This window comes from Jaculus jaculus, chromosome 14 (genome assembly GCF_020740685.1).
Source record: "Jaculus jaculus isolate mJacJac1 chromosome 14, mJacJac1.mat.Y.cur, whole genome shotgun sequence".
Classification (NCBI taxonomy): domain Eukaryota; kingdom Metazoa; phylum Chordata; class Mammalia; order Rodentia; family Dipodidae; genus Jaculus; species Jaculus jaculus.
Genome location: NC_059115.1, coordinates 10,411,427 through 10,483,515, shown reverse-complemented (window position 1 = coordinate 10,483,515; position 72,089 = coordinate 10,411,427). Strand labels below are relative to the sequence as shown.

General features: G+C 40.6%; 3 protein-coding genes and 1 pseudogene across 3 annotated transcripts; all 4 read left to right on the top strand.

Moving 5' to 3' along the window:
- Positions 1–8,345: 8,345 nt before the first annotated feature.
- Positions 8,346–9,242, top strand: LOC101611962 (vomeronasal type-1 receptor 4-like). The gene has a single exon (XM_004672730.2). It carries the CDS (start codon positions 8,346–8,348, stop codon positions 9,240–9,242), a length of 897 nt encoding a protein of 298 aa, XP_004672787.2.
- A 17,208-nt stretch (positions 9,243–26,450) lies between these two features.
- LOC101612259 (vomeronasal type-1 receptor 4-like) lies at positions 26,451–34,025 on the top strand. Its single transcript, XM_045133297.1, has 2 exons — positions 26,451–27,373; positions 33,887–34,025. Exons 1-2 carry the CDS (start codon positions 26,451–26,453, stop codon positions 34,023–34,025), a joined length of 1,062 nt encoding a protein of 353 aa, XP_044989232.1.
- A 21,097-nt stretch (positions 34,026–55,122) lies between these two features.
- LOC101612551 (vomeronasal type-1 receptor 4-like) lies at positions 55,123–62,338 on the top strand. Its single transcript, XM_045133296.1, has 3 exons — positions 55,123–56,010; positions 61,788–61,896; positions 62,238–62,338. Exons 1-3 carry the CDS (start codon positions 55,123–55,125, stop codon positions 62,336–62,338), a joined length of 1,098 nt encoding a protein of 365 aa, XP_044989231.1.
- Positions 62,339–65,953: 3,615 nt separating this feature from the next.
- On the top strand, positions 65,954–67,800 carry LOC101612845 (annotated as a pseudogene).
- The last annotated feature ends 4,289 nt before the right edge of the window (positions 67,801–72,089 follow it).

Sequence of the window (72,089 nt, the reverse complement as noted above, 5' to 3'; positions counted from 1 at the left end):
ACATGTCTGAGCAGATAAGGTACTTGTCTGCATAGCCTAATCACCCAGGTTCAGTTCCCAAGTATCCACACAGAGCTGGATGAACAAACAGGGACACTTAGGTAACTATGCTGGAACCATTGTCTGTAATAAGCTCAAGATAACGCCAACTTCTACAATGGCAGTAACATATATATATATATATATATGTTCATAATAATCTTCCTTTCTCTTCTTTTCCTCCCTTACAGCACTCCCCTTGCAAAGTAGTATTTCTTCTATTTTGATGCCACATGATTCCTCCCATCCTTCATCCATTACATCAAAATGTTGATGCACTCAGTATTAAGCAGTGGTTTTGGAGACCATGACATTATAGCAGAGGAAAGAAACTCTCAATTCTAGGAAGACATCTTAGAGTAGACAACCTCTGAATGAATCATCCTTCAAAATTGTTCCTTGAAAATGTCCTTCTTAAAAACACTGTATAGGTATTTGCCTTTTAAGTCTCTACTATCTCTTCTCTCTGTCTCTCTCACTATCTGTCTATCTATCTCCATCTCTTCCTCAGACATCTGGACTTGGCCTTTGATTTTATGAGAAGCCATATGGAGTGAATAGTAAAAAAGATGAAGTGGAGGGCTGGAGAAATGGCTAAGCAGCTAAGCACTTGCCTATGAAGCCTAAGGACCCCAGTTCGAGGCTCGATTCCACAGGACCCATGATAGCCAGATGCACAAGGGGCCACACGCCTCTGGAGTTTGTTTGCAGTTGCTGTAGGCCCTGGTGTGCCCATTCTCTCTCTCTCTCTCTCTCTCTCTCTCTGTCATTCACAAATAAATAAATAAATAAATAAATGACAAAAGAATTTTTTTAAAAAACGATAAAGTGGAGGGCAGTTGTGAAGTACACATTTCCAGATGTCAAAGTGGACATGTCTGTCACTCTCAAATAAATAATTTTTTTTAAAAAAAAGAATACTCTTAATGTTGTGGACAGGAGTTCATAGCTCCTAAATATAATGATGACTTAAAATGCTTTAAAAGTAATAATCTTAAAATATTTTGAGCCTTTTAGTTCTTTCTTGAACGTGGGCTTGAATATCCTTTCCCAATTCATCTTATTCTATAACAAGACTCATTCCCTAGTTCTTTTGTAATACCCAATTCATCATTCCATATTTTCAGTAAAGTACTTCTGTGGGTTCTCCAGGATCACAGATTTAAATGTTTTGTGATATCGTAACAGGAAAGCACATAATTAAGGAGTGTTTGCTCCCTTAGCAGAGACTTGGGCCAACATAACACTATGTCCTAATCACCCCTCACCCCCCAGGAGAACTGTTAGTGTCCATGGGATGCCACAAATTTCTCTCACTAGTCTCAAAACTCATTGGGATATACTGACTTATCACTAGTAATTGTGTCTGGTAATTGGTAAAAGAGACAAAAGTTTTTGAGATTTTTTTTAAGTTTCACAATTAGGCACTGTCATTGTTGTACCAAGAAATCAGATAATCTCAGGTCAGGAGGGAGGCAATATCACAGGACTGTAAAGTACTTCTTAGATAATTTTTTCCTCTTCAACACTAGTCATTGGAGGGTTGGGATTGGGCCAATCCCCTGACAAAAGACAGCATAGAGGTGGTTATTCTTCAGTCCTATACACAGAGGCATACAATGAAGTGGACTGGGTGTCAGGATGGAAAAATGCAAAACCTGGGAAGTGACATTTCAACAGAGTTTATACTGTCTCACAGACATGAGGACAATGTAGATCAAGGGGTGTTCATTAAACATGGCCTACACTATGAGATAAACCTGAAGGTAAGAATCTCCACATGCATCTCTGTCCTCCAAAGTGTATCCTGTACATGAGCACCTCAGTTACCAGTTAGTGGTGTGAGTCAGTGTAGTATAAGCTGCTGTACAAGTTACTTAAGGAGACGATTCTGTAGTTGGAATGTCAGGCCCTACTTATAGGAAAGTGGGGTGGTGAAAGTCACACCATTATGAACTCTGGTGTGGGATCATGGGTAGACACTCACTTCTTGAATAACAAGTATTAGACTCTAAATATTCATGAATCTAACAAAAACTTTATTTGATTTACAGGATGTTGATTGTATCTACAGACAATTGCTATCATCAGAAATGTTTCTACCTCTCAGAGTAATGGAGGTTGTCAGTGGAATATATAGTGAAGCAGGTTATAGAAAGTAAAGTCACCTGCTATTGTTAGAAAATAGACTGATTCTAACATTTCCTATGATAAGTCTCTTTTTGTTTTTTATCATTATTATTAATTAGTTTTGTACTCACTGAATACAGTAAATTTGGTACAATTGTTAGTATCATCCATGACCTACCTGCTCTCCTTGGTCCCTCCTTGTTGACGTATATGGGTCATGCATTCTGCAGTTAGCCCACAGTTAATGGTAGGATAAATATATCTTCATATTATGACCCCAAGTGTGGCTCTGACATTCTTTCCCCCTCCTCTTATGCAAAACTTACCTGAGCCATGTTGGGTTCATTTTTGGTCTACTTCTATGATGAGGTGTTGGGACCTCTGGATCTCTGGCTGTCTGGTTTGGTAGGAGTTGATTTTTCTCTGTGTTGATCTCCTTCACCCTTGTACTGCTACCCAGTTCACCATGAAAACAGCACCCTTGCTTGTTTTGCCAATTTTTTATAGTTTCAGCTGAGGCTCTTTTGAGGTATGATGGGGTGATTCTCTCCTTAGGACCTAGATCTATCTGAAAAAGAGAAGCAGATTCTCCAATGGAGAGTAAGCACCAGACAAATGAGATAACCCTTACTTATTTATAAAAAATTTAATAGGTGTAGGCCCTCTTGTAGCCCACGATTGGTGGTAACTTGATAATGAAGAGCAGGCTTATTTTTGGATGTGGTTCTGACTTGGTTCCCAAAACCAGCTATGGGTCCCGTACCACTGGGGGGATCAGTTAGCCGAATCAAGAGCACGTGGTTTCCCACCATGGCAGTCCACCTCTATTGCACTTGTGTGAGCATCACATCAGGTTATTTGTTGCTAAATAGGTAAGACCATGAGTTACTTGGACAGATCTTGGTCATTTCCCCCAGTCGCCCATGTAGCACCTTCTGGCACTAGACACACTATCTGTCTGGGGATTGACTCTCTTCCAGCTTCCAGCCATGCAATTCCATTTTATGTGTCAACCACATAAGGCGTCTTCAGCAGTAGGGATATACCACTAACTTTTGGTGGGTCATCAAGTACTTTGAAAGAAATCTGCTTTTCTTTTAGGAATCCTTGTAGGTTTCTCTGATCAAAAACTCTTTGTGGATGATAGCCACATGCTGGTACAAGGAGTTACAGGTCACTGCCCACTAAGAAAAGGAAGAAAAAAAAATAGCTACTATAAAAGAGTTAGAGAGAAAAGAGATTGGGGGGGGGAGGAGAGAGAGAAGCTCTAGAAGATTAAGGTCAATCTTCATCATACCTTCTCCAGTGTCATGTTGCTCAGGTCTTCTCTCTAATGGCCTGGTGAAGGTTCAGCCATTTGGTCTGCCTTTTAGGATGCAGAATTTTATGGCGCCATTGCCATTTGGGTCTAGATTTGTGTTTCGTGCCCCCTCCATTGCCCTACCCTCCCTTCCCACCCATGCTATTGTCTAGTCCATGAGATGCTTGCTGGGCATGTAAGGTATCTTGGGGAGATTCAGGTTAGGTGCTATAGATGAGTGAGACTATGCAGTGATTTTCTTTCTGTGATTGTTTAAGTTCACTGAGAATGACCTGTTCCAGGTTCAACCATTTTTCCTCAAATTTCTCTGTATCATTTTTTTCTTACTGCTGTATAGAATTCCATTGTGTAGATATACCACATCTTAGTTATCCATTCTTCTAGTGATGGACATCTGGATTGATTCCAGCTCTTGGCTATTATGAATTGAGCCACTACAAAAATGGTTGAGCAGATCTCTCTGGCCTGTGGTTTGAAGGTTTTAGGGTAGTTACCCAGTAAGGGAATAACTGGGTCTGCTGGTATCTCTATAGTCAGCTTTTTCAGGGTTCTCCACATTGCTTTCCAAGGTGGTTTTAGAATCTTACATTCCCACCAACTGTGGATGAGTGTTCCTACTTCTCAACATCCTTGTCAGCATTTATTTTCATTTGCATTTTTGATGTTTGCTATCCATACTGGAGTAAGGTAGAATCTCATAGTTGTTTTAATTTGCATTTCTCTGATGATTAGGGATGATGAACATTTTCTTAAGTGTGTGCTTGCCATTTGTATTTGTTCTTCTGTGAACTGCCTGTTCAACTCTTTGCCCCATTTTGTGAGTGGGGTATTTGACTTTTTACTGTTTAGGTGTTTGAGTTCTTTGTAAATTCTAGAGATTAGGCCTCTGTCAGTTGGGTAGCCAGCAAATATTTTCTCCCATTCTGTGGGTAATGTATTGGCTTTCCTATTGTGTGCTTGTCTGTAAAGAAACACTTCAGCTTCATATGATCCCATTGGTTGAGTGACTATTTAAGATAGTGTGCTACTGGTGTTTTGTTTAGGATATCTTTTTCCATTCCTATATCAGGGAAAGTACTTCCTATATTTTCTTCCAGTACTACCCAAGTTTCTGGTATTTTATTGAGGTCTTTTATCCATTAAGACTTGAGTGTAGTACACAGCAAAATGTGCGGATCAAGTTTCAATTTCCTCCATATGGTTATCCAGTTGGTCCAGCACCATTTGTTGAAGAAGATACTTACCTACAATGCCTAATGACCCAGATTTTATTCTTCAGAGCCCATGTGAAGCCAGATACACAAGCTGGCTTGTGCATCTGCAGTTTATTTGCAGCTGTTGGAAGTCCTGGCATGCCCATCCTTTCCATCTGTCACTCTTCTCAATCTCTCTTTTCATGCAGGTAAATAAAAGTAAAAGTATTAAATTAAATTAAATAATTTTGCTAAATAATCTGATCTAATCAGATATTGACACTACAACCCAGCCAAAGTGAATCCAGTGGGAACTCTGAAGAGCCTGAGGCTGCTATAACCCATCCTAGCCGTCACAGTTTCAGGTGCATACCATGAGCCACAGCAGTAGGTTGGCACTTCCTCTGGTAGATAGGAAAAGTGTCAAATGTCTCTGATGCCAAGACACTCTCTGGAGCAAACATCTGACTTCTTCTTATATAGTGATGGGCAAGAGTCAATTGGAAGTCAGAACATGGCCTTAGAACCAGAATGGGAGATTATGACATGAGCACTGGCCTGAACTTAGCCCTTGGATAATCACATTGTGAGCCTCACAGACCCAAGTAGATTGTTTCAAACATGGTCTGGGCATTGGCACTTTGTACATTAAGTGTAATGAGGGAGACTGACTCCTGGGGAACATAAAGTCAAGTCACAGCATCCTTTTACCCACACTCCCCTTAATCAGAACCCAATCCTTGGACTCTGCCATTCCTTGCACACCCACTCGGATGCTAACTTTCCGGAGGAAAAGCCCAACCCTCTACAGGAGCTCATGACACAGAAGTTTCTTCTAGTTAGTGACAGGAAGAAGTTTTTTCAAGAACTGATGTCATCTCCCTAAACAGACACTGTCATCACTGTCTCCTGTGACATGATCACCTTGATCACAAGGGAGATTAGGTCTCAGTATATGAAAGCCTCGCACTGAGATACTGAGTTCTTCCTTAGTATGTGTGGGATTGCTGTGTCTCTGACCCCTGAATCTCCATGACATACGTGATCTCACAAAGGCATCAGAAACTGAGATTCTTTCTTCATTTTGTTCCTTGGTTTTTTGAGGTAGCGTCTCACCCTGGTGCACGCTGACCTGGAAGTAACGATGTAGACTCAGAGTGGCATTGAACTCTCAGTGATCCTACTCCTGCCTCCGAGTTGCTGGGATTAAAGGTGGGCACCACTACACCCAGCTTGCAAGTGAGTTTCTTAACCCCATTTACCCTTAGACAGTTGGTCATTGCAGTTAAGCTGCGTGAGAGCTGCTCTCAGATATGGTCACCTGCTTAGAGACAAATGCACACAGAGAAAAGGATCTAACCACAGGTCTGAGCTCACCTGCTTGCAGAAATCCAGTAGGAAAGAGAATGACTGACCCTGGAATTTCCTTTTTGAAGCTCTTTGAAGGGATTCACTGTGATTTCCTTAGGAGCAACAAGGATTGGTGGGGGGCAGTGTCTCAGTGACAAAAATGTGTGTGACTGTGTTTCAAAGTTCAGTTTCTCTACTTTTTCTGCTGGGGTCATGTCACATTCTATTAAAGGAGATGCTAGAATAACAGGCAGATTTAAGTGACTTATGGGAGCAATTCTTGTAATGTATAGGAGGCTGGATTCAGTGTCCTGGATTTTCAGTCCACACATTACAGGGCTGATAACAGCATTCATTTCTATCCTGGAATCACATGTTCCAGTTGGCACAGTGACAGGGTTTCTGTCATCATTGAGGACAGGACCAGTGACAAGAATTCAATTTCATAATTTCATACCTAAAAGCAGACTCTTAAAGATTTCCACTGCAATGATCCCAGTGAGCAAACTTAGTCTGACATAGTAAGGGTAAAATGTTTCCATCTCTGCAGCTTTGTTTTCCAAGGGCTCTGGCTACTCAAATAATTCGACCCTTTTCAATTCTTGATAGAAATGAATGTTTCCGATATTTTTGTCCTGCCAGGTAGTAAATATAATACTAGCTATAATTATTTCATTTCCTATAGTTTAGAAAAGTTTCATATAGTAGAAACAGCTTATTAGGTTTGCAGAATAACACTTTAGGGCTAGAGACATGGCTTAGCAGCTAAGGCTCTTCAATTCCCCAATGCCCAAGTAAAGGTAGATGCACAAGATGGCTCAAAGAACTGGAGTTGGGTTGCAGTGGTGGTAGGCCCTGACACGCACATTCTGTCTGTCCATCTCTCTCTCTCTACCTATGTACTTAGTTAAATGAATAAAAATATTTAGAAATCTTTGCATATCATGTACGCCATCCTAATATCAAGGCACTTTTCACTTAACACCTTAACAATCATTTAACTCTCAAATTTAGGATAATTTTTCACTATTGTCCTATTAAAAATATTTATTTATTAGTTTGCAAGAAAGAGAGAGAGCTATATCAGGACCCCTTGGCCCTGACAATGAACTCCAGATGCACACACGAATTTATGCATCTCCCTTTATGTGGATACTAGGCAATCAAATTCAAGACATCAGGCCTTCAAGAAAGCATCTTTAGGGCTGGAGAGATAGCTTAGTGGTTAAGCACTTGCCTGTGAAGCCTAAGTACCCCAGTTCGAGGCTCTGTTCCCCAGGTCCCACGTTAGCAGAGGCACAGGGGGGTGCACGCATCTGGAATTCGTTTGCAGAGGCTGTAAACCCTGGCTCGCCCATTCTCTCTCTCCCTCTGTCTGTCCTTCTCTCTGTGTCTGTCGCTCTCAAATAAATAAATAAATAAATAAGAAAGAAAGCATCTTTAACCTCTGAAAAATCTCTACAGCCCAACTATTATCTTATGATGCTTGTAGTTTAAAATATATGGAATTGGGCAGCAGACACTTTCGTAACCTAAAGAATATTTAAAACTATGTACCAGGACTCGGCATGGTGCTGCAAGCCGTTAATATGAGGACTTGGAAGGCATAGGTAGGAGGATTGATAAAAGTTCAAGGACAGACTGGAAGCACAAAGTGAGTTCCAGGTGAGCCTGGGCTACAGTGAGTTCCCACGTTAAAAAAGGAAAAAAAAAAAAAAAAAGAGTAGAGAGTGAGAATCCTAGCTCAATAATAAAAAAATAAAAAGGACGCATACTCAAGGAATTTAAAAAACTACGTAAGAAATAATTCAAAAAAGGGGAAACTACATAAATGGAAATAACTAGTATTTACCGACAAAACAATCTTCCTTCCTATATTCTGAGGGTTGTTATTTCATTTCTGGCAGACACTTGAATTCCAGTCAATCGGCAATGTTTTCTTAGCGTGGCTCAAGAAAACCTGACGCATATTTGCACTCATCATAAATCTTTCAATTTGAAAATATGGACAGGTAATTGTTAAATTTAAGTCAGATATTTGATGGAAAGCATGACGAAACCTCTTGACACATAGCAAGAACAATGTATTATTTATGTTTCATGGCAAGAGCACGACTAATACCTACCTACATCTGAAAAACTAGGAAATATTATGAAACTTATGAGAAAAGGTAAATTTTATTATCACTGACTAATGGAAGTTCTAGTTGCAGGTGGATGGAATATGTTACATGTCATACAGGAAGTAGCCCTGCTTGTCAGTAAAGAGTCCTGTGCCTCTGATGCTGAGAGACATTCCGGGAAGGTGTCAGATGTCCCCCGTAAACCTGACCATGGGGATCATGTTCCTGTCACAGACGGCACTGGGAGTTTTGGGGAACTGCGCCTGCCTTGGCTACTTTGTTCTTAATGACTTCTTGGGGAGACAGGTGAAGCCCACAGATCTGATTGTCAAGCACCTGACCTGGGCCAACTTCATGGTTCTTCTCTTTAAAGGAATCCCCCAGACAATGGCTGCCTTTGGTATGACTTACTTTCTAGATGATATTCTGTGCAAACTCATCTTTTATTTCCACAGAGTGGCCAGAGGAGTATCCCTTGGTTCCACATCACTCTTGAGTGTCTTTCAGGTCATCACAATCAGCCCCAGCAATTCCAAGTGGGGACAGCTCAAGTTCAGAGCCCCCAAGGTCATTGGTTCCTCCTTGGGTCTGTGCTGGGTCCTGCAACTGCTGATAAATGCCTGTGTTCCCACAACTGTGACAGATATGTTGGGGACAAAAAATAGCACAGGATTTACTGGAATTGTATACTGTCCTATTGTAGATATTCCGAGTCTAACAAGGATATTCTATTCAATCTTATTTGCCTCCATTGATGTCGTGTGTTTGGGAATCATGACGTGGGCCAGTGGCTCCATGGTCCTTATGCTCACAAAGCACAAGCAGAGGGTCCAACACATTCACAGCTCTCTGGCTCCTCAGTCATCACCTGAGACCAGAGCCACGCAGAGCATCCTTGCCCTGGTGAGCAGCTTTGTGCTTTTATATATGATCTCTGCCATCTTAGGTTTATGTTATGCTTTCTTTGATGTAACTGCTAGGTGGCTGGTCAATGCAAGTGTTGCAATGTCTGCATGCTTCCCAGCCTTCTGCCCCTTCCTGCTCCTCAGCCAGTACACCAAGGTTTCTAACTTCTGCTGTACTTGATCATATTAAACAACCCATGGCCTTCAGGTCGTAGGAGAACTCTAAGAGGGATATTACTTGCCTGTGCCAATCCTCCAGGCTATCCTGTTCTCCAAATGAACCACTCACGTTAAGCACTGGTCCTAGCCAGAATATACCCCTAACATCACTCTCATATATTCTTCACACCAGGCAATAATTAAAGCAGTGTGCAAATGCACACGATTGTTATCGATGGTTTTCATGAAAAATGTTGCACTACTAAGGAAATTTAAATACTGTGCTATATATATTTTGGAACAATTAGTTTGGAATTTTCAGTCAAACATCTCTTGGCAAAGGTTAAGCATCGCTCAACTTCCACTAGTTTAGCTATCATTAAAAAGGGAAGAAAGGGGAAATTGAGTGTCAGATTCATTCAGATGAAAGGAACCAAAAAAAAAAAAAAAATGATGGGCTAGAGTCAGAGTGACCAGGGAAATATCATTTTCTAACAATTTATGGGCTTTCAATGATATAGGGAGTTTGCACTGAAATATGTTTCTTAAATATTAATGTCTCAGATATAAATATGCATTATTTGAGTATGGCAAAATTATTTTGTCATGCTCATATAATCATCCAGAAACCAGTAAAGAAATATATATTATGATCATGGTGTGTGGAATGTAAATAAAATTCTCCCTACAGGCTCATATATCTAGACTCTTAATCTAGAGATTGTGATGTGATCACAGAAAGCTGTTGAACATTGCCATGAAAAATTCTAGGAAGAAGTGTGTGGCTGGGACAAAACAAGAATTCATAACACTGCTCACCTTTCTCTTCTCTTCCTTTTTCTTTTCTTCTTCTTTCTTCCTCTCTCTCTCTCTCTCCCTCTCTCTCTCTCCCTCCTCTTTCTCTCTTTCCCTCCTCTTCCTGAATTATATGACTATGATCTGTTTGATCATCCTACTTCCAGGGTTGTTTTTTTTTTTTCTGTAACATTCAGAACTCTATCCTCAGTCGGGAGAAATGGCTTGGTGGTTAAGGCACTTGCCTGCAAAATCTAAGGATTCCTTTTGACTCTCCAGATCTCACATAAGCCAGACACACAAGGGGATACAAGCACACAAGTTGCTCATGTGCACAAAGAGGTTCACATGTCTAGAGATCAGTTGTGGCAGCTGAATGCCCTGGTGTGTCAATTCTCTCTCTCTCTCTCCCTTTTTCTCTCTCTCTCTCTCCTCTCACTCTCTCATACAAAAAAAAAATATATATATATATAGGCTAGTCTATTGCCAAAAGAAAATAAAACTCTATCCTCTGTTATTTTAAATCTAAATCAACATTTTATTTCCTGATGTGACTTCTACTCAAGTATTTTGTCCTATCAATGAGTAAGCAATAAACATACAATTGACAATATTACAAGGAAAATGTTATGATGGAATATCTTATTGATGTTGAAATTCACTTAGAGTGGTGTGATGGTCAGTCTCATTGTCAACCTGAATGAATCTTGGAGAAATTCATGTGCATCACTCTGGGCAGGTCTGTGATGTTATTTCCAGGATACAGTAGTTGTGAGGAGCTAAGATCCTTCCCCAGAGTGGGCATCAACTTCTGAGGACAGACCAGTTATAAATGTATTGAGGTAAAGTCAGCACTGGTTGCTTACCTCTAAGAGAACTTATCTCAATGTTGCTGCAGTTAACCCACCCTTGTTTTCTTCATTACTACTGTTCCTGAAATGCCTATAGACCTTGCTTAGATTTTTCACTATCCATATAAGCCCGATGCACAGAGTGGTGCATGCATCTGGAGTTCCTTTGAAGTGGATAGAGGCCCTTGTATACCCATTAACTCCCTCCCTGTCTCTCAATAAATATATAAAATATTTTTAAAATACTTATCCTACAGATTTACAAGTGTTATGAAGGAATTGCTTTAACTATATCATGCTAATTGTTGCTAAGAGATATTACGAGTAATGATTTTGTACTTTTTTTGTGAATGTCACTTTTTTCTTCCAAATCTTTATCTTTTGCATATCAAGTGAAGGAGATTGAGTACTCTATGTGTAACGAATTAAGGTGTTTACTCCATAGTATCTTAAATTTGAATTTTCATCTCTGGGGCTTTGGGTTATTACACTGCATATGACTATGTGGAGTGATTGTAGTTATGGTACATTTTCATCCAAATATTCTCATCGTGTTGGAGCATCATGTGGGAACTTGTAGCTATCTTGATTTTGAAAGTAAGCATGACATAAGGAGATATCTTTGCTATAAAGATTACGAGTTTTTGATTTATGACGGTTTGTCTGTGTTGTCAAACTGATGACATTTAAGAACCTCATTAGGAGACAGGGATGATGGTGCACACCTTTAATCCCAGCACCTGGCAGGCATAGGTACTACTTTAATGAGTTCAAGGCCACCCTGAGACTACATAGGGAACTCAGGATAATCTGAACTAGAATGGACCCCACCTTAAAATAAATAAATAAATAAATAGGAACTCATTAGGAGAGACCCATGACAAATGGGGAGTGTCTGTGAGGTGCCTCTAGTTATCATGAACTAGTGGGAGGATATGCCCTGAAGCGGGAGTGCTCTCTGTGTGCATCCCATGTGCAAAGAGGTTTCAGGGGAAAATTCCCTTTTCAACTGGCCACCTGTGGTAAGTGGATATATGTGAATTTGAGGCCACCCTGAGACTTCATAACGAATTCCAGGTCAGCCTGGACTAGAGTGAGTCTCTACCTCGAAGAAAAACAAGAAGGAAAGAAGAAAGAAAGAAAGAAAGAAAGAAAGAAAGAAAGAAAGAAAGAAAGAAAGAAAGAAAGAAAGAAAGAAAGTGCTTCATTATTATTAATATCTTTCAAATGCAATGGGTTGTTCTATTTTTTTCATGGTTGACATCTTTAAGTTTGAAATATTCAGATGTAATGTTACTGAGTACATGTGAGTCTGTTCTTTCTACATCTGCTTACCCTAAGAAATATCCATAATGATTTCCTAATAGTCCTCTGGGCCACACAGTAGAAGGATCCTGTACTCATGTGCTCATTGAGAAGAGGAGAGGAGTGAAAGGGGAAAGAAAGGAAGAGCAGGGGAGAGGAAGGAAGAGGTAGGGGAAAAAAAAAAGGAAGAAAAGAGAAGAGGCCAGATGAGAGAGAAGAGAAAAGAAAAATAAAAAGAAGAACTGAAAAGATGATACCACCAGATTACTAAACACAAACCTTAAAAGCATGAAGGCCTTGGAATGATGTATTCCAAGTTCTGAAAGAAAACAAGTGCCTACCAATATTGCATTTTCCTGAAAAGATATCTATCCAAATTGATAGAGAAATAAGGACCTTCCACACACAAAAATAAGGTTAGAAGAATTGATGACAACTAAACAATTTCTATATAAAATACATGAAGGAACTCTTCACATGGAAGAGAAAGCAAAACACACACAGGAGGAAATAGAAAAAAAAAGAGACACTGAAATAATAGTTAAAACAAGTGAGTAAAGGGAAAACAGGAACCATTATAAGATAAGAAGAATGGAAAGAATAACTAAGTACCTCTTAACAATCACTCTTACTAACAATCCCCTCAATGTCCCAACCAAAAGACACAGGCTTGCAGACTGGATTCAAAGGCAGGATCCTGCCATTTCTTTCTTCCAGGAAACTCATCTCTTAATAGAAGATAGACACTGTCCTAGGGTGAAAGGATTGGAAATAGTATTTCAATCAAATGGGCCTGGGAATCAAGCAGGGTTTGCTAGCCTAATATCTGTCAACATAGATTGAAACCAACATTAGTGAAGAAAGATAAAGAAAGTCATTTATTACTGATTACAGGAACACTCCAACAGGAGGATATTACAATCCTAAACACATATGCAACTAACATAGGGAATCCCAATTACATCAGACAAACACTATATGACATAAGGTCACAAATACCACCAAATACAGTTGTAGTGAGCGACTTCAACACCCCATTGTCATCAACTGACCGGACATCCCGACAAAAAATAAACAGAGAGACATCTGGATTAAATAATGTCAAATTACAAAAGGACCTCAGAGATATCTACATAATATTCCATCCAAATGCTGCAAAACATACACTTTTCTTAGCAGCACATGAAACATTCTTGAAAATAGACCATATATTAGGACACAAAGCAAATCTTAACAAGTATGGGCAAACTGAATAATCCTTTGTACTCTGTCTGAACACACTGGGATTAAACTGCAAATCAGCAATAAGAACTACTACAGAGGGCTGGAGAGATGGCTTCGTGGTTAAAGGATTGGCCTGCAAAGCCAAAGGACCCTGGTTTGATTCCCCAAGACCCATGTTAGACAGAAGTACAAGGAACACATATGTCTAGAATTCATTTCCAGTGGCTGGGATCCCTGGCGTCCCCTTCTTTTTCTCATTTTCTGTTTTCCCCTCCCTCCATCCCTCTCTCTCTCTCTCTCTCTCTCTCTCTCTCTCTCTCTCTCTCTCTCTCTCTTCCTCTCTGTCTGTCACTCCGACTTTTTCTGTCAAATAAATAAATATAAATAAAATATTAAAAAAGAACTACTACAGAGCACAAAGAAATTCATGGAGACTAAACAGTATACTATTGAATGATGAATGGGTTAGTGAAGACATCAAAAAGGAATTCAATAAATTCATAGAATCAAATGTTGATGATAATACAACATACCAAAAGTTTGGGACACAATAAAGACAATCCTAAGAGGTAAATTTATAGCTCCAGTGAGTGCTGGGATTAAAGGAGTGCACCACCACACCCGGATTGCAGGTCAGTTTCTTATCCCCACTTCCCAGCCTTAGACAGTAAGACAGTGCAGTGGAGCTGGGTGAGAGCTGCTCTCAGATATGGTCACATTCTTAGAGACAAATGCACACAGAGAACAGGATCTGACCTCGGGTCTGAGCTCACCCCTTGCAGGAACCCGGTAGAAAGAGAATGACTCTGGAATTTCCTTTCTGAAGCTCTTAGCAAAGGGATTCACTGTGATTTCCTTTGAAGAAACAAGGGTAAGGGGATTGTCTCAGTGACAAAAATGTGTGTGATTGTGCTTCAGAGTTCAGTTTCTCTTCTTTACTGCTGGGCTCCTGTCATATTCTATTGAGTGAGATGCTAGAATAACAGGCAGATTTAAGTGACTGATGGGAGCTGTTCCTATAGTGTATAGGAGGCTGGATTCAGGGTCCTGGATTTTCTGACCACACATTACACGGCTGACAACAGCATTTATTTCTACCCTGGTATCACAAGTTCCAGTTGGCATAGTGACAGGCTTTAAGTCATCCTTGAGGTCAGGAACAGAAACAAGAATTCAATTTCATAAATATGTACATAAAAGCAGACTCTGAAAGATTCCCACTGCAATGATCCCAGTGAGGTTTCTCACCCATCACCAGGCTTAGTTTGACATAGTGAGGCTAATATGTTTCCATCTCTGCAGCTTTGGTTTCCAAGGGCACTGGCTGCTCAAGCAATTCCAATCTTTTCAGTGCTTGGTACAAACGAATGTCTCAGATATTTTGGTACTGTCGGGTAGTAAATATAATACTAGCAATATTTATTATATTTCCTATAATTTGGAGAAGTTTTATGCAGCAGAAATGGTTTTCTAGGTTTACAGAATAACACTTTAGGTCTAGAGAGATGGCTCAGCAGTTAAGGCTCCTCAATTTCCCAATGCCCAAGTCAAGCTACGTGCATAAGATGGCTCAAACAACTGAAGTTTGTTTGCAGTGCTGGTGGGCCCTGGCATGCACATTCTCTTTCCATCTCCTCTCCTCTCCTCTCCTCTCCTCTCCTCTCCTTTTCTCTCTTCTTCGCCCTCTCTCTCTCTCTCTCTCTCTCTCTCTCTCTCTCTCTCATCTCTCCTGGCAAATAAATGAATGAAAATATTGAAAAACCATTACATATCATGTATGCCATCCTAACTTCAACCCACGTTTCAATCCACACTATTACTAACCATTTAACTATCAAAATTACTATAATGTATCACTATTGTCTTTTAAAAAAATAGTTATTTGGTTGCAAGAAAGGGAGAAAGCTTCATAAGAACCCCTTGGACCTAAAAATGGTCACCAGATGCACCCACAAATTTGTGCATCTCTCTTTCTGTGGTTACTAGGGAGTCAAAGCCTGGCCATCAGGCTTTCAAGAAAGCATCTTTAACCACTGAACAATCTGTACAGCCCTACTATTTTTTTTTTTTTGCTACTTGCATTTTAAAATTATGGAATTGGCCAGCAGATCATTTCATAATTAAGACACTACTTAAAAATATGTGCAAGGACTGGGCATGGAGGTGCATGCCTTTAATATGAGTACTTTGGATGCATAGGTAGGAGGATTGCTGCAAGGTCAAGGCCAGCCTGGAAGCACAAAATGAGTTCCAGGTCAGCGTGGGTTACAGTGAGATCCCACATTAAAAAAGGAAAAAAAAAAAAAAAAAGTACAGAGTGAAACCCTACCTCAAAAAACCAAACAAGAAAAGGAAGCTCAAGGAGTTTTACAAAACAATACTTAAGAAATATTTCATAAAAGGAGAAAGTGCATAAATTGAAATAACTATTATTTACAAAAAAAAATCATCTTTCCTACATTCTGAGGGTTGTTATTTCATTTGTTGCAGACATTTGAATTCCAGCAACTCTGCACTGTTTGCCTATGGTGGCTCTAGAAAACATGACGCATATTTTCACTCATCATAAATCTCTCATTTTGAAACTTTGGACAAGGTATTGTTAAATAAGTCAGCTATTATTTTTAAAACATGATGAAAAACCCTTGACACATAGCATGAACAATATATGGTTTATGTTTCATGGCAATAACAAGACTGATATCTAAAAACCAGGAAATACTATGAAACATATGAGGAAAGGTAAATTTATTATCACTTGTTAATGGAAGTTATGATTACAGGTGGATCGAATATTTTACTGTCATACTGGAAGTAGCCCTGCTTGTCAGTGAAGAGTCCTGTGCCTCTGATGCTGAGAGACAATCATGGAAGGTGACAGATGTCCCCCATAAACCTGACCATGGGGATCATGTTCCTGTCACAGACGGCACTGGGAGTCCTGGGGAACTGCGCCTGCCTTGGCTACTTTGTTCTCAATGACTTCTCGGGGAGACAGGTGAAGCCCACAGATCTGATTGTCAAGCGCCTGACCTGGGCCAACTTCATGGTTCTTCTCTTTAAAGGAATCCCCCAGACAATGGCCTCCTTTGGTATGAGTTATTTCCTAGATGATATTCTGTGTAAACTCATCTTTTAATTTCCACAGAGTGGCCAAAGGTGTATCCCTTGGTTCCACATCACTCTTGATTGTCAGAGTGACCAGGGAAGTATCATTTTATGGGATTTCAATGATATAGGGAGTTTGCACTACATTATGGTTCTCAAGTATTAATGTCTCAGGTATAAATATGTACTATTTGGGTATGGCAAAATTATTTTGTCATGCTCATATAATCATACAGCTATAAAACATTCAAAAACCAGTAAAGAAATATTCTTTAAGACCATGGTGGGTTGAATGTAATTGTACAATTCTCATCAGGCTCATATGAGCAGATTCTTAATCTGGAGAGTGTGATGTGATCGAGGATAGTTGTAGAACAACCACCATGAAACATGCCAGGGAGAAGTGTGTGACAGGGGCAGAATGAGAAGTCATAACCCACCTCCCCTTTGTCTTCTCTTCTTTTTTCATTGCTTTCTTCTTCTTCCTTCCTCTCTCTTTCCCTCTATTTCCTGAATTTTACGACTATGATCCGTTGCTCAGCAACTCGACTGTGTAGACAATTTTCACCACCTACCCCTTAATGTGTAAGCCAATCTAAAAAACTTGTATACCATACATGTATTTACTGAAGTGAACCATGACAAATATATCACTCTGAAATTTATATAACTAATTAAATTGTACAAAGAATTAGCTATACACTAACCTGTTACAATACAGTAATGTAAAAATACCTGTGCACAATTTCCATTCATTAACTGAAAAAAAGATGAGCAATGGTACAAAACAATTAGTTATATTGACAAAATATAGAAGAAAAACTTTAGGGTCAATGCTGTAAAATACCTCAAAATCAGGTACGGTGATAGCTATAAAATGATTTGTTATGCACAGAATACAGTAAGATAGTTTATGATTCCAAAAGAATTGTGAGCATCATTTAGTCAATGAAAAATTGCAGTGAAGTTTTGATAATTGTGTTAAACCTATACGTTGTTTTGGTAAGATAGTCAGTTTCACAATATTAATTGATCCAATCCATGTGCATGTGATATTTCCATCTAGTTTCATTCTTCAATTTCTTTCTGGAGATTTTCTTTTATATTTTCGTTGCACAGGTCTCTAGTTTCTTGGTTACACTTATTGCAAGTCATTTCATTTGTTGAGGTCATTTTGAGGTTGGTTCTCTGATTTCTTCCTCAACAGTCTGATATTTGTGCATATGAATGCTTCTAATTCTTTGGGCTATTTTTTTTTTGCCGTTCTGCTGCACGTGTTTATCATCTTGGTCATATATGATAATGATGTGTTAATATGGATTACTCCTATTCCCATGTTCATCAGGGCTTTCAAAGAGAATGAGTATCGGTTTTTGAAGAGTGTAGGTTAAACCATTCCTGGTAAACAATGTCAGAAAAAATACTCTTTGAGGTGTGTGTGTGAGTGTGTGTGTGTGTGTGTGTGTGTGTGTGTGTGTGTGTACAGCTTTATGTGGAGGCCAGGGGCCAACCTTGGGTGTCTTCCTCATCAAAGCCATCCAATTTTTAGAGACAGTATCAATCAAGCACCAGGAGCATATAAAGTGCAATGGAATGGACTGAGTGTGAACCCCAGAGGTCTCTGCCTCCATATCTGTGGTTGATACATTCAAAAATGGAGCTTGAAGTATCTCATTGAGAATTAATACACATACACTCATTAGAATATTGGTTTGTGATTTTCTATTTTGGGGAGAATGTCTGCTGATAATATTAAGGTAATAGTTTCTTTCTGCAGCATATGGTTTTACAAACAACCATTAGTCCTAGGCTTCTCACCCACTTTGTTTTTTGAGAGCACATAAGGAGTTCCTGAAATATACAGATAGACAAATGTGTTTCAGAATAGCTTATTCTAGAACCTTATCATACATAATTTAGATATTTAATTTATTTATTTGAGAGAGAGAAAGGGGAGGTAAAGAGAGAAAATGTGAGCATCAGGGCCACTAGCCACTGCAAGCAAATTCCAGATGCATGTGCTACCTTGTGCATCCTGCTTTATGTGGGCACTGGGGAACTCAACCTGGGATCTTTTCTTTGCCAGCCAGCTCCTTAACCACTAAGCTTTCTCCCTAGCCTTGATTTACACATTTCAGATGATAAGTTTTAGGACTGTACAGTTAGTGAGATTGTGAAAACAAGTTAATTTTGACTCAAACCCAAAATAAGGTAAGGTGTATTGTGAACTTGCAATGGGATCACCATGCTTTACACTGAGGATAAGTGTGACTCCATGAGATACACATGCCACACTTACACACAGAGTATTGATCTGAAAACTGTCCACTCCCTCGTCCCTGAGGTCCACAAATATGGCACTTTATACTGACAAGATATCTTTGGAGATGCAACTAAAATTGCAATGAGACAGATGCCTCAAGGAGCTTCATTTGTTCATGACCTTTAGAAATGCAGAACCTTGAAGCTAGAGAGATGTCTCATCAGTTAAGACACTCCTCTCTGCAGCCTAATAACTTGGGTTCAATTCCCTAGTACCCATGTTAACCCAGATGCACAAAGTGGTACATGCATCTGCAGTTAGTTTGCAATGACTAGAGGTCCTGGAATATCTCTCTCTCTCTCTCTCTCTCTCTCTCTCTCTCTCTCTCTCTCTCTCTCTCTTCTATGTCCTACAAATAAATATATAAAGTGCACTTTTAAAAGGTGTGCATAACCTTCTCCAGTAGCAGGGACCCCATGGTGAATACCAGCAATGCCACCTATGAGGGCCCTTAGTGGAATGGGGGCTCAGAGAAGGTAAAATGTGGTACCAGCACATGACGGATCCATACAAAGTATGATCTCCATTAAAAAAAAAATCACAGAAGGAAAAATCATGATTCAAAAGGATAAAATGGTGAAGTAAAAAAGATTATTGCTAACACCAAATTGTGAAGCTATTAATTATCTAAAAGTAGTGTTTCTTCCTCTAGTGTCCCTGCAATCCAGTGCAGAGTCTTCAACAGAAGGGAAGATGGTTTAAATGTGCCATATGGAGCTTGCAGGATAACCTAGCAGTTAAGGCAATTGTCTTTAAAGCCAAAGTACCCATGTTCAATTCCCCAGGACCCATGTAAACCAAACTCACAAGGAGGCACACATGTCTGAAGTTTGTTAGAAGTGGCTTGAGTCCCTGGCACTGCCATTCTCTCTCTCTCTCTCTCTCTCTCTCTCTCTCTCTCTCCTCTCTCTTTCTCTCTCCTCTCCTTTCCTCCCTTCTCCTCTCCATCTCTCTCCCCATTCATTCCTCACTCCCTCCCTCCCTCTCTTTCTCCCTCTTTCTCTCAATCAAATAAAAATACATTTTATACATGTTCCAAGTGGTAAAGAAAAGTTGACTAATAGAATGACCAGACTCCTTGGCACTTACAAAACAAAAAAAAAAAAAAAACCCTGAAGGAAAGGAGGAGACCAGCAAGAAGAGTGACTGTAGAGCCTCCTCTCAGAATTTAGGTTGTAAGACCCACTACTGTTCCCTTCTTCTGGCTGGAAACATTACACACATCAGCAAACCCTGCCATTGCAGATCACATGCTCCTCCTAGTGGCTACCTCCCCCCCCCTCCGCGTTGAAGGACTTAAGACACTCCCATATCGCTTTCCATGTTGGGATGACTCACGCTCCAGGTGTCCTTCTCCACCCATGATCTGGATTTCTCATTAATACAGCCTCTTCTGTAGAATCAGGATAAGTGTCACACCTGGCAGTAAAATAACCTGGGATGAGGAGACAACTACTTAATCACCATCACAACTTCAGAAAGGTGAAAACGAAAACTCCACAAGTCCATGTCTGTGGATGACTCTCAGGGAGCTGTCCATGAGGATCCCACAGTGTTCAGTCACAAGGCTTTGTGAATCTTGTAATGTGGGTCCCAGGGCTGTTTTGAGTGCCTTCCTGAACAGGGAGACCTTTTCTTTCTGTGTTGGATTTAGGATTTCTCTGCCCATTCTGAAGTTCTGACCTTCTGATCTCCAACCAAAGGTTATATTCTGTTCCTATGGTAACTAGAATCAAACCTTACAGTTGCCTGGCTACAAGAATTGAAAGTCAAGAGGTCAGAAATGACTTCACAATGGTCTGGATAGACCAAGCTCAGCTTAGTTCAGGTTTTGGCAGTCCTGGCCAGGTGTGCAGACATTGAAACCTGGAGTGGGGACCTGGTGGGAGGGGTGGGGGGTGGGGAGTACAACCAAGGACCAGGAAACAACAACCACATGAAAACAGGAATCAGACACCAAGGAAGAACTAAGAACATGGAAAATGTAAATGTTTTGATGTTCCCAGGTTGGAGATTCTGTAAAATCTCCTTGAATAAGTGGTGCCTATTTCAAGTGCGTCCTTACACAATCACTTCCTAAGGACAGGAAGACATCCTTCACACTGCTGTCTCTCCCAGACCAGCAGGGCTGTGAAGAGCACCTGAGTGCTCTCGTATGGAAGGCGGTCATGGAGAACAAACAGTTAGGAGGGGAGCAGAACTGTCTGGATCAATGCTTATATAAAAAATATATTTACTGCTTATTTATTTTTTTAGAGAGAGGGATAAAGAAGTAAGGAGAGATAAGGCGGGAGGAATTAGAGGGCCAGGGCCTCTATCTATTACAAATGAACTCCAAATGCATGCACCTCTCTGTTCATCTGGCTTATGTATGTCCTGAGTTATTGAAACTCGGGCCTTAGGCTTCTGATCCTTTCACTCTGTCACTCTTCACTATCTCACTTTCCTTATAAATAAATAAGAGTAAAAAAGTTAAATTAAATTAAAGAATTTTTGTTCAACAATGTGATTGATGATAATGACCTCTCAGGCAGAAGTGAGTCCTTGGTGGAGAGGTCACTTCAGATGTCGACACTCCAACAGAACAGAAGTGAATCCGATGGGGACTCTGAAGAGCTGAACCTGCTGTAACCCATGGTAGCCTTCACAGGTCCAGGTGCACCTCATGAGCCACAGGAGCAGGTTGGGACTTCCTCTGGTGGCAGGAAAGGGGGGAATGTCTCTGGTGCCCAAACAGTCTCTGGAGCATACATCTGACTTCAACCTGTGATGTAGTGGTGAGTAAGAGTCAATTAGAAGTCAGAGCAGCCGGACGTGGTGGTGCACGCCTTTCATTCCAGCACTCGGGAGGCAGAGTTAGAAAGATCGCCTTGAGTTCAAGGCCACCTTGAGACTCCATAGTGAATTCCAGGTCAGTCTAGGCTAGATTGAGACCCTACCTCCAAAAAAACAACAACAAAAAAAAGTAGTAAGAACAAGGCCTTAGAAGCAGAATGGGAGATTAAGGACATAGGCATTGGCCCTACCTAAGGCCTTGGATAATAACCATGTGATTCTCCCTGACCCAAGTAGATTGTTCCAACATTAGAGATCTGTATACCATTATATAGGAAGAAGGAAGAAGAGAATATAAATAAAAGACAAGTCACCTCAAATATTCGTGTAAAAAAAAATCAGCCTAAGAAGGACATGGAGGCGTCGCCTTTAGTCCCAGCACCTTGGACGCAGAGTTAGGAGGATACTGTGAGTTTGTGGCCACCCTGAGATCCAGAGTAACTTCCAATTCATCTGGTGCTAGAGTGAGGCCCTACCTCAAAATAAAAAACAAAATCAGGGCTGGAGAGATGCCTTAGCGGTTAAGCACTTGCCTGTGAAGCCTAAGGACCCCGGTTCGAGGCTCGGTTCCCCAGGTCCCACATTAGCCAGATGCACATGGGTGCATGAGTCTGGAGTTCATTTGCAGAGGCTGGAAGCCCTGGCGTAACCATTCTCTCTCTCTCTCCCTCTATTTGTCTTTCCCTCTGTGTCTGTTGCTCTCAAATAAATTAAAAAAAAAAATTTTTAAAAATCAGCCTGTGCAGTTAAGCACTTACCTGTAAAGCCTAGGGACTCCGGTTTAAGGCTCAATTCCCAGGACCCATTTTAGCCAGATGCACGAGGGAGTGCATGCATCTGGAGTTTGTTTGCTGTGGCTGGAGCCCCTGACTCACCCATTCCCTCCCTCCCTCCCCGCCCTCTATCTATCTCTATCTCTATCTCTATCTCTATCTCTATCTCTATCTCTATCTCTATCTCTATCTCTATCTCTATCTCTATTTCTGCCTCTTTCTCACTGTGTCTGTAGCTCTCAAGTAAATAAAGAAAAGTAACCAAAAAAATTAAAATAAAACAGTCTAAAAACATTGCTGGGTGAAGAGGATCTGTTCAAACATAGGAACATCGTGCTTAGTTAGGACAACTGTGTCGACCATCATCTATCCATGTCTCAAAATAAGTTCTTTCTCTGGAGGCCCATTCCATGGGTTGGAATACATCCCTGACATTGAAAACTTAAAACTATGGTATCCATTAGCACTAGGGGTGTAACATCTGGTGCTGTCTGGCTAAATGTATATAGGATGCTTATCAAACTGCCCAGTAAGTGTTTCTCTTCATGTTCATACACTTATATTAGTGTTAATCTCACTTTGGTAGAGAATCTGCTCTTTTCAGAGAGCAGTGACCTTGGGATGACTCAGAAGGCATCATGATGCTAGAAAGAAGTATCCGGAGTGGTCAGTACTCCAATATCTCTATCCCACCATTCAAATATCAGGGTCTATTGCAGAAGAAGTGGCATAAAGAATGTAAGAGCCAAAGGAAGGGTAGGACTCCTTACAACATGCTACTCCAGACAAAATGGCCTGGATATCCGTGACCTCACAGTGCCTGACACTAACTACACAAGACCATCAGAATAGGAGAAAAAGGTCATGACATTAAAATAAAAGAGAGACTGATTGATGGGGAATGTGGGGGAAGGGAGGGTATTATCATGGGTATTTTTTATAATCATGGATGTTGTTAATAAGAAAATTTTAAAAAGAACAGACAGGGCTGGAGAGGTGACTTAGCAGTCAAGGTACTTGCCTGCAAAACCAAAGGATCTTGGTTCAATTCCCCAGGACCCACCTATACCAGAAGCATAAGGTGGCACGTGCGTCTAGAGAGCCTTTGCAGTGGCTCGAGTCCATTCTCTTTCCTCTCTCTCTCTTACTTCCCATGTCTTTCCCTCAAATAAAAAAATAAAAATAAAGTATTTTAAATTAAAGAAAAAAGTCCTTTGCACATTCATACAATCACCATAGGAATATTATATTTTTTTTTTTTGAGGTAGGGTCTCACTCTACCCCAGGCTGACATGAAAATCACTCTGTTGTCTCAGAGTGGCCTCAAACTCACAGCAATCTGCCTACCTCTGCCTCCCATGTACTTGGAATAAATGTTTGTGCCACGATACTCAGCAAGGAATTTTTTGCTTGATGTAACAAAAGCTATGGGACAAAAGTCCATGTGTATATGTGGTCTGGCCATTGGCAGTTTGTACACTCAGTGTAATGAGGCAGACTGACTCCTGGGGAACACAAAGTCAAGTTACAGCTTCCTGTCACCCACACTCTCCTTAATCAGAACCCAATCACTGGAGTCTGCCATTCCTTGGACACTGTCTCTGATGCAAACACTCCAGGAGAAAATCCCAACCCTCTACAGGAGTTCATGACACAAGTTTCTTCTAGTTCGTGGCAGGAAGAAGTGTTTTTCAGGACTGATGTCATCTCCCTAAACAGACACTGTCATCACTGTCTCCTGTGACATGATCACCTTGACCACAGGGGAGAGAAGGTCTCAGCATATGAAAGCCTCACCCTGAGATACTGAGTTCTTCCTTGGTATGCATGGGATTGCTGTCTCTCTGACCCTGGATAACATACCTGATCTCACAAAAGCTTTAGCAAGTGAATTTCTTTCTTTTATTCTTTCTTTTTTATCGTTATTGAGTTAGGATCTCCCTCTGGCCCAGGCTGACTGGAATTAACTATGTATTCTCAGGGTGGTCTTTAACTATCCTTGATCCTCCTCCTACCTCTGCCAACCAGTGCAGGTATTAAAGGAGTGCACCACCACTCCCGGATTGCAAGTAAGTTTCTTATCCCCACTTCCCCAGCCTCAGACAGTAGGACAGTGCAGTGGAGCTGGGTGAGAGCTGCTCTCAGATACGGTCACATTCTTAGAGACAAATGCGCACGGAGAAAAGAATCCAACCTCAGGTCTCACCCTCTTGCAGGAACTCAGTAGGAACAGAAATGACTGACCCTGGAATTTCGTTTTTGAAGTTATTAGCAAAGGGATTCACTGTGATTTCCTTTGAAGGAAGAAGGGGCAGGGGGTTGTCTCAGTGACAAAAATGTGTGTGGTTTTGTTTCAGCGTTCAGTTTCTCTGCTTTTCTTTCTGGGGTCCTGTCACATTCTATTTAGTGAGATGGTATAATAACAGGCAGATTTCAGTGACTTATGGGACTGATCCTATAGTGTTTAGGAGGCTGGATTCAGTGTCCTGGATTTTCTGTCCACACATTACACGACTGACAACAGCATTCATTTCTACCCTGGAATCACATGTTCCAGTTGGCATAGTGACAGGCTTTCTGTCATCCTTGAGGACAGGAACAGAAACAAGAATTCAATTTCATAATTACATACATAAAAGCAGACTCTGAAAGATTCCCACTACAATGATCCCCATGAGGTTTCTCACCCATCAGCCAACTTAGTCTGACATAGTGAGGTTGAAATGTTTCCGTCTCTGCAGCATTGGATTCCAAGGGCACTGGCTGCTCAAGCAATTCAACCCTTTTCAATGATTGGTAGAAATGAATGTCTCAGATATTTTTGTGCTTTCAGGTAGTAAATAAAACACTAGCTATATTTATTATATTTCCTATAATTTAGAGAAGTTTTATACAGCAAAAATGGCTTTCTAGGCTTACAAAATAAAATTTTAGGGCAAGAGAGAAGGTTCAGCAGTTAAGGCTCTTTAATTTCCCAATACCCAAGGATAGGTAGATGTATAAGATGGCTCAAACAACTGAAGTTGGTTGGTAGTGGTGGCATGCACATTCTCTTTCCGTCTCTCTTGTCTTTTCTTGTCTTCTCTCGTCTTCTTTCTCTCTCTCTCTCTCTCTCTCTCTCTCTCTCTCTCTCTCTCTCCTTGCAAATAAATAAACAAAATTTTGAATAACCATTACATATCATGTATACAATCCAAATGTCATGCCTCTTTTTAATCAACACCATTACTAATCATTTAACTATCAAAATTATTATAATTTATCACTATTGTCTTTTAAAAAAAATAGTTATTTGGTTGCAAGAAAGAGAGAGAACTTTATCAGCATAAGTAGGAGGATAGCTGCGACTTCAAGGCCAGCCTAGAAGCTGAAAGTGAGTTCCAGGTCAGCCTGGGCTACAGTGAGACCCCACGTTAAAAAGGAAAAAGTAGAGAGTGAAACCCTATCTCAAAAAACAAACAAAAATGATGCTCAAGGAGTTTTTTTAAAAAATACTTAAGTAATAATTCATAAAAGGAGAAACAGCTTAAAATGAAATAGCTAGTATTTACCAAGAAAACAATCTTCTTTCCTATATTCTAAGGGTTGTTATTTCATTTGTTGCAGACACTTGTATTCAAGCAAATCAGTGCTGTTTTCCTATGGTGGCACTAAAAATCCTGATGCATATTTGCACTTATCATAAATCCCTCAAATTGACACTGTAGACAAGGTATTGTTAAATTGAAGTCAGATATTATTTGTAAAGCATGCTGAAAACCCTAGACACAGCATGAACAATATATGGTATATATTTCATGGCAATAACATGACTAATATCTATCTGAAAAATATCATCAGAAAACCTAGGAAATACTAAGGAACTTATGAGAAAATGTAAATTTATTATCACTGATTAATGGAAGTAATGTTTATAGGTGGCTGGAACATTTTACATGTCATAAGGGAAGCTGTCCTAATTGTCAGTGAAGAGTCCTGTGCCTCTGATACTGAGAGACACCTCAGGAAGCTGAAAGATGTCCCCCATAAACCTGACCATGGGGATCATGTTCCTGTCACAGACCTCACTGGGAGTCCTGGGGAACTGCGCCTGCCTTGGCTACTTTGTTCTCAATGACTTCATGGGGAGACGAGAGAAGCCCATAGATCTGATTGTCAAGCACCTGACCTGGGCCAACTTCATGGTTCTTCTCTTTAAAGGAATCCCCCAGACAATGGCTGCCTTTGGTATGACTTATTTTCTAGGAAATATTCTGTGTAAACTCATCTTTTATTTCCACAGAGTGGCCAGAGGAGTGTCCCTTGGTTCCACATCACTCTTGAGCGTCTTTCAGGTCATCACAATCAGCCCCAGCAATTCCAAGTGGGGACAGCTCAAGTTCAGAGCCCCCAAGGTCATTGGTTCCTCCTTGGGTCTGTGCTGGGCCCTGCAACTGCTGATAAATGCCGGCATTCCCACAGTTGTGACAGACACCTTGCAGACAAAAAATAGCACTGGATTTAGAGATTTTGTATATTGTATTACTGTAAATGTTCACAGTCTAACAATGACATTGTATGCAATCCTATTTGCCTCCATTGATGTTGTGTGTTTGGGAATCATGATATGGGCCAGTGTTTCCATGGTCCTTATGCTCACAAAGCACAGGAAGATGGTCCAAAACATTCACAGCTCCCTGTCTCCTTGGTCATCACCTGAGACCAGGGCCATCCAGAGCATCCTTGCCCTGGTGAGCAGCTTTGTGTTCTTAAATATGATCTCTGCCATCTTAGGTTTATGTCACCCTTTCTTTGATGTAACTAGTAGGTGGCTGGTCAATGCAAGTGTTGCAATGTCTGCATGCTTCCCAGCCTTCTGCCCCTTTCTGCTCCTCAGCCGGTACACCAAGGTTTCTAATTTCTGCTGGAATTTTTCATATGAAACCACACATGGCCTTTGGTTAGTGGGAGAGGTCTAAGAGGGATATTACTTGTCGATGCCATTCTTCCAGGTTATTATATTTCCCAAATGACCCACTCACATTAAACACCCATTATCGCCAGAATATACCCCTTACATCATTCTCCTATATAATTCACAACAGACAATAATTAAAGCAGTGTGCAAATGCACACGTGATTGTTATCAATAGTCTCCATGAAAAATGTTACAGTATTGATGAAACTTAAAGACTGTGCTGTTTGTATTTTTGAACAATCAATTTTGAATTTTCAGTCCAACATCTCTTATACTGACAAATGTTATGCACGTTCAACTAGTTTAACCTTCATTAAAAAGGGAAGAAAAGGGAAATTGAGTGTCAAAGTCATTCAGATAAAAGGAACCAAAAAAAAAAAAAATGGGCTAGAATCAGAGTGACCAGCAAAGTATCATTTTCTGGCAATTTATGGCCTTTCAATGATATGGGGAGTTTGTAATGAATTATGTTTCTCAAGTATTAATGTCTCAGGTATATATATGTACTATCTGGGTGTGGCAAAATTATTTTGTCATGCTCATATAATCATCCAGATATAGTACATTGAAAAACCAGTAAAGATATATGCATAAATACTATGGTGGTTTGAATATAAATGAAATATTCCCATCAGTGTTATATGTCCAGACTCTTAATCTAGAAATTGTGACTTGATTGAGGAACGTTGCGAAAAATCTGCCATGAAACATCCAGGGAGAATGTGTGACTGGGTCAAAATGAGAACTCATAGCCCTCCTGCCCTTTTTCTTCTCTTCTTTTTTCTCTTCTGTCTTCTCCTTTCTTCATCTCTCTCTCTCTCCCTCTCTCTTTTCCTCTTGTTCCTGAATTATATGACTATGATCAGTTCGCTCATGCAAACTGATTTTTTTTCTAACATTCAAAACTCTAGCCTCAGGCTGGAGAGATCACTTAGTGGTTAAGGAACTTGCCTACAAAATAGAAGGATCCATTTTTGACTCTCCAGACCGCAAAAAAGCCAGACACACAAGCTCGCGCTGTCTCTCTCTCCCTCCCTCCCTCCCTCAGTCCCTCTCTCTCTCTCTCTCCCTCTGTCTCTCTCTCTTTTCTCTCAGTCTCTCACATAAAAAAAGGCTAGTCTGTGGTCACAAAGAAAAGAAAACTCTATCCTCTGTAATTTTAAATCTAAATCAAGATTTTATTTCCTGATGATACATCTGTTCAAGTATTTTTGTCCTATCAATGAGTAAGCAATAAATATACAATTGACAATATTATAATGAAAATGTTATGGAATACCTTATTGACCTTGAAATTCACTTAGAGTGGTGTAATGGTCAATTTCACTGTCAAACTGATTGAATCTTGGCGTAATTAATGTGCATTACTCTGGGAAGGTCTGTGATGATATTTCCAGGATGCAATAGCTGAGGGGAGAGAAGACCCTCCCCTAGAGTGGGGAACATCTTCTGGGGACAGACCAGTTATAAATATACCCGAGGAAAAATCAGCACTGGTTGCTTGCCTGTGAGAGCACTTGTCTTGATGCTGCTGCTGCTAACCCATCCCTTGTCAATAGCAGAATCTAGCTCATCCAGGCTTCCCATGTTGGCTGAAAACCAGTCACTATCCACAAATCTAAGGCCTCAATCACTAGCATGAGACTGCTGAGAGATCTTGCTTTATGAACTGAGCATCAACTGGCTTCTCAGCAGCTCCACTGTGCACATAATTATCACCATTTGCCCTTAATGTGTAAGCCAGTGTAATAGTTGTATATACCATATATGTATATATGTAGTGAACCGTGACAAATATAGCATTCTGAAATTTATATAGCTAATTTAATTGAACTATGAATTAGCTGTACACTAACCTATTACAATAAAATAATTTAAAAATACCTGTGCATAATTTCCATTCATTAACCTAAAAAAGATGAGCAATGGTGTAAAACAATTAATATATTGACAAAATATATCTCTGCAGACCCACATGAGCTGTAATCAATTCTTCATCTTTTTGATGATTTATGTCAAGTATTTGGTCATAGTGAACAGAGTCTGACAAACGCAACTGGAAAACTTCAGGTTAAGTGAAATAAGCCATTGTCAGAAAGACAAGCATTGATGTTTTATCTCTCATATGGGTAATCTACAAAAAATATGAAAATACAAAAGGAAGTATCAGGGGAAAGGAAGGGGACCAGGTGGAATATAGATGGGGGAAAGAGAGCACAATGGGGATATAAGTATTATCAAAGTACATTATAAGTGTATGAAAATGAAACCATTATTTTGTACAGTTAAATTCACTAATTAAAAACAGTTATGAATGAAATAAAATGAGGGTCAATGCTGTAAAATGCCTCGATTCAGGTACGGTGATACCTCCAGAATCATTCTGTATGCATAGAATACATTAATAGCTTTTATGCTTCCAAAAGAACAGGGAGCTTCGTTTAGTCACACAAAAATTGCACTGAAGTTTTGATAAACGTGTTGAACTTATACTTTGTTTTGGTAAGATAGTCAGTTGCACAATATTAATTCTTCCTATCCATGACCATGTGATATTTCCATCTAGTTTCATTCTACACTCTTTCCTGAAATTTTCATTGCAGAGGTCTCTAGCTCCTTGGGTAGTCATACTGCAAGTCATTTCATTTCTTCAGGTTATTGCGAGGTTGGTTCTATGATTTCTTCCTCAACAGTTTGACATTTGTGCATAGGGATGCTTCTAATTTGGGGAGGGGTATATATTTATTTTGCTATTCTACTGCAAGGGCATATCATCTTGGTCATATTTGATAATGATGTGTTCCCACTTTCATCAGGGCTTTCATATTGGATGAGTATTGCTTGTGGAAGAAGGAGCTCTTTGCAGCAATTATGATGACCTTATTTTTGTCTTTGCGTCCATTTATGTGACCTGTTACATTGATTGATTTGTATAGAATGAAACATTCCTGTGTAACTTTGTATGAAAAATGCTCTTTGATTTTTTTTTTTTTTTTGTGTGTGTGTGTGTGTATGTGTGTCTGTGTGTGCATGTATACCTTCATGTGGTGTCCACGGGCCAACCATAGGTTTCTTCCTCATCAAAGCCATCCAATTTTTTAGAGACAGTATCAATCAAGGACCAGGAGTATATGAAGTGCAATGGAGTGGACTGAGTGTGAACCCCAGAGGTCTCTGCCTTCATTTCTATAGTTGAAACATGAAGCTTGAACTATTTCATTGAGAATGATTACACATATACTGTTTAGGATATTAGTTTGTGATTTTCTATTTTGGGGAGAATGTCTGTTGATAATATTAAGGTAACAACCATTAGTCCTTGGCTTCTCACCCACTTTGTTTTTGAGAGCACATAAGGAGTTTCAGAATTCTACAGATAGACTACTGTTCTTCAGAATAGCTTATTCTAGAGCCTTATCATACATAATTTAGATATTTTATTTACTTTTTTGAAAGAGATAGAGGAAGGTAAGAGAGAAAATGTGAGCAACAAGGGTACTAGCCAGTGAAAAGAAACTCCAGATGCATGAGCCACCTTTTGCATCCTTCCTTTTGTGGTCCTGGGGAACTGAACCTGCGATCTTTCTCTTTACCAGCAAGCTCGGTAACCACGAAGCATTCTGTCCAGCCCCAATCAGGCATTTTAGATTATAAGTTTGTGGACTAAACAGTTAGTGAGATTATGAAAACAATTTAATTTTGAATAAATTACCAAATAAGGCAAGGCGTTTTGTGACCTTGTAAAGGGATCACCATGCTTTACACTGAGGTAAATGTGACTCTTTGAGGAACAGAAGGCAGACTTACACACAGAGTATTGATCTGAAAACTGTCTACTCTGTAGCCCCTGGGAGCCATAAATATGGCACTTTATAGTACAAGATTTCATTGGAGATGCAAAACTAATTTGCCATGGACAGATATCAAGGAGCTTCATTTGTTCATGACCCTTAGAAATGCAGAACCTTGAAGCTAGAGAGATGTCTCAGCAGTTAAGAGACTTTCCTGTGAAGCCTAACAACTTCAGTTCAGTTCCCTAGTACCCATATTAATCCAAAGCACAAGGTGGTACATGCTTGTGCAGTTAGTTTGCAATGAATAGAGGCTCTGGAGTTCTCCCTCTCTCTGTCTCCCTGTCTGTCTCTCTCTCTCTTCTATCTCTTCCAAATAAATAAATTATAGTCCCTTTAAAAAGGTGTGCTTAACTTTCTCCAGTAGCAGGGTACCCCATGGTAAATATCAGCAATCACAATGACGAGGGCGCTCAGTGGAATGGGGCTGGGAGAAGGGAAAAGTTGGTACCAGCACATGATGTGTCCATGCAAAGTATGATCTCAATAAAAAAAAATCACAGAAGGAAAATATTATTATCAATATTAAAATGGATAAAAAGGTGAATGGAAAAAAGTCAGCACTATTTCAGAGTGTCTGTGAAATGCCCCACGCTGGCTCTGAGATGCAGTAGGTATCTGGCAAGAGTAGCACCGAGGCCCTGGGGGCTGAGAGCAGCACTCACCCACAGACAGCAAGGATATAGAGTTGTCGGCTCTATAACAGTGTGTAATCAAATTCAACCACCTACCAACATACAGGAAGAAAATGATTGACTTGGCCTCTAGGAAGTTACCTAACTTCCTGTGTTCAGTAGTAACCAAGTCTCCAGGAGCTAGGATGATTTTCCTCAGTTAGTGGATTTCACAAGCAAAGTGCCCAGGTCTTCTAATGCTGCATGTTCATGGAAGCGTCTTGATTCTGATCCTGAAAGTTAGATAACAAGCAGATAATTCAAATACTGAGTTTGAAGAGCTCTTCTATATTCATAGCTGAGCTTCAATTCCGAGGAAAAGTTGAATGGCCTGTGTGGCCTCAAATGCTGGGTCTAAAGAGCTCTTGTTGAAATGGTATTTAACCTCAGTGGGATTTGGGGATTTATTTCCCAGAACCAGTTGGTGGAGGTCTCTCTGATCCATGCAGTCTCATTCTTGACATCTCCATCTGTGCATTCCCTGAGCACCACCCATCTTTCCTCAACCTCACTGCTGCAGCCTGCATTCACTCCACTCCCTCCACAACCCAGGCACCATGTCCTTTCCTCAGACACTGCCACACACAGCACACGTCCTGCACACGTAGAATCCCTACTCTTCTGAGCACAGTGACCCACCTGTACCCTCTGTACTATGGTTCCTGCTTTCTCAGGCTAAGTGAGCCCATATCCTTAGATTCAGGCACCACCCAGGCCTGCTGCAGAGCCACCATCTTGCCCTGCCCCATTGAGCATCCAATGGAGAATATGCTGCTCCTGAAATACTGTGTTGTTGCCTTTGACAAATAACCTTCATTGAGTCCATAGAAAAACATTATTATTACCCACATATCATGAAGCTGTTAATCCTCCAAAACTAGTGCTTCAGGCTCTTATGTCCCCACATTCCTATTTGGAGTCTTCAAGAGAAGGGAAGATGGTTTAAATATACCAGCTGGGGCTGGAGGAATGGCCCACCAGTTAAGACATTTGTCCACAAAGCCAAAGGACCCACGTTCAATTTCCCAGGACCCACGTAAACCAGATGCACAAGAGGGTTCACATGTCTGGAGTTTGTTTGCAATGGCTGGAAACCCTGGCATGCTCATTCTCCCCACCCTCACCATCCCTCCCTCCAGCCTTCTCTTTCTCCCTCTTTGTCTCAATCACAGAATAATAAATTTTATAGATGTGCCAGTGGCATGGAAAAGTTTGCTAATAGAATGACCAGACTTCTTGACAGCAAAAAAACCCTGAAGGAGGGGAAAGTGTTGGGGGGGGGGGAATTAGCATAGTATATATTTTTATAATCATGGAAAATGGTAATAAAAAATTTTTAAAAAAAGCCCTGAAGGAAAGGAGGAGACCAGCAAGAAGAGTAGCTGTAGAGCCTCTTACAGCATTTACCTTGCAAGACCCACTACTGTTCCCTTCCTCTGGCTGTATATTCTACACATATCAGGAAACCCTGACATTCAAGACCTCTGTGGATGTCTCTCAGGGAGAGGTCCATGAGGATCCCACAGTGTTCAGTCACAAAGGCGACATGAATCTTGGAAAGTGGGTTCCAGAGCTGTTTTGACTGCCTTCCTGAAGAGGGAGACCTTGACTTTCTGTGCTGGATTTTTAGGATTTGTCTGTCCCTTCTGAAGTTCTGTCCTTCTGAAGCTCCTCCCACAGGTTATAGCCTGTTCCGATGATAACTAGAAACAGAACTTACAGTTGTCTGGCTACAAGAACTAAAAGTAAAGAGGTCCAGAATGACGTCACATTGCTCTGGACAGACCAAGCACAGCTTGGTTCAGGTTTTGGCAATCCTGGCCAGGTGTTCAGACATTGAAACCTGGAGAGGGAGGCTGAGGAGGAGGAGTAAAACCAAGGACCAGGAAACAACAACCACATGAAAACAGGAATCAGAGACTAAGGAAGAACTAAGAACACCGAACACTTAAATGTTTTGATGTTCCCAGGCTGAAGACTCTGGAAAAACTCCATGAAGAAGGGGCGCTTATTACAACTGCGTCGTTGTACAATCACTTCCTGAGAACAGGAAGACAGTCTTCACGCTGGTGTCTCTCCCAGACCCACAGGACTGTGAAGAGCGCCTGAGTGCTCTTGTGTGGAACGTGGTCATGGAGAACCCACACTATAGAGGGGAGCGAACTGTCTGGTTCAATGCTTATTAAAAAAAAAAAAAAGTTATTTATTCACTTATTTATTTTAGAGAGAGAGACAAAGAATTAAATAGAGATAAGGGGGCGAGAAATAATGGTCCAGGGCCTCTATCAACTGCTTATGAACTCCACATGCATGCACGTCTCAGTTCATCTGGCTTATGTATGTACTGAGTCATCGAGCCTTGGTCCTTAGGCTTTGCAGGCAAGCACCTTAACCACTGAGCCATCTGTCGAACCCCAAATTTTACTTAAATTTTTTGTGTATTTTTAATACATATTTGCGAGTGAAGACAGAGAAAGAGGCAGAGAGAGAAAATGGGCATGCCAGGGCCTCCAGCCACTGCAAATATACTCCAGATACATGTGCCACCTTCTGCATGTGACGTATGTGGGTCCTGAGGAATCGAGCCTACAGCCGGGAACCTTAGGCTTTCAGGAATCAGAGACTAAAGAAGAACTAAAAACAGGGAAAGCATAAATGTTTCAATGTTCCCAAGCTGAATATTCCAGAAAAGTTGGAGGAAGAAGAAGTGCTTATTACAAGCGTGTCCTTGTACAGTCACTTCCTAAGAACAGGAAGGGAGCTTTCACTCTGGCGTCTCTCCCAGGCCCGCAGGACTATGAGGAACCCGAGTGCTCTTACATGGAATGTGACCATAGAGAACCCACACATTAGAGGGCAGCAGAAGTATGTGGTGCAATGTCTATGTTTTAATTTTTTTTCCTTATTTATTTACTTGAGAGGGAAAGAGGCACACAGAGATTAAGGTGGGGGTATAATTAGCGCACAAGGAACTCTGGACACTGCCAGTGAATGCCAGATGCATGCTCCACACTGTCCATGTGATTATGTGGTACTGGGCATTGAATATAGATCCTTAGGTTTTGCAGGCAAACTTTAATTGCTAAGCTATCTCTCCAGCCCAATGTTTACTTTTAAATGAATGTAATTTCTGTACATAAGTATCAATCTCATTGATTAAAACCCACCAAAACCACAAGATTTCAAGACACTTCTCATGATAATTTTTATAATAAATTTGTCCATTTCATCTTCCCACCTGATGTACCTCCATTTAAACTACTATTTTCTATTTTAATTTTGTTTATTTACAAAATAGGAGAGAGAAAATGAGCGTGTCAGAGTATGTAGCCACTGGAAATGAACTGCAGATGCATGTTAACCATTTGCATCTGGCTTACGTGGGTTCTGGGGAAATGAACCTGGGACCTTAATTTTCCAAGCAAACACCTTAACCACTGAGCCATCTCTCAAGCCTTCTACCTGCTTTTGTCTACAGGAATTTCAGGATGTGTCTTTGAAATCACCCCTGATGAAATCTCCGCTCCTCTTTAAGATTGCTCCATTCTCTGTGTTCATCCCATGACTTCATTCATCTGGAGATTTACCAACTCCTCCTCCATGTTTATGATCCTTTATAGCTATACAATAAACCATGCATACTCTGCACAAATCCACAGCGCCCAGGCTGAGAATGACTGTGCATGTGACAGAACGTGCACTTTAATGTCAGCCCACCTGGAGTGATGACTACCTCTCAATTAAATGCTCAGTGATGTTAATTCTTCAGATCCATTCCATGCAGCTAGAGCTTCATGAACTTCATATTTGAGAAGTTTTAGCAACACCTAAGACATCTTTATAACTTTTGTCCTTAACTATTTTCCAACATTATGGTAACAATTATATCATACAATGTACCTTTTTGAGATAATAATGTGAAGGGTTTGTACTATCTCTTGTGATGTTCTAAAGTAAAATAAGAAAGCTACATATTCTTAAAATTTATATACCAGGGGCCTGGAGACATGTCTGAGCAGATAAGGTACTTGCCTGCATAGACTAATCACCCAGGTTCAGTTCCCAAATGTCCACCCTGACCTGCATGCAGAAAGTGGGGCACTTAGGTAACTATGCAGGAATCATTGTAATAAGCTCAAGATAACTCCAACTAAGTTTTTTTTTAAAAAAAAAAGTGGTTTATTTTTGTTTATTTATTTGAGAGTGACAGAGAAAGAGGCAGATAGAGAGAGAGAGAGAGAATGGGTGCTCCAGGGCTTCCAGCCACTGTAGACGAATTCCAGATTCATGTGCCCCCTTGTGCATCTGGCTAACGTGGGTACTGGGGAATTGAGCCTCAAACCGGGGTCCTTAGGATTCACAGGCAAGCACTTAACAACTAAGCCATCTCTCCAGCCCAATACCTCCAACTTCTATAATGGCAGTACTACAGAATTGAGGGAGACCATTTAATCCTTCTTTGATGAGAGTACAGAATAAAAATGTTTTTTTATTGGATCTTCCTTTGAATTTTTAATGGGATTTTTAATCCATGACCATACTGTAATGGTCATAATAATCTTCTTCTCTTTTCCTCCCTTTCAGCCCTCCCCTTGCATAGTAGTATTTCTTCTATTTTGATGTAACATGCTTTCTGCCATCCTCCATCCATTACATCAAAATGTTGATGCACTCAATATTAAGCAGGACTTGCGGAGGCCACGACATAATAGCAGAGGAAAGAAACTCTCAGTACTAGGAAGACATCTTAGAGTATACGACCTCTGAATGAATCATCTTTCAAAATTGTTACTTGAAAATGTCCTTCTTAGAAACACATATATGTTTTTTCCTCTTAAGTCTCTAATATCTCTTCTCTCTGCCCATCTATCTATCTACCTATCTATCTATCTATCTATCATCTATCTATCTATCTATCTCCATCTCTTCTTCCTACACCTGGACTTGCCCTTTGATTTTAGGAGAAACCTTATGGAGTGAATAGTAAAAAAAGATGAAGTGGAGGGCTGGAGAAATGGCTAAGCAGCTAAGCGCTTGCCTGTGAAACCTAAGGACCCAATTCGAGGCTCGAGTCCACAGGACCCATGTTAGCCAGATGCACATGGGGGCTCACACGTCTGGAGTTCATATGCAGTGGCTAGAGACCCTGGCACACACATTCTCTCTCTCTCTATCTGCCTCTTTTCTTCTCTTTCTCTCTCTCTCTCTCACTCTCTCTCTGTTGTCTGTCATTCTCAAATTAGTAAATAAAAATAAACAAAAAAAATTGAAAAAAAGATAAACTGGGGGCAGTTGTGAGGTACACATTTCCAGATGTCAGAATGCAAATGTCTGTCACTCTCAAATAAATAAAAATAAAATTTTTTTTAAAAAAAGAATACTCTTAATATTGTGGACAGGAGGTCATAATTCCTAAATATAATCATGAATTATGATGCTTTAATAATAATAATCTTAGAATATTGTGTGCTTTTTAGTTTGTCTTGAACGTGGGCTTGACTCTCCTTTCCCAGTAATTCTATAAAAAGACTCATTCCCTAGTTCTTTTGTAATACCCAATTCATCATCCCATATTTCAGTAAAGTATTTCTATGGGTTCTCCTGGATCACAGATTTAAGTGCTTTGAGATATCTTATCAGGAAAGCACATAATGTACAAAGAGTGTGTGCTCCCTTTGCAGAGACTTGCACCAAAATAACATTATGTCCTAATCACCCCTCGCCATCCAGGAGAACTGTTAGTGTCCATGGATGCAACAAAGTTTCTCTCACTAGTCTCAAAACTCATTTGGATATACTTATTTATCACTAGCAATTGTGTCTGGTAATTGGTAAAAGAGACAAAAGTTTTTGAGATTTGTTTAAGTTTCACAATTTGGTACTATCATTGTTGTACCAAGAAATCAGATAACCTCAGGTCAGGAGGGAAGAAATATCACAGGACTGTAAAGTACTTCTTAGATAACTTTTTCCTCTTCAACACTAATCCTCAGATTGTTGGGATTGGGCCGATCCCCTGACAAAAGACAGCATAGAGGTGGTTATTCATCAGTCCTGTACACAGAGGCACACAATGAAGTAGACTGTGTGTCAGGATGGAAAAATGCAAAACCTGGGAAGTGACATTTCAACAGAGTTTATACTGTCTCACAGACATGAGGACAATGTAGATCAAGGGGAGTTCATTACACGCGGCCTACACTTATGGTAGGTAAAGCTGAAGGTAAGAATCTCCACATGCATCTCTGTCCTCCAAAGTGTATCCTGTACATGAGCACCTCAGTTACCAGCTAGTGGTGTGAGTCAGTGTAGTGTAAGCTGCTGTACAGGTGACTTAAGGAGACGATTCTGTAGTTGGAATGTCAGGCCCTACTTATAGGAAAGTGGGGTGGTGAAAGTCACACCATTATGAAATCTGGTGTGGGATCATGGGCAGACACTCACTTCTTGAATAACAAGTATAAGACTCTAAATATTCATGAATCTAACAAAAACTTTATTTGATTTACAGGATGTTGATTGTCTCTACAGACAAGTGCTATCATCAAAAATGTTTCTACCTCTCAGAGTAATGGAGGTTGTCAGTGGAATATGTAGTGAAGTAGGTTATAGAAAGTAAAGTCACCTGCTATAGTTAGAAAATAGAATGATTCTAACATTTCCTATGATAAGTATCTTTTTTATTATTATTAATTCGTTTTGTACTCACTGAATACAGTCAATTTGGTTAGGAACATCCATGACCTACCTGCTCCCCTTGGCCCCTCCTTGTTGAGGTATATGGCTCATGCATTGTGCAGTTAGCCCACAGTTAAGGGTAGGATAAATGTATCTGCATATGATGACCCCACGTGTGACTCTGACATTCTTTCCCCCTCTTCTTATGCAAAATTTCCCTGAGCCATTTTGGGTTCATTTTTGGTCTGCTTCTATGATGAGGTGTTGGGACCTCTGGGTTTCTGGATCTCTGACTAGGTAGGAGTTGATTTTTCTCTGGGTTGATCTCCTTCACACTTGTACTGCTACCTGGTTCACCATAAAAACAGCCACCTTGCTTGTTTCACCAATTTTTCAGTTTCAGCTGGGGCCCTTTGGAGATATGATGGGTGGCTCTCTCCTTAGGATCTATATCTATCTGAAAAAGAGAAGCAGATTCTCCAATGGAGAGTAAGCACCAGACAAATGAAATAACCCTTACTTTTTTTATAGAAAACTTAATAGGTGTAGGCCCTCTTGTAGCCCACGATTGGTGGTAACTTGATAATGAAGAGCAGGCTTATGCTTGGATATAGTTTTGACTTGGTTCCCAGACCTAGCTATGGGTCCCATACCACTGATGGTATCAGTTAGCCAAATCAAGAGCAGTTGCTTCCCCACCATGGCTGTGTGCCACTATTGCACGTGTGTGAGCATCACAAGAGATTATTTCTTGCTAAGTAGGTTAGACCATGAGTTGCTTGGACAGATCTTGGTCAGTTTCCCCCAGTCACCCATGTAGCACCTTTTGGCACTAAATGCACTAACTGTGGGGCTGGCTATCTTACAGATTCCAGCCATGCCATTCCATTTTATGTGTCAGCCACATAAGGTGTCTTCAGCAGTAGGGTCTTACCACTAACTTTTGTGAGTCATCAATTACTTTGACAGAAATCTGTCTTTCTTTTAGGAAACCTTTTAAGTCTCTCTGATCAAAAGCTCCTTGTGGATGATCGGCACATGCTGGTACTGGGAGTTACAGGTCAGTGCCCACTAAAAAAAGGAAGAAAAAAGTAACTAATATAAAAGTGTTGGAGAGAGAGAGAGAGAGAGAGAGAGGGAGGGAGAGAGATAAGCTGTAGAAGATTAAGGTCAGTCTTCATCATACTATCTGTAGTGTCTTGTGGCTCAGGCCTTCCCTCTAAGGGCCTGGTGAAGGTTCAGCCATTTGGTCTGCATTTTAGGATGTAGAATTTCATGGTAACATGACAATTTGGGTCTATATATTTGTTTCCCACACCCTCCGTTTCCCTCCCCTCCCTCCCCACACATCCTATGGTCTAGTCCATCAGATGCTTGCTGGGTATGTAAGGAATCTTGGGTATATGCATGTTAGATGCTATGGATGAGTGCAAGTATGTGGAGACTTTTTTCTGTTATTGGGTAAGTTCCTGAGAATGATGTGTTCCAAGTTCAACCATTTTTCCTCAAATTTCATTGTGTCATTTTCTTCTTACTGCTTTGTAGAATTCCATTGCGTAGATATACCACGTCTTAGTTATCCATTCTTCTAGTTTATTCCAGCTCTTGGCTATTACGAATTGAGGCGCTACAGACATGGTGGTTGAGCAAATTTCTCTCTCCTGAGGCTTGGAGGATTTAGGGTAGATGCCCAGTAAGGGAATAACTGGGTCCGTTGGTATTTCTATAGTCAGCTTTTTCAGGAGTCTTCATACTGCTTTCCAAAGTGGTTGTACCATCCTACATTCCCACCAATAGTGGATGCGTGTTCCTACTTCTCCACATCCTCACCAGCATTTATTTTCACTTGATGTTTTGATGTTTGCTATCCTTACTGTGGTATGGTGGAATCTCATAGTTCTTTTAATTTGCATTTCCTTGATGATTAGAGATGATGAAACTTTTCTTAACTGTGTGTTTGCCATATCTATTTCTTCCTCTGTGAACTGCCTGTTCAGCTCTTTGCCCCATTTTATGAGTTGGTTGTTTGACTTTTTACTGTTTAGGTTTTTGAGTTCTTGGTAGATTCTAGAGATCAGGCCTCTGTCAGTTGGATAACCAGCAAATATTTTCTCCCATTTATGTGTAATCTATTGGCTTTGCTTATTGTATGCTTGTATCTAAGGAAACTCTTTATCTTCATATATTTCTAAAGGTTTGTACTTCTCTCTCTCTCTCTCTTTCTCTCTCTCTCTTTCTCTCTCTCTCTCTCTCTCTCTCTCTCTCTCTCTCTCTCTCTCTCTTTCTCTCTCTCTCTCTCTGCTTGGTCCTGTGAAGGCCGGCCAACTGTTTCTGCCATTATGGAACTTCCCCTGGATCTGTAAGCTTCAATAAATATTCCTTCCTTCATAACTGTACCTGGTCTATAAATTTATCTCAGCAAACCTAAAGCTGTCTGATGAGCTGAGATAAACCTGACCATGTGGATGTTAATCTTTTTTAACCTTTGTTTTTTTTAAAAAAAAAAATAGGCATAAACTTGATGCTTACAACTAAAGGTGTCTTCTGGAGTGGTAAGCCACATTTTATGGACTATTCAGATAAAAATTTAAAAATTCTAAGTGCAGACAGCATTAAACTTCAAGGCTTGGCTTATAAGCTTTCTAAGAGGGAAGAAAGACTACAGGGAACTTCACTGGAACTGAGCTACTGGCATAAGGGCTGGTTACGTCCTGCTGCCCAGACCCAGAGAGTTTAATCAAGGTTAAATTTGTAGTAGACTAATATACTTAGCTAGAGATATTAGATTAAGAGATTTAACTTTTTGTTTTGTTTTGGTTTGGTTTCTAGAGGTAAAATTCCCTATAAAGCCTCAGGGTGACCTAAACCTCATGGTAATCCTCCTACTTCCACCTCACCAAGTGCTGGGATTAAGGCGTGTGCAACCATGCCCAGCTGACACTTAAGATTTTAAGCTAAAGAGACCTCAAACAAGTTAAAATTACAAATACAAAAATTGAGTTTAAATTAAAAATCTTTAACTTATTTAATTTTACAAATCTTAATATCTTAAATTAATCAAAACTCTGGGGACCTTTAAAATTAAACCAAGTACAATTTATAATATATAATGGTTACAAATCTATTGAGAGCCAGGGGAGAAATTTGGTAATTTATATAGATGGCATCCCTCCTGGCAGCATATGCCCAACCCTCCCCTACTGGGAAATGCCAGGCAATCCACTTCCTGGGATACTGCCACGTGGCACACTTAGACTGACCCAGTTGGGGATAGGGAAAAAGTCCGTCCTCTCATGGTGAGTGAGCTCACTAACCATTTCCCACGCCTACTGGGCATCGACACATGCCGGAGAAAGCTCTAAACATACTATTCATCATATATTTCAATATTTGTCATGCTTGGGCTGCCTTATCAAATTAAAACAGATAATGGCCCCAACTTGGTAAGCAAGGCTTTTGTAGATTTTCTCCAGACCTGGAAAATCTCACATTCCACAGACATTCCATACAACCCCCAGGGCCAGGTTATCATTCAAAGATATAATCAAACCGTCAAGTCTCAATTACAAAAACGAAAGGGAAAATCCTTACCCCCACACAACCAACTAAAAAAGGCCTTATTTACCTTAATTTTTTAAATTTTTCTAACAATTTATAATGTGTGATGGTTATAAATCTATTGGGCTCCAGGGCCGGAATGTGATAATTTAAATCAATGGCCCCCAATATTTTCAATTGTTTATCTTAAGGTGTGATGGAGGGTTTCAGATTTCAATCTAAAGATATACAAAGTGTGCCTAGCAGGAGTTCCTGAAGTGTACTGTGGCTTTAGGCTTTAGGCTTGTACTTTTAATGTCTAACTATCCTTCATACTCACAGCTTTAAAGTAGCTCCAGAAAAATGCAAACTATACCTCTCTTTAAGATCTTGGGCTTGATACTTACCATAAATACAGTTTCACCTGTTACACGCTCTATCTAATAGAATGAAAAGTTAAAACTCATCTGGAGTGTCATATAGATTTTCAATGGATTTGTGTTACTTCTAAAAAATATAATAACAGCTAACAGCATTGGGAAAATACATTTAAGAGATATTTGGCACAACGATAATATTTCCTTAGATCTGATTCAGTTACATTCAGAGATTTTGTCTTCACAAAATAATCAGCTTATTTTTGATACAGCTAAAGCTGCTAATGACTTAATATCTACTTTTAAGTCTGCCTTGCCTGGATGGAATTCTCTCACTTCTTGGATAGAAAGCTTTGCTAATACAGGTGTTTGTCTTTTGCTCATTTTGTGTCTTCTGCCCATACTCGTTAAATGCCTTTTAAGATCTTTTATGGATTTCCAAACAGAAATACATGGGATCCAGCTACGGACACGACCCCGGCTTCCTGAAACATTATCTTAAAGACCCTACAGAGGCTGGTAGTCAACGATGGGTAAGATTCTCTCAAGTTTGGTCAACCTAAGACAGGGCATGAATGATGGAATTCATGTACCAATGACGGGTGAGGCCCAAATATCATAGAGGACAACCTAAGACAGACACAGTCTTTCTACAGCAAGGCCCGGAGGGGCCCAGTTCATAAATAATAAATAAAAAAGGGGAAATTATCTAAAGCCATTTGTCTGGCCTTGTATCCATAGCTCTAGGGCATTTGACAGCAAGACTTTAGCACCTACATGTAAACAAGATTATAAACAATCAGTGTTACTGATAAGAACTGGCCATTCCTTAATATTTATGTTTATATTATTAAGATCAAAGGGTTTGTTTGTTTCCCAACCTTTGTATTAAGAAGTGATTAAAGTACAAAAACTCTGTAACAAAAAGGAGGTTTTTGATAGAAACTTATGTAAAACTCATGGAATTTTTGTCCATGAAAAACTTTATCAAAAGAAAAACCCATCTGGGTACCAGCGAGAGACTTAAAATATCTGGGCCTCTCTGGATGCTTGTAGTACAGTTGCCCATATGACCTTAAAAAACTGCTCAGCCACCTTCCCCAACCCCATACAGATTTTCCCAATATTTCCTCTGGAGCTTGCATTTGGGCCCCACCCTCCCCTAACAATTCCAGTATAGATGTGGGATACATCCATCCTACCTTCTGTACTTTTAACACAACTGAGCCCAGCACTCAATGCTGCCTGCCTTCTGGAATGGCTTATGTCTGTGGAGGTGGGATGGCCTATAACTTTCTGCCCACCAATTGGATGGGCCTTTGTGCCCTAGCCACCTTAATCACAGATGTAGATATCATTTCTGGAAGCTAGATTCCCTGGCTGAGGTAGTCCTACAAAACAGGAGAGGATTAGACCTACTAACAGCCAAAAAGATAGGCATATGTTTGTTTTTACAGAAAAAAAAATGCCACTTTTACTCCAATAAATCAAAAATCATCCAGGACAAGATTAAGAAGCTCCCGAAATACTTGGAGAGGAGACAGCGTGACCTCCAGGACTACCCACTGCAGATGGGCCTACATGACTTCTTAGTTTCTAAGTTTCTACCTTCTCCCTATACCTGGTCCCCTCCTTCCCCTCCTCCTTATACTCAATGCCGGGCCTTGTATAATTAACAAAATTACACAATTAATTCACCTGTGGCTAGAGACAATAAAACTTCATCAGGTCGAGATACATTACCATAGGCTGGCAACTCAGGAATTAAGTTCCTCAGATGACCCGCTGCCACTTCCCCTGCCTTCCATGTGACCAATGATGGGTAAGATCCCCAGAGGGGGACAACCTAAGACAGGGGCCACATTAACTAATGCTCTTACAAAAACAAAAGGAGGAGATGTTGGGCTCAGAAAGGCCCAGGCATGAGGCCTAGTGGAACTTCCTGAGCCTAGCTAAAGTTTGGCGACCTGTCTCTGGCCAGCTAGGTCTCAGCAAGACGCCTAATGGCTTCTGGCCTGCCACCTCCATGTGGCAATTGTAATTACCATTCTAATAATTAAAGTTTACTATTGGCCTTTACCTCTTCCCCAATCCCAAAATCCCCGCCTTCATCCCCAACATGATATAGGCAACTGCTCAGAGTAATAAAGCAAGTTTTTTCTGTGAGTTCCTACATCAAAAAGATGCCTGACAGTGCGGTTTTTCTCTGGTGTCCAGGAGAGTTCTGAGTCATCTGATGCTCATCATCCTCCTCAGCCCCTAGGGAGGAACCAGCAGGCCTGGTTCTTCCCTCAGCACTACCTACCTGATCAGGAAGGACCCCATATATGGTTATCGAGTTTGTCCAGCACAATTTGTTGAAGATGCTGTCTTTTATCCAGCCTATATTGTCAAATATCAAGTAGCTAAAACTGCTTGACCCAAAGTCCGGGTCCTCAAGTCTATTCCATTGATCTACACTCCTGTTTTTATGCCAGTAACATGCTGGAGTGACCCATATCAAGATGGGTGATGTTTCCTCTTCATGCATCTGGGGAATCTGCAGCACCTCGTACTTCTTATGAGAGAAGTTTTAGCAACACCTAAGGCTTTTGGTTTCTTTGTTTGGTTGGTTTGTTTTTGTTATTTTTTCTTTTATGTTTTTCATTGTTGTTGTTTTGTTTGTTTCATTCTGTTTTGTTTGACATTTTACTTTTAAGGTAGTATATAGCTCTAGGCCAGACTGACCTGGAATTCATTATGTAGCTTCAGGGTTGCCTCAAACTCACAGTGATCCTTCAAGCTCTGCCTCCTGAGTGCTGGGATTAAAGGCATGTGCCACCATACCTGACCTCCTCGGATGTTTTCACATCATTTGTCTTTAGGTAACTTCCAACAGTACAATGACTCATATTTACTTATTACAACATTTATATCTGAGATCATACTTTGGAACATTTTTAATGCCACCTGACACTGACATGATTAAAAATTATATACAACATGCATTAACTTCATAACATCTGTCTACACAGCTAAGTTATTTATACTGTTATCCACATACTGCCCTTTGTTTTCTACTAAATTTACATTAGCAGACTTTTCATATATTGTAAATTACTATTGAGTACCACATTTGTGGATAAGATAATGGTCTACTGTTGCTGCATGCCTTTCCCTGCATAGAGGTGAATAAAAACACAGTCCCCCCAGAGAGGGTGCTTAGTACAGGCAAATAAAGGATCCCGTCTGTTGAAGTCAGGTTCACATTGCTGGCAGAAGACACCCTTCCCAGTGCAGCTTGTGGGAGGAAATGGTTTATTGTGCCTCACAGACTCAAAAGGAAGCTCCATGAGGCAAGGAGGAAGATGGCAGAAGAACAAGGTGGACATCGCCTCCTGGCCAACATCAGATGGACAACAGCAACAGGAGGGTGTCAACACTGGCAAGGGGAAGCTGTCTATAACACTCATGTGGCTCCCCAAATGATACCATGCCTCCAGGAGGAGCCAATGCCCAAATAGCCACCATCTGGGAACCTAGTATTCAGAATATATAAGTTTATTGGAGACACTGAAATCAAACCATCACACCATCCAAATATAGCTTACAAGACCAATGAATTAATTAAGATAAATTAAATTAAATAGGGGTGGGCAGAGTCTTGTTGTGACTTTTTGTGGGGATATGTGAACAAACACTAGCTTAGCACAGATATGATATCAACAAGAGAATTAAGAACTAGTTTTACCCATATAATCTGGTAAACCAATGAATGTTTTTGGGGTAGAGGCATTTACAGAAGCAAACATGAGCTGTAACATAAAGGGGCATGGGTAATGCTATAATAACAGGCACACCTCAGCATCAGTGCCGTTGCACAAAAGCCACAGTGGTGCACCCATGGGTCCCTATTGTGGGTATTTATATTGAAGTGGGACTCCTGAGCCCCAGAAATGGTTGGGTGTTTATACATTCTTAGGGAGATAGGGAGACAGCTTGTGAATCTTGTAACTTTCTAATCTTTCTGTGTCTCTAATGTGAACTTCCAGAGCCTGAAAGTTTAGTCAGCTTCCTGAGCCTCCCTTCTCCATGAGAAGGGAGTACATCCATTCGAGGAAATAGCTGCACACCAACTTTCATTCAGGAGTGTATGCAGCATTTGTGCAGCTAAACCACTGATGAAGAGTCCCCTGCAAGATCAGGAATTCAAAATTCTCATCCTTCAGTCAGAAGGGAGGAGTCTCCCTTAGGGGACCGTGTGTCCCAACAAGTGCACTCACCCCTTCTAGGAAGGAAAGAGCTATGGGTTCACATTAGGAGATTTTATGTGGGAAATCACAGCTGCTCTCAACTAATACCAGCAACTTCCTTGTCATGCCCAGAGGACAGACTTTCATAATATTACACGTCTTAATCTGAATCTCACAGCCTTCCTGCCATCTTCAGTGACACTCCCTGAGCTTTGGAGGGGGTCATGTAAACTCTTGGGAACTAAGGAAACCATGGAATTTGAAAGTTCATTTAAAAAAAACTTATTTTCTGGCTATGCATTTTTACTCTCATGACAGTGAATTTCCAGTCTTAACCCGATATGTAATATTCTGTTTTTACAACACATAGTATTATGGATCTTGCTGTGAGCAAAGCAACCTTGTGTCGATGTAAGAATTACCATGGAGCTAGCAGGCCACGTGCCAAAATGTCAATATTCACACATTTCTACTAAGTCAGTGCCTCCAGGCTTGTTTGAAAACATATCATGAGCCACCCAGTAATTAACCACGTTAGCCCAGGCTGAACTAGAATTCACTGTGTTGTCTCAGGGTGGCCTCAAACTCATGAAGATCCTCCTACCTCTCCCTCCAATGTACTGGGATTAAAGGTGTGTGCCACCATGCCAGGAACAGGATCAATTTTAAAATGGGAAAATTTGTTATGGACAGAAAGTTATTTAAACAATAATGTTTATACAAAATATCCTGAAACACGAAAATAGCAAAGGACAAATTTCCTTATAATTACCAGCAAAGGGACCTGAGTTGTTTGAGAATAAGTCTGGTGTTTTATGGTTTATAAGGCATTCTGTTGTGAGAAATAAGTAGATATTCCCAATCAGTGCACTGGGATATGGAGAATGGAGTTCCGACCTAATCGTGAGTCTTCACGGGGTGTCCATGGGCCTCCTTTCTAATCAGGAAAGTGGTCAGCATCCTCTTTGAGTGTCTGGCTGGGTGGCTGAGAATTTGGTTCTCACCTAAAAGCTTCTCAATAGGAAGAAAATAAAATCAAGAAAAATTTTAAAAGGCAGCTGACTCCCTATCATGAGATGCTCCTCCTCTCACCCATCAGCTAAGCTCCAGGGAAAGCCACAGAAGAATTGGCAAGCTGAGCAACAGGGCTGCTCCCATGGCAACAGTGCTTGACAACCTCTACCAGGTGATGACATAGAAACTGAGGACGCACAGAGTGTGCCAAAGCAGAAATCCAGAAGTGGCTCAGAACTCAACACCAAAGTAGACTTAAAACACACACACCAAGGCTCTGGGAATATTGTGGGACAGAGGGCAGGAAGCTTGTGAGAGCCACAGGGTGGAAAAAGGTATCCAGAGACACTGCCCCCCAACACACACAACCACTGACTGCTGCTCTCACAGCACACGACCCACACACCCATGGTGAATACCAACCACCCCAGGAGGAGGACTCTCAGTGGACTGGGAAGTAGGATGAGGGGAATTGTACCAGCATGCAATTTGTCCTTACAACATTTCTACTAAATGAAAAATAAAGGCGACCTTTGGGGTTAAGCGTGTCCAGCCTTCTTAGAGCCCCTCAGCTCTCCTTATCTGTCGGGTTCTTTATCTCACGTCCAGCTGGAGGCTTTCTGGCTTCTCTCTCCCAGGGCACTCGACATCAATGCCTAAATCTAAACATTCATTTTAGCCATTCCATTCTTCTTCTTTATGTATTTATTTATTTATTTGGTTTTTTGAGGTAGGGTCTCACTCTAGCCCAGGTTGACCTGGAATTCACTATGTAGTCTCAGTGTGGCCTTGAACTCAAGGTGATCCACCTATCTCTGCCTCCCAAGTGTTGGGATTAAAGGCATGTACCACCATGCCTGGCTGCGTTCCATTCTTAAGACAAGGAAAAAAGGCAAAGTCCCTGTCATGGAGTAGCTGAGGTTTAGTAAAGTGCAGAGAGTGACATTTTGCCTCTCAAGATCCCTTTCCTGAATACCTAGCAAGCTACGTACTATCTTCATCTAAGTAAACCCGCACACTACAAAGAGTTTAAAAGTTGTAACCAATGCAATTCCTAAGTGGACTTATTTTCCAGGCTCACACTTCCTTTGTAGTATATGCATATTTCTCAGGAAAAAAAAAAAAAAGGAATCGGGCCAATCTGAATAGCTCTGGTGTTTCTGTGTGTGCTTACAGCACACTAATCCTTTACATGTAGGTTAAATCACTAGTCACACCATGAAATATCTTTCACAAAAAAACAAAAGCCAAAAATTATTTGGGTCTTTTTCTCAGTCTTTTTGTCTTCTAATTTTCACAACCACACTGACTCCTGAAGAATTTTTGTTGTGGCTTTAGAGATGGCTCAGGGGATAAGATACTTGCTTACAAATCCTAATGGCCCAGATTTGACTCCCCATTGCCCATGTAAAGCCAATGCAGAAGGTGGTGTGTGCATCTGGAGTTTATTTGCAGCTGGTGGAGGTCCTGGCATGCCCATCATTTCCATCTGTCTCTCGTCTCTATCTCTTTTTCCGTACAAGTAAATAAAGGTTAAAAAAGTAAATTAAATAAAAGAATTTCCCTAAATAAATTGATTTAAGATAATGACCTCTCAAGTAGAAGTGAGTCCTTGGTGGAGAGGTCACTTCAGTCGCCCCCCAACAGAACAGACATGAATCCAATGGGGACTCTGAAGAGCTGAACCTGCTGTAACCCATGCTAGCCTTCACAGGTCCAGGTGCATCCCATGACCCACAGGAGCAAGTTGGGACTTCCTCTGGTGGCAGGAACGAGGGGAATGTCTCTGGTGCCAAGACACTCTCTGGAGCATACATCTGACTTCAACTTCTGTTACAGTGATAGGTAAGAGTCAATTAGAAGTCAGAGCATGGCCTTAGAACCAGAATAGGAAATGAGGGACATGAGCACTGGCCTGAACTAAGGCCTTGTGTAATCCCATTGTGAGCCTCACTGACCCAAGTAGATTGTTTCAAACCTTAGAGATTTGTATACCATTAAATAGGAAGAAGGAAGAAGAGAATATAAATCAAAGACAAAGTACCTCAAATGTCCTGAAAATATCAGACTAAGCTGGGTGTGGTGGTTCATGCATTTAGTCCTTGCATTCTGGAGGGAGGCAGAGGTAGGAGGTTCGCTTGATCTTGAGGTCACCATGAGAATACAGAGTGACTTCCAAGGCAACCTGGTCTACAGTGAGACCCTACCTCAAAAATAAAAAAGAAAAATCAGCGTAAACATTGCCAGGGGAAGAGGATATGTTCAGAAATAGGAACTTTGTGCGTAGATAGGACAACTGTGTTGACCATCACATATCCATGTCTCAAAATAAGTTCTTTCCCTGGGGGCCCTCTCCATGGGAGGGAATACATCCCTGTTAATGAAAACTTAAAACAGGGGTAGTCATGAGCCCTAGGGGTTTAACGTCTGTGGCTATCTGGCTAAATGTATATACTATGCTTATCAAACTGCCCAGTAAGCACTTCTCTTGATGTTCATATGTTTATATTAATGCTAACCTCACTTATGATAGAGAATCTTCTCTTTTCAGATAGGAGTGACCATACAATGACTCAGAAGGCATCATGGTGCTAGAAACAAGTATCCGGAGTGCTCAGTACTAAAATATCTCTATCACAACTTCAAAGTCTCAGGGTCTATTGAGGAAGAGGTGGTGGAAAGAAAGTAAGAGCCTCAGGAAGAGTAGGACTCCTTACAACATGCTCCCCCCAGACATAAATGGCGTGGATATCTGTGACCTCACAGTGCCTGATATTGCGTACACAAGACCATCATGTTAGGAGGAAAAGATCATGACATCAAAATAAAAGAGACTGATTGAGATTGTAGAGACTATGATCGAGAATGGAATTTCAAGGAGAAAGTGGGGGGAAGGGTGAATTACCATGGGGTATGTTTATAGTCATGTAAATTTTTAATTAAAAAAATTTTGAAAAAGAGACATGGCTGTAGAGATGCCTTAGTGGTAAAGGCTCTTGCCTGCAAAGCCAAAGGACCTTGGTTTCATTCCCCAGGACACACATAAGCCAGATACAAAAGGTGGCACATGTGACTAGAGTTCGTTTGGAGGGGCTAGAAGGAATACTCTCTTTCTATTTCTCCCTGTATATTTCATCTCAAATACATAAATAAAAATAAGTATTCTAAATTAAAAACTAAGTCCTTTCCACATTCATGTAATTACTATAGGAATCTATGTATATATGTATTTATGTATGTAGATATGTATTTATTTATTTGTGGAGGTAGGTCTCACTCTACCCCAGGCTGACCTGAAAAATCACTCTGTTGTCTCAGAGTGGCCTCAGACTCACAGCAATCCTCCTGCCCCTGCCTCCCAAGTTCTGGGATTAAATGTTTGCAACACCATACTCAGCTAAGAATAGTTTGCTTGCTGTAATAAAGGTCAAATGTTCATGTGTATCTGTGGTCTGGGCATTTGCAGTTTGTACACTCAGTGTACTGTGGGTGTCTGACTCCTGGGGAACACAAAGTCAAGTCACAGCTTCCTTTCAACCAAACTCCCCTTAATCAGAATCCAACCTCTGGAGTCTGCCATTCCTTGGACACCGTCTCTGATGCTAACACTCCAGAAGAAAATCCCAACCCTTTACAGGAGGTCATGACACAGAAGTTTCTTCTAGTTCGTGGCAGGAAGAAGTGTTTTTCAGGACTGATGTCATCTCCCTAAACAGACACTGTCATCACTGTCTCCTGTGACATGATCACCTTGATCACAGGGGAGATTAGGTCTCAGTATATGAAAGCCTCACCCTGAGATACTATGTTCTTCCTTGGTGTGCATGGGATTGCTGTCTCTGACCCCTGAATCTCCATGACATACCTGATCTCACAGAGGACTCAGAATGTGAGTTTCCTTCTTTTTTCTTTTTTTCTTGTTATTTTGTTGTAAGGTCTCACCCTGATGCAGGCTGACCTGGAATTAGCTATGTAGTCTCAGAGTGGCCTTGAACTCTCGGTGATCCTCCTCCTACCTCTGCCTCCTGAGTGCTGGGATTAAAGGCGTACACCACTATGCCCAGCTTAAAGTGAGTTTCTAAACCCAATTTGGCAGCCATTGAAAGTAGGACAGTGCAGTGGAGCTGGGAGAGAGCTGCTCTCAGATATGGTCACATTCTTAGAGACAAATGCACACGGAGAAAATGATCTAACCTCAGGTCTGAGCTCACCCCTTGCAGGAAACCAGTAGGAAAGAGAATGACTGACCCAGGAATTTCCTTTTTGAAGCTCTTTGAAGGGATTTACTGTGATTTCCTTAGGAGCAACATGGGTGATAGTGTCTCAGTGGCAAAAATGTGTGTGACTGTGTTTCTAGTTCAGTTTTTCTTCTTTTTCTGCTCGGGTAATGTCACATTCCTTTGAACGAGATGCTAAAATAACAGGCAGATTTAAGTGGCTTATGGGAGCCATTCCTATAGTGTATAGAAGGCTGGGTTCAGTGTCCTGGACTTTCTGTCCACACATTACACGGCTGACAACAGCATTCATTTCTACCCTGGAATCACATGTTCCAGTTGGCATAGTGACAGGCTTCTGTCATCCTTGAGGACAGGAACAGAAACAAGAATATAATTTCATTATCACATACATAAATGCAGACTGAAAGATTCCCATTGCAATGATCCCAGTGAGGTTTCCCACAATCACCAGGCTTAGTCTGACATAGTGAGGGTAAAATGTTTCCATCTGTGCAGCTTTGGTTTCCAAGGGCACTTGCTGCTCCAATAATTCATCCCTTTACAATGCTTGGAAGAAACGAATGTCTCAGATATTTTTGTCCTTTCAGGTAGTAAATATAATACCAGCTATACTTATTTCATTTCCTATAATTTAGAAAAGTTTTATATAGCAGAAACAGCATTCTAGGTTTACAGAATAACACTTTAGGGCTAGAGAGATGGCTTTACAGCTATGGCTCTTCAATTCCTCAATGCACAAGGAATGGTAGATGCACAAGATGGGACAAACACCTGGAGTTGGATTGCAGTGGTGGTAGGCCCTGGCATGCACATTCTGTTTCTCCATCTCTCTTCTCTATCTCTGTACTTGGTTAAATGAATAAAAGCATTTAGAAATCCTTGCATATCATGTATGCCATCCTAATGTCAAGCCACTTTTCACTTAACACGTTAACAGTCACTTAACTCTCACAGTTAGGATAATTTTTCACTATTATCTTATAAAAAATGATTCATTTATTAGGTTTCAAGAAAGAGAGAGAGCTGTATTAGGACCACTTGGCCCTGATAATGAACTCCAGATGCATGCACCAATGTGTGCATTTGGCTTTATGTGTCTACTAGGGAGTCAAACCCAGTATATCAGATTTTCAAGAAAGCATCTTTATCTCTGAGCAATCTCTACAGCCCCACTATTATCTTATGATGCTTGCAGTTTGAAATATATCCAATTGGACAGCAGACACTTTCGTAACTAAGAGAATATTTAAAAATATGTGCCAGGATGGGCATGCTGCTGCATGCCTTTAATATGTGTTCTCGGGATGCACAGGGAGGAGAATTGATACAAGTTAAAGGCCAGACTGGAAGTACAAAGTGAGTTCCAGGTCAGCCTGGGCTAAAGTGAGATCCTGCCGGGGTCCAGCCCTGGTTTGAAGGAGGGTCCCCAAAGAGAGGTGTGAAAGGGAGCGGCGAAATAACGACTCGAAGTCAAGTTCTCGTGCAAGCTGACAGGCTAATGCAGCAGGCAGCTGAGTTTTTCTTTTTCTCTCTGCCGTCTTTTCTGTTTCTTTTTTTTTTTTTTCTCTTTCTATTTTTCTGTTTTTTCTTGTTTTTTCTTTTTCTATTTTTTTGTCTTTTTTTCTGTTTCCTGTTTTTCCCTGTTTCTATGCTTCCATGCTTCTATATTTCTCTGCTTTTCTGCTGCCACAGCTCTTAGTCTCAGTCTTCTAATTTCTGATCATGTCATGCAAGAACAAACTTCAAGAAAGGTACAATTTTACAGAATTCATAGAAACTTTTTGTTATTCCTTATCATCAAACAATCCCATAATTCTTCACCTCAAGTAAAGTCGTCAGGCCCCTGTAAAGATTAACTGTTTTCACATTTTCCCCATGTATGTGTGGTCAAGCACTTGTGATTTCCTGGACTTCCACTTTCAATTACTCTATTAAAGGTGAGAGGTAAAACAGCCACAAATTGGGCTTCCCATCATTAATCATTGATCCAGCAGATCCACTTATCCTTTAATTATTTATTTTGAATTTTCCTTTTCACGTCCCTCCAATATTTAGACTTTGGTCCCCCCAATTGAACTATTTCTGACTTCGGTTGTTTTTCTGTAAGAATTCTTGGTAAAGAGTCAATTGCAATTGCCACCATTTAGAAAGATGAGTCATATAACAATGTTTACATTTTTCCAGGAGGTTCATTGTTTCCTCCATGCCTGAATTTCTTAAGGCCTTTAAAGAAAACAATTATCTTTGACCCATTTTCTTATTTTTCCAATTCTATGCCAGAGCCTCTTTCAGATACATTGACCAACACTTTACCAACACCAATTTTTACTGGAAAAGTAAATTTAGAGATTGGGACACCAAGTGAAACAGAGAAAGACAAACATTATACAGAAAACCACATATTTCTGTAGCATAGAGAGCCAAAGATTTTTCTGTAGAGGGGCCACATTGGACTTCAAGGAAGAGACAGCTGGGCTGGAAGTATGTCAAGCAGCTCTTCAGCACTTGATTCCTCATGATCCTGAAATGGCATGCTTGCTGTCTCCAGCAAGATCCTACTCCGCCCCCCCCCACCCAAAAAATAGAAGCACACTTAAGCAGTTTAAAAAAAAATACTTAAGAACTGATTCAAAAAAGGTGGAAAGTGCATAGTTGGAAATAACTAGTATTTACCAAGAAAAAAAATCTTCTATCCTATATTCTAAGGGTCATTATTTCATTTACTGCAGACACTTGAATTCTAGCAAATCTGCACTGTTTTCCTATAGTGGCTCTAGAAAACCTGACTCATATTTTCACCCAGGATAACTCTCTCAATTTGAAACTGTGGATAAGTTATTGTTAAATTAAAGGCAGATGTTATTTGTAAAGGATGATGAAAACCTCTTGACAAGAAAAATATATGGTTTATGTTTCATGGAATTACCATGACTAATATCTACCTACATCTGAAAAATTAGGAAATACTATGAAACTTATGAAAAACGGTAAATTTACTATCACTGATTAATTGAAGTTATGGTTACAGGTGGATGTAATATTGTACATGTCATACAGGAAGTAGCCCTGCTTGTCAGTGAAGGGTCCTGTGCCTCTGATGCTGAGAGACACTACGGGAAGGTGACAGATGTCCCCCATAAACCTGACCATGGGGATCATGTTTCTGTCACAGACGGCACTGGGAATACTAGGGAACTGCGCCTGCCTTGGCTACTTCATTCTCACTGACTTTTCGGGGAGACGGGGGAAGCCCACAGATCTGATTGTCAAGCACCTGACCTGGGCCAACTTCATGGTTCTTCTCTTTAAAGGAATCCCCCAGACAATGGCTGCCTTTGGTATGAGTTATTTTCTAGATGATATTCTGTGTAAACTCATCTTTTATTTCCACAGAGTGGCCAGAGGAGTATCCCTTGGTTCCACATCACTCTTGAGTGTCTTTCAGGTCATCACAATCAGCCCCAGCAACTCCAAGTGGGGACAGCTCAAGTTCAGAGCTCCCAAGATCATTGATTCCTCCTTGGGTCTGTGCTGGACCCTGCAACTGCTAATAAATGCCAGTATTCCTGTGATTGTGACAGACATCTTGGGGACAAAAAATAGCACAGGATTTAGAGATGTTGTATACTGTGCTATTGCAGATATCCATAGTCTAACAAGGATATTCAATGCAATCCTATTTGCCTCCATTGATGTTGTGTGTTTGGGAATCATGATGTGGGCCAGTGGCTCCATGGTCCTTATGCTCACAAAGCACAAGCAGAGGGTTCAACACATTCACAGCTCCCTGGCTCCTCGGTCATCACCTGAGGCCAGGGCCACCCAGAGTATCCTTGCCCTGGTGAGCAGCTTTGTGTTCTTATATATGATCTCTGCCATCTTAGTTTTATGTTACCCTTTCTTTGGTGTAACAACTAGGTGGCTGGTCAATGCCAGTGTTGCAATGTCTGCATGCTTCCCAGCCTTCTGCCCCTTCCTGCTCCTCAGCAGTACACCAAGGTTTCTAACTTCTGCTGTACTTGTTCATATGAAACCACACATGGCCCTCAGATAGTGGAACTCTAAAAGGGATATTACTTGTCTGTGCCATTCTTCCAGGCTGTCCTGTTTTCCTAATGAACCACTCATGTTAATCACCGATTGTCTCCAGAATATACCCCTAACATCATTCTCATATGTTCCTCGCACCAGGCAATAATAAAAGCAGTGTGCAATTGCACATGTGATTGGTATTGATTGTTTTCGTGGAAAATGTTGCAGTACTAAGGAAATTTAAACACTGTGCTATGTGTATTTTTGAACAATTACTTTGGAATTTTCAGCCCAACATCTCTTGTTTTGGCAAAGGTTAAGCACTGTTCAACTTCCACTAGTTTGGCCATCATTCAAGGGAAGAAAGGGGAAATTATGTGTCAAATTCATTCAGATAAAAGGAGCCAAAAACAATGATGGGCTAGAGTCAGAGTGACCAGGGAAGTAAAATTTTCTGGCAATTTATGGGCTTTCTATGATATGGGGAGTTTGCCATGAATTATGTTTCTGAAGTATTAATGACTCAGGTTTAAATATGTACTATTTGGGTATGGCAAAATTATTTTGTCATGCTCATATAATCATCCAGATAAAAAAACATTCAGAAACCAGTAAAGAAACGTATATTAAAACGATGGTGGTTTTAATCTAAAGGAAATATTCCCTATATACTCGTATGTCCACATTCCCAATTTAGAGATTATGATGTGATCGAGGAAAGTTGCAGAACAACCGCCATGAAACATGCCAGGGAGAAGTGTGTGATGGGGCTAAATGAGCTGTCATAACCACCTCCCCTTCCCTTCCCTTTTTTTCCTTTCTTCCTCTCTCTCTCTTTCCCTCTTCTTCCTGAATTATATGACTATGGTCAGTTTCCTCATAATAATGCCATGTTTTTTTTCGTTCTCTAACATTAAAAACTCTATCTTCAGGCTGGAGAGATGGCATTATGGTTAAGGCACTTGCCTGCAAAATCTAAGGATTCCTGTTTGACTCTCCAGATCCCACATAAGCCAGACACACAAGGGGATAGAAGCACCCAAGTTGCCCACGTGCACAAAGAGCAGCATGTGTCTGAACTCGGTTGTGGTAGCTGAAGACCCTGGTGCGCCAATTCTCTCTCTCTCTCTCTCTCTCTCTCTCTCTCTCTCTCTCTCTCTCTCTCTCCCCTCACTCACATTAAAAAGGCTACTCTGTAGCCACAAAGAAAATTCTTTCCTCTATAAATTCAAATCTAAATCAAGATTTTATTTCCTGATGTTTCATCTATTCAAGTAATTTGTCCCACCAAAGAGCAAGCAATAAATGTACAATTGTCAATATTATAAGGAAAATGTTATGATGGAATAACGAATTGATCTTGAAATTCACGTAGAGTGGTGTGATGGTCAATCTCATTGTCCACCTGATTGAGTCTGGGAGAAATTAATGTGCATCACTCTGGGCAGGTCTGTGATGGCATTTCCAGGATGCAATAGCTTAGGGGAGAGAAGATCCTCCCCCAGGCACCAACGTCTGGGGACAGACCAGTAATAAATATATCCGAGGGAAAATCAGTACTGCTTGCTTGCCTGTAAGAGCACTTATTTTGATGTTGCTGCTGCTAACCCATCCCTTGTCAACACCAGAATCCAGCTCATCCAGGCTTCCAATGTGCAATGAAGAGCAGTGACTATCCACAAATCTGGCCTCCAACACTAGCTTGAGACTGCTGAGAGATCTTACTCTATGAACTGAGCATCAACTGGGTTCTCAGCAACTCCACTGTGTAGACACTTTTCACCATCTATCCCTTAATGTGTAAGCCTATCTAATAGCCCTGTAAACCATATATGTACATACTGTAGTGAATCTTGACAAACATAGCATTCTGAAATATATATAACTAATTTAATGTACAACGGACTAGCGATACACTAATCTATTACAATACAGTAATGTAAAACTAGAGTGCATAATTTCCAATCATTAACATAAAAAAGGATGAACAATGGTGTAAAACAATTAATAATATTCACAAAATGTAGAATAAAAGCTTATAAGGTCAATGCTGTAAAATACGTCGAAATCAGGTATGGTGATATCTCCAAAAGCATTCTTTTTCTAAAACATTTTTAAAATTTTGTTTGTTTAATTTTATTTATTTATTTAAGAGCGACAGACATAAGGAGTCAGAGAATGTGTGTGTGTGTGTGTGTGTGTGTGTGTGTGTGTGTGTGTGTGTGTGTGAGAGAGAGAGAGAGAGAGAGGGAGAGAAAGAGAATGAATGGGCATGCCAATGCATCCAACCACTGCAAACTAACTCCAGACACATGTTCCCCCTTAAGCATCTGGCTAACTTGGGTTCTGGGGAATCAAGCATTGAACTGGTGAATTTAAGCTACACAGGGAAGTGCTTTACCACTACGCCACCTCTCCAGCACAAGAATCATTCTTTATGCACAGAATACATTACTATCTTTTATGCTTCCAAAAGATTTGTGAGCATCATTTAGTCATATGAAAAATTGCATTGAAGTTTTGATAATTGTGTTGAACCCTTAGTTTGTTTTGGTAAGATAGTCAGTTTCACAATATTAATTCTCCCAATACATGAGCATGTGATATTTCCATCTAGTTTCATTCTTCAATTTCTTTCTTGAGATTTTCTTTTATGTTTTCATTGCACATGTCCCTAGTTCCTTGGTTAGACATACTGTAAGTCATTTCATTTCTTGAGGTCATTGTGAGGTTGGTTCTCTGATTTCTTCCTCAACAGTTGGATATTTGTGCATATGAATGCTTCCAATTCTTTGGGCTTTTTTTTATTTTGCCATTCTGCTGCCCATGTTTATCATCTTGGTCATATATGATACTGATGTGTTGAGATGGATTGCTTCTATCCCACGTACATCAGTGCTTTCAAAGTTAATGAGTATTGGTTTTTGAAGAAAGAGCTCTTTGTAACAATTAGGATGATCACATTTTTGTCTTTGCATGCTTTTATGTGTCCTGTTACTTTTATTGATTTGTGTAGGTTAAACCAATCCTGTGTAACTTTATCAGAAAATACTCTTTAAGGTGTGTGTGTGTGTGTCTTTCTGTGTGTGTCTGTTTGTTTTGCACCTTCATGTGGTGGCCATGGTCCAACCTTGGGTGTCTTCCTCATCAAGACCATCCAATTTTTTATAGACAAAGATCAATGAAGGACCAGGAGCATATGAACTGCAATGAGGTGGACTGAGTGTGAACCCTGGAGGTCTTCTGCTTCCATTTCTATGGTTGAAACATTTAAAAATGGAGCCTGAAATATATCATTGAGAATTAATACACATATACTCATTAGAATATTGGTTTGTGATTTTCTATTTTGAGGAGAATGTCTGCTGATACTATTAAGGTAATAGTTTCTTTCTGCAACATATAGTTTAACAAACAGCCATTAGTCCTAGGCTTCTCACCCACTTTGTTTTTGAGAGCACATAAGGAGTTCCAGAAATATACAGATAGACAAATGTGCTTCAGAATAGCTTATTCTAGAACCTTATCATACATAATTTAGATATTTTAGTTATTTATTTGAGAGAGAGAAAGGGGAGGTAAAGAGAGAAAATGTGAGCTTCAGGGCCACTAGCCAATGCAAACAAACTCCTGATGGATGTGCCAGCTTGTGCATCCTGCTTTATGTGGGCACTGGGGCACTGAACCTGGGAGCTTTGTCTTTGCCAGTCAGCTCCTTAACCACTAAGCTTTCTCCCTGGCCCTGATCTAGATATTTCAGATGATATTTTTGGGGACTGTAAAGTTAGTAAGATTGTGAAAACAATTTAATTTTGACTCAAATACAAAATCAGGTAAGGTGTTTTGTGAACTTGCAATGGGATCACCATGCTTTACACTGAGGATAAATGTAACTCCATGAGATACACATGCCAGACTTACACACAGAGTATTGATCTGAAAACTGCCCACTCCCCTCATCCCTGGGGTCCATAAATATGGCACTTTATATTGACAAGATATCTTTGGAGATGCAATTAAAATTGCAATGAGACAGATGCCTCAAGGAGCTTCATTTTTTCATGACCTTTAGAAATGCAGATCCTTGACGCTAGAGAGATGTCTCAGCAGTTACGACACTCTCCTGTGAAGCCTAATAACTTGGATTTAATTCCCTAGTACCCATATTAACCCAGATGCACAAAGTGGTACATGCATCTGCAGTTAGTTTGCAATGACTATAGATCCTGGAATCTCTCTCTCTGTCTCTCTCTCTCTCTCTCTGTCTTTGTTCTATGTCCTACAAATAAATAAATAAAATGCACTTTAAAAAGGTGTATATAACCTTCTCCAGTAGCAGGGACCCCATGGTGAATACCAGCAATCCCACTGAGGAGGGCGCTCAGTGGAATGGGGGCTGGGAGAAGGGAAAAGATGGTACCAGCACATGATGTATCTATACAAACTATGATCTCAAACACAGAAGGAAAAACCAACATTCAAAAGGATAAAACGGTGAGGAAAAAAGATTACTATTACCCCAAATTGTGAAGCTGTTAATTCTCTAAAACTAGTGCTTTTCCCTCTAATGACCCTGTAATCCTGTGTGGAGTCTTCAACAGAAGGGAAGATGTTTTAAATGTGTCAAGTGGAAATTGCAGGAAAACCTAGCAGGTAAGGAATTTGTCTGCAAAGTCAAAGTACCTAGGTTCAATTCTCCAGGACCCATGTAAGCCAAACTCACAAGGGAACACACATGTCTGGAGTTTGTTTGCAGTGCCTGGAGGCCCTTGCATGGTCATTTTCTCTCCCTCTCTCTCTATCTCTCCTTCTCTGTCTCTCTCTCTCTCCTCTCCTCTCCTCTCCATCTCTCTCTCTCTCCCTTCCTCCCTCCCTCCTTCCCTCTGTTTCTCCTTTTTTCTCTCAATCAAATAAAAATATGTTACACGCATTAGGAAACCCTATCATTCAAGACCACATACTCCTTCTAGTGGCTCCACACTTTGAAGGACTTATGGAACTCCCATATTGCTTTCCATATCAGGATGACTCATCCACCAGGTGTCCTTCTCCACCCAAGATCTGGATTTCTCTAATACAGCCTCTTCTGTGGAATCAGGATAAGTGTCACACCTGGCAGTAAAGTGACCTGGGATGACGAGACAATGACGCAATCACCATCACAACTCAGGAAAAGTGAAACTTGAAACCTCCACAAGTCCATGTCTGTGGATGACTCTCAGGGAGAGGTCCATCAGGATCCCACAGTGTTCAGTCATAAAGGCGTCCTGAATCTTGGAAAGTAGGTTCCAGGGCTGTTTTGAGTGCCTTCCTGAGAGGGAGACCTTGTCTTATTGCTGGATTTAGGATTTCCTTGCCCCTTCTGAAGTTCTGTCCTTCTGAAGCTCCTCCCACAGGTTATTGCCTGTTCCTATGGTAACTAGAAACAGACCTTACCATTGCCTGGCTACAAGAATTGAAAGTAAAGATTCAGGAATGACGTCACAACGCTCTGGATAGACCAAGCACTGCTTGGTTGAGGTTTTGGCAATCCTGGTCTGGTGTTCGGACATTGAAACCTGGAGAGGGAGGCTGGGGAGGAGGAGTACAACTAAGGACCAGAAAACAACAACCACATGAAAACAGGAAACAGGGACTAAGATAGAACTAAGAACACGGAAAATGTAAATGTTTTGATGTTCCCAGGGTGAAGGTTCTGGAAAAGCTCCATGAGGAAGAGATGCTTGTTACAAGTGCGTCCTTGTACAATCACTTCCTAAGGACAGGAAGACAGCCTTCACGCTGGTGTGTCTCCCAGACCAGCAGGACTGTGAAGAGCGCCTGAGTGCTCTTGTATGGAACGTGGTCATGGAGAACCCACACTTCAGAGGTGAGTGGAATTGTCTGGTTCAATACTTATTTAAAAACACTGATTACTATTTATTTATTTTTTTAAAGAGAGAGATAAAGAAGTAAAGAGAGATAGGGGGGAGGGGAATTGAAGGCCAGGGCCTCTATCCACTGCAGAAGAACTCCAAATGCATGCACCTCTCTGTTCATCTGGCTTATGTATGTACTCAGTAATTGAACCTGGGTCCTTATGCTGCCCATCCTTTCCCTCTGTCACTCTTCTCTATCTCACTTTTCTTACAAGTAAATAAAAGTAAAAAAAAAAAAATTAAATTAAAGAATTGTTGCTGAATAATCTGATTTATGATAATGACCTCTCAGGCAGAAGTGAGTCCTTGGTGGAGAGGTCACTTCAGATGTCGACAGGCCAACAGAACAGAAGTGAATCCGATGGGGACTCTGAAGAGCTGAACCTGCTGTAACCCATGCTAGTCTGCACAGGTACAGGTGTGTTCCAGAGACACAGGAGCAGGTTGGGACTTCCTCTGGTGGCAGGAAAGTGGGGAATGTCTCTGGTGCCAAGACAGTCTCTGGAGCATACATCTGACTTCAACTTCTGATATAGTGTTGAGTAAGAGTCAATTAGAAGTCAGAAAAGCCAGAGATGGTGGTGCACGCCTTAATCCCAGCACTCGGGAGGCAGAGTTCGAAGGATCGCCATGAGTTCAAGGCCACCCTGAGACTCCATAGTGAATTCTAGGTTAGCCTGGGCCAGAGTGAGATCCTACCTCACCCCCCCCCAAAAAAAGATGTCAGAACAAGGCCTTAGAATCAGAATGGGAGATTAGGGACATAGGCACTGGCCCTGCCTAAGGCCTTGGATAATCACAATGTGATCCTCACTGACCCAAGTAGATTGTTTCAACCATTAGAGATCTGTATGCCACTATATAGGTAGAAGGAAGAAGAGAATATAAATACAAGAAAAGGTACCACAAATTTCCTTATAAAAAAAAAAAATGAGTCTAAGCAGGCCATGGTGGCAATGCCTTTAGTCCCAGTACTCGGGAGGCAGAGGTAGGAGGATCACTGTGAGTTTGAGGCCACTCTGACACTAAAGAGTGATTTCAAAGTCACCCAGGGCTAGAGTGAGGCCCTACATCACAAAAAAATAAATAAATAAATAAATAAATAAATAAATAAATAAATAAATAAATAAAAAACACAGCTTGGGCTGGAGAGATGTCTTAGCAATTAAGCACTTGCCTGTGAAGCCTAAGGATCCTGGTACAAGGCTCATTTCTCCAGGATCCACGTTAGCCAGATGCACAAGGGGGCGCATGCGTCTGGAGTTCATTTGCAGTGGCTGGAGGCCCTGGCACGCCCATTCTCTCTCTCTCCCTTTTTCTCTCTCTCTCTCTCCTTCCCCCAATTTCTCACTCTTCTGTCGCTCTCAAATAAATAAAGAAAAGTAACAAAACAATTTTTTTTTTTAATCAGCCTAAACAGTGCAAGGGGAAGAGGATCTGTTCAGACACAGGAACTTTGTGCTTAGTTAGGACAATTGTGTCGACCATCACATACCAATGACTCAAAATAAGTTCCTTCCCTGGAGGCCTGCTCCATGGGAGGGAATACATCCCTGTTGCAGAAAACTTAAAACAAGTGTAGCCATGAGCCCTAGGGGTATAATATCTGCTGCTATCTGCCTAAATGTATAAACTATGTTTATCAAACTGCCCAGTAAGCACTTCTCTTGATGCTCATACCCTTATATTAATGCTAATGTCACTTTTGGTGGAGAATCTTCTCTTTTCAGACAGCATTGACCTTGGGATGACTCTGAAAGCATCATGGTGCTGGAAAGAAGTATCTGGAGTGTGCAGTACTGCAATATCTCTATCACAACTTTCAAGGCTCAGGGTCTAATGCAGAAGAAGTGGCCGAAAAAAATGTAAGAGCCAAAGGAAGGGTAGGACTCCTTACACATGCTCCTCCCAGACACAAAATGGCCTGAATATACATGACCTAACAGTGCCTGATACTACCTACACAAGACCATAAGAATAGGAGGAAAAGATCATGACAAAAATAAAAGAGAGACTGATTGAAATGAGTAGGTAATATGATGGAGAATGTACTTTAAAGGGGAAAGCGGGGTGAGGGAGGTTTTGCCAAGGGGTATTTTTTATAATCATGGGAGTTGTTAATAAAAAATAAAAAATTCAAAAGTACAGACAGGGCTGGATCGATGGCTTATCAGTTAAAGCACTTGCCTGCAAAGCAAAGGACCTTGGTTCAATTCCCCAGGACTCATAAGCCAGATGTGTAAGGTGGCACATGCATCTAGAGATCCTTGGCAGTGGCTACAGGCCATTTTCTCTCCCTCTCTCTTTATCCCTTTGCCTTTCATCTCTAATAAATAAATCAAAATAAAGTATTTTAAATTAAAAAATAAGTGCTTTCCATATTCATAAAAAAATTATAGGAATCTACTTAGGTATTTATTATTTCTCACTCTATCCCAGAGTGAAAATCACTCTGCTGTTTCAGAGTGTCCTCAAACTCACAGCAATCCTCCTAAGTCTGCCTTCCAAGTGCTTGGAATAAATACTTGTGCCACCATACTCAGCAAGGAATTTTTTGCTTGCTGTAATATAAGCTATTGGTCAAAAGTTCATGTGTATCTGTGGTCCGGGCAATTTGCAGTTTGTACATTCAGTGTACTGTGGGAATCCGACTCCTGGGGAACACAAAGTCAAGTCACAGCTTCCTTTCAACCACACTCCCCTTAATCAGAACCCAATCTCTGAACTCTGCCCTTCCTTGGACACATTCTGTGATGCTAACACTCCAGGAGAAAATCCCAACCCTCTACAGGAGTTCATGACACAGAAGTTTCTTCTAGTTAGTGACTGGAAGAAGTGTTTTTCAGGACTGATGTCATCTCCCTAAACAGACACTGTCATCACAGTCTCCTGTGACATGATCACCTTGATCACAGGGGAGATTAGTTCTCAGTATATGAAAGTCTCACCCTGAGATACTGAGTTCTTCCTTGATATGCGTGGGATTGCTCTCTCTCTGACCCCTGGATAACATACCATATTTCACAAACGCATTAGCAAGTGAGTTTCTTTCTTGCTATCTTTTTTTTTTTTTTTTTTTTTTTTTTTTGGTTATTGAGTTAGGGTCTCACCCTTGCCCAGGCTGACCTGGAATTAACAATGTAGTCTCAGGGTGGCCTTGAACTCTCGTTGATCCTCCTCCTACCTCTACCAACGAGTGCTGGGATTAAAGGAGTGCACCACCACACTCGGATTGCAGGTCAGTTTCTTATCCCCACTTCCCCAGCCTCAGACAGTAGGACAGTGCAGTGGAGCTGGGTGAGAGCTGCTCTCAGATATGGTCACATTCTTAGAGACAAAGGCACATGGAGAAAAGGATCTAACCACAGGTGTGAGCTCACCCCTTGCAGGCACCCAGGAGGAAAGAGAATGCCTGGCCCTGGAATTTCCTTTTTGAAGCTCTTTGAAGGGATTCACTGTGACTTCCTTTAGAGAAACAAGGAGCAGGGAGTTGTCTCAGTGACAAAAATGTGTGTGATTGTGTTTCAGAGTTCAGTTTCTCTTCTTCTTCTGCTGGGTTCCTCTAACATTCTATTGAAAAAGATACGAGAATAACTGGCAGATTTAAGTGACTTCTAGGAGCCATTCCCATAGTGCATAGGAGGCTGGATTCAGTGTCCTGGATTTTCTGTCCACACATTACAGGGCTGACAAAAGAATTCATTTCTATCCTGGAACCACATGTTCCAGTTGGCACAGTGACAGGGTTTCTGTCATCAATGAGGACAGGAACAGTAACAAGAATTCAATTTCATACATAAAAGCAGACTCTTAAAGATTCCCAGTGCAAAGATCCTAGTGAGGTTTCTCACCAACCCGCAGACTTAGTCTGACATAGCGAGGGTAAACTGTTTCCATCTCTGCAGCTTTGGTTTCTAAGGGCCTTGGCTGCTCAAATAATTCGACCCTTTTCAATGCTTGGTAGAAATTAATGTCTTGGGACGTCCACGACCTGTTTCGCCGTTTAAGAGCGGGGGCAAAGTTCGACGTGAAACGCTTCTCCACAGATGCAGCTCGATTCCAGGTAGGAAAAAGGATGTATGACTTTGATTCTTCAGAGGTGCTGCAGGGCTTGGACTTCTTTGGAAACAAGAAGTCTGTCTTGGGTGAGCATGGAACACTACAAACACATCAGAAGCTCCCCAATGAAGAGAAGAAAGAACCAAGCCCAGCTGAAAGGAGTAAAGAGCCCAGAAAGAAAAAGAGGAAGAAGACAACTTCAGATATTCCAGAAATTACATTTCAAGAAGGTACTGCTATACAGTGGATGTCATCTGTAGAAGCAAAGATTGAAGATAAAAAATCTAAAGAAGAAAAAAAAAACTTACTTCAGAAAAGTTGGAACATCTCAGAAAGGAAAAGTTAAACTTCTTCTGGAACAAACACAAAATTCATGTCCAAGGCACTGATCTTCCTGACCCAATTACTACATTTCAGCAACTTGACTAGGAATATAAAATCAATTCTCGACTACTGAAGAACATTCTAGATGCAGGCTTTTAAATGCCTACACCAATCCAAATGCAAGCCATTCCAGTTATGTTGCACAATTGGGAACTTCTTGCTTCTGCTCCTACGGGATCTTTGGCTTTTGGTATTCCCATTTTAATGCAGCTGAAACAGCCTACAAATAAAGGCTTTAGAGCCCTAATCATATCCCCAACATGAGAGCTTGCCAGCCAGATTCACCGAGAATTAACTAAAATCTCTGAGGGGACAGGATTTAGGATACATATGATCCACAAAGCAGCCGTGGCAGCCAAGAAATTTGGGCCTACGTCATCTAAGAAGTTTGATATTCTTGTGACTACTCCAAATCGACTTATATATTTACTAAAGCAAGATCCACCAGGAATAGACCTGACAAGTGTTGAATGGCTAGTGGCAGATGAATCAGACAAACTGTTTGAAGATGGCAAAACTGGATTTAGAGAACAGCTGGCTTTCATTTTCCTGGCCTGCACATCCCCCAAGGTCAGAAGAGCTATGTTCAGTGCAACTTTCGCCTATGATGTTGAACAATGGCTCAAACTCAACCTGGACAGTGTCATTACTGTGTCCATTGGAGCAAGAAATTCTGCAGTAGAGACCGTAGGACAGGAGCTTCTCTTTGTGGGGTCTGAGACTGGAAAACTGCTGGCCATGCGAGAGCTTGTTAAAAGGGATTTAACCCTCCTGTTCTTGTATTTGTTCAGTCCATTGAAAGAGCTAAAGAACTTTTTCATGAGCTCATATATGAAAGTATCAATGTAGATGTTATTCATGCAGAAAGAACACAGCAACAGAGAGATAACACAGTCCACAGCTTCAGAGCAGGAAAAATCTGGGTTCTTATTTGTACAGCCTTGCTTGCCAGAGGGATTGATTTTAAAGGTGTGAACTTGGTAATCAATTATGACTTTCCAACCAGCTCAGTGGAATATATCCACAGGATAGGTCGAACTGGAAGAGCTGGGCATAAGGGAAAAGCTGTTACATTTTTCACTGAAGATGATAAGCCATTATTAAGAAGTGTCGCCAATGTTATACAGCAGGCTGGATGTCCTATACCTGGATACATAAAAGGCTTCCAGAAGCTACTAAGCAAACAAAAGAAAAAAAATGATAAAGAAGCCATTGGAAAGAGAGAGTATTAGTACAACTCCAAAATATTTCTTACAGCAAGCTAAACAGAAAAAAGTCACTGGCCAGAATAGCAAGAAGAAAGCAAGTCTTAAAGACAAAAGTTAAAAGTAAAAAGACTAAAAGCCAGGCGTGGGGGCACACGCCTTTAATCCCAGTACTTGGGAGGCAGAGGTAGGAGGATTGCCATGAGTTCGAGGCTACCCTGAGACTACATAGTGAATTCCAGGTCAGCCTGGGCTAACGTGAGACCCTACCTCAAAATAAATAAGAAGACTATAACCGGTTATGGTGGCACACGCCTCAGGAGGCAGAGGTAGGAGGATCGCTGTAAATCAAGGCCACTTTGAGACTGCATAATGAATTCCAGGTCAGCCTGGGCTAGAGAAAGACCCTAGCTCAGAAAAGAAAAGACTATCCCAGAAATGAAATTTTATCATCCCATCATGAATGCTTTTATGAAAGACTTCTTACAACCACTTTGAAACCAATTTGAAATTATAACCAATTTGAAAACAACCTCAAGTGCTAGTGAAAAATGAATGTTCTTGAACCATCAGTACATCATGTTGGATTTCACTTTGTAGAGGAAAATTGTACAATGAATATAACCTTCATTGACATTTCTGTTTGAATTCAGAGATACTTCTTATAGAAGAATAAAATTATTCTAAAAATAACAACACCCAAATGTGGTGAACTCTCCAGATTTTACCCTTCAAGTGTGAAGGAAAGTGTGATGCATGCTATGAAGAGGCATCTGGAGCAGGACTGTAACATAAAGCCTTGAGATTAAAGCTCTTTCCAACCCCCTAAAAAAAAAAAAAGAAATTAATGTCTCAGATATTTTTGTCCTGTCAGGTAGTAAATATAAAACTAGCTATATTTATTTCATTTGTTATAATTTAGAAAAGTTTTATACAAAAGAAATGGCTTTCTAGTTTTAAAGGGTAACACTTCAGCTCTAAAGAGATGGTTCATTAGTTAAGGCACCTCAATTTCCCAATGCCCAATTAAAGGTAGATATAAAAGATTGCTCAAACAAATGCAGTTGGTTTGTAGTGGTGGAAGGTCCTGGCCTGCACATTCTCTTTATCCATCTCTCTCCTTTCTCTCCTTCTCTCTCTCTTTCTCTCCTTGCAAACAAATGAAAAATATTTGGAAAAATCATTACAAATCATGTATGCCAACCTAATTGAAGCCACTTTTCACTCAACACCATTACTAATCATTAAACTATCAAAATTACATAATTTATCATTGCTGTCTTTTTAAAGCTATTTATTAGGTTGCAAGAAAGACAGAGCTGTATCAGGACCCCTTGGCCCTGAAAATGAAGACCAAATACACATACAAATTTGTGCATCTCGCTTTATGTGGTTACTAAGTAGTCAAACCCAGGACACCAGGCTTTCAAGAAAGCATCTTTAACCAGTAAATAATCTCTACAAGCCCACTATTGTCTTTTGATACTTGCATCTTAAAATATTTGGAATTGGTCAGCAGACAATTTCATAATTAAGAGACTATTTAAAAATATGTGCCAGGACTGGGCGTGTTGGTGCATGCCTTTAATATGAGTACTGGGGATGCATAGATAGGAGGATTGCTGCAAGTTCAAGGCCAGCGTGGAAGCACAAAGTGATTTCCAGGTCAGTCTGGGCTAAAGTGAGACCCCACGTTAAAAAAGGAAAAAAAGTAGAGAGTGAAACACTACCTCAAATAAAACAAACAAAAACAAATATGCTCAAGAGTTTTTTTGAAAAAAACTTAAGATACAGTTCATAAAAGGGGAAGGTGCATTAGTTGAAATAACTAGTATTTACCAAGAAAACAATCTTCCTTCCTGTATTTTGAGGGTTGTTATTTCATTTGTTGCAGACACTTGAATTCCAGCAAATCTGCGCTGTTTTCCTATGGTGGATCTAGAAACCTGAGTCATATTTGCAGTCATCATAAATCTCTCAATTTGAAACTTTGGACAAGGTATTATTAAATATAAGTGAGATATTATTTGTAAAGCATGATGAAAAATCCTTGACACATAGCATGAATAATATATGGTGTATGTTTCATGGCAATATGATTACTAATATTGACCTATATCTGAAAAACTAGGAAATACTATGAAACTTATGAGAAAAGGTGAATTTATTATCAGTGATTAATAGAATTTATGGTTACAGGTGGCTGGAATATTTTACATGTCATATACGAAGTATCCCTGTCAGTGAAGAGTACTGTGCCTCTGATGCTGAGAGACACTACGGGAAGGTGACAGATGTCCTCCATAAACATGATCATGGGGATCATGTTCCTGTCACAGACGGCACTGGGAGTCCTGGGGAACTGTGCCTGCCTTGGCTACTTTGTTCTCAATGACTTCTCGGGGAGACGGGTGAAGCCCACAGATCTGATTGTCAAGCACCTGACCTGGGCCAACTTCATGGTTCTTCTCTTTAAAGGAATCCCCCAGACAATGGCTGCCTTTGGTATGAGTTATTTTCTAGATGATATTCTGTGCAAACTCATCTTTTATTTCCACAGAGTGGCCAGAGGAGTATCCCTTGGTTCCACATCACTCTTGAGTGTCTTTCAGATCATCACAATCAGCCCCAGCAATTCCAAGTGGGGACAGCTCAAGTTCAGAGCCCCCAAGTTCATTGGTTCCTCCTTGGGTCTGTGCTGGGCCCTGCAACTGCTGATAAATGCTGGTATTCCTGCAATTGTGACAGACATCTTGGGGACAAAAAATAGCACAGGATTTAGAGATGTTGTATACTGTGCTGTTATAGATATTCCCAGTATAACAATGATTTCTACTCAATCCTGTTTCCCTCCATTGATATCGTGTGTTTGGGAATCATGACGTGGGCCAGTGGCTCCATGGTCCTTATGCTCACAAAGCACAAGAAGATGCTCCAACACATTCACAGCTCCCTGTCTCCTTGGTCATCACCTGAGGCCAGGGCCACCCAGAGCATCCTTGCCCTTGTGAGCAGCTTTGTGTTCTTATATATGATCTCTGCCATCTTAGTTTTATGTTACTCTTTCTCTGGTGTAACCACTAGGTGGCTGGTCAATGCCAGTGTTGCAATGTCTGCATGCTTCCCAGCCTTCTGCCCCTTCCTGCTCCTCAGCCAGTACACCAAGGTTTCTAACTTCTGCTGTACTTGATCATATTAAACAACACATGGCCTTGGGGCAGTAGGAGAACTCTAAGAGGGATATTACTTGTCTATGCCATTCTTACAGACTATCATATTCTCCAAATGAACCACTCACATTAAGGACTGGTTTTAGCCAGTCTATACCCGTAACATCATTCTCATATATTCTTCACATCATGCAATAAGTAAAGCAGTGTGACAACGCACACCTGATTTTTATCAATAGTTTCCATGGAAAATGTTGCAGTACTAAGGAAATTTAAACACTGTGCTGTGTGTAGTTTTTATCAATTAGTTTGGAATTTAAAGTCCAACATCTCTTATATTGACAAAGGTTAGCCTCTGTGCACCTTCAAGTAGTTTCACGATCATTCAAAAGGGAAGAAAAGGGAAAATTGAGGGTCAGATTCATTCAGATAAAGGAACCAAGAAACAATTATGGGCTAGTGTCAGCGTGACCAGGGAAGTATCATTTTCTGACAGTTGATGGGCTTTCAATGATATCAGCAGCTTTCACTGAATTATGTTTCTCAAGTATTAATGTCTCAGGCATAAATATGTATTATTTCCATATGGCAGAATTATTTTGTCATGCTCATATAATCATCCAGATATAAGTCTTTTGAAAACCACTAAAGAAATATATATTATGACCATAGTGGTTTGAATGTAAATAAATTGCTCCCCAAAGGCTCATACGTCCAGATTCTCAATCAAGAGATTGTGATGTGATTGCAGAAAGTTGCTGAAAAACCACAATGAAACACTAGGGAGAAGTGTGTGACTGGGGCAAAACAAGGACTCATAACACTGTTCCCCTTCCTCTTTTCTTTTGTTTTTCTTTTCTGTCTTCTTCTTTCTTCCTCTCTCTCCCTCCCTCTCTCTTTCCCTCTTTTTCCAGAATTCTATGACTATGATCAATTTGATCATGCTAGTGCCAGGATTTTTTTTTCTCTAACATTAAAGACTCTATCCTCAGCCTGCAGAGATGGCTTAGTGGTTAAGGCACTTGCCTGCAAAATCTAAGGATTCATGTTTGACTCTCCAGATCCTACATAAGCCAGACACACAAGGGGATACAAGCACAAAAGTTGCGCATGTGCACAAAGAGGAGCATATGTCTGGAGTTCAGTTGTAGCAGCTGAAGACCCTGGTGTGTCAATTCTCTCTCTTTCTCTCTCTCTCTCTCTCTCTCTCTCTCCCTCTCACCCATCACTCTCTCATATAAAATACTCTATTCTATTGCCACAAAGAAAAGAAAACTCTATCTTCTGTAATGTTAAATCTAAATCAAGATTTTATTCCCTGCTGTT

Excerpts from the sequence above, each read along its gene's own strand:
- LOC101612551 (XM_045133296.1), top strand. The coding sequence starts at position 55,123 with ATGTCCCCCATAAACCTGACCATGGGGATCATGTTTCTGTCACAGACG. Across the intron at positions 56,011-61,787 it reads CAAGGTTTCTAACTTCTGCT|GACAGGAAGACAGCCTTCAC; the intron begins GTACTTGTTCAT and ends TCACTTCCTAAG. Across the intron at positions 61,897-62,237 it reads GGAGAACCCACACTTCAGAG|GCAGAAGTGAGTCCTTGGTG; the intron begins GTGAGTGGAATT and ends ATGACCTCTCAG.
- LOC101611962 (XM_004672730.2), top strand. The coding sequence starts at position 8,346 with ATGTCCCCCGTAAACCTGACCATGGGGATCATGTTCCTGTCACAGACG.
- LOC101612259 (XM_045133297.1), top strand. The coding sequence starts at position 26,451 with ATGTCCCCCATAAACCTGACCATGGGGATCATGTTCCTGTCACAGACC. Across the intron at positions 27,374-33,886 it reads GAAACCACACATGGCCTTTG|GCTGAAGACTCTGGAAAAAC; the intron begins GTTAGTGGGAGA and ends TGATGTTCCCAG.